Source organism: Gossypium hirsutum, chromosome A04 (genome assembly GCF_007990345.1).
Source record: "Gossypium hirsutum isolate 1008001.06 chromosome A04, Gossypium_hirsutum_v2.1, whole genome shotgun sequence".
Taxonomy (NCBI): Eukaryota; Viridiplantae; Streptophyta; class Magnoliopsida; order Malvales; family Malvaceae; genus Gossypium; species Gossypium hirsutum.
The window spans coordinates 83,793,369-83,865,207 of NC_053427.1; the positions used below are offsets into that span (position 1 = coordinate 83,793,369).

The following is a 71,839-nucleotide window of genomic DNA, read 5'->3' on the forward strand; positions in this document are numbered from 1 at the left end:
CTGAAGACTGCATTCAACATTGTCTGGTGTCGAAAGCACTAGTGGAGACTATCGAGGACACTCACCACACTAGCAACTCAACGTTCTGTACACTTGGATGTGCCGCCATCATGTGTTTAAGGCTAAGCAGCCAAGGGAAGCCTGATAGTTTTTCCTTTTTTTTTATATTAATATTTGATAGTTATGCATATAAACTCAACGATTTATGTTGTGTTTATTAGTTACAAGGGAAGTGACAGGTTATATCAATACTTGCATAAAGAGATGCGTGGTGATAATAAAAAAATTCATATAAAAAACTGTTCATTTTACTAATAATTATTCATTAATTTATTTTTAATATAAAATATTTACATTCACCTAAATTATAAAATCTAATTAATAATAAAAAATTTAAATTCAAATATTAAAAAAGGAAAAAGTATAAATAGCTCATCTGTTTTTTTGAACGAAACAAATTTCTCATCAGTTGTTTCCATTCCATCTTTAAAAGTCTGCATCTCAAAGTGGCTCACTGTCCCACACTGCCACTCGACGCTCTCTCAGCCTCTCAACACTTCCCCACCTTCCAATTGCCTACGTCGACGCTCTTTCTCCTCCAACTCCCCAATCTCTACCATTTATTTTATTTCTTACTTTATTATACTTGTCGATAAGAACCAAAAAGGAAACTAGAAAAAAGATTAAAAAAATTCCGTATCTATTTCAATATCCTTCAACGACTCAACATTCCCTAATTTTTTTTTTGTACTTGTTTGGGTTTTTTAATTTAGTTAAAGGTGATGTTCAAAACCAACAATGTCACTTCCCGAATTTTCGAGCGTCAAATTCGAACCCCTGCGCCTGGAACCAGTGTATGGTCATTTCCCCAACCTTTATTTCTATATTTTGATGTTTATATTTTTATTGCCCACCACCTGTTTGATGATTTGTCTCAATTGCAGGTTCACTCTGCTAGGAGATTTTACGAGAATTTAGTTCCTAGTTTTACGATATATGATGTGGAATGTCCGGACCATTCGTTTTTTAAATTCACGGATGATGGTCAGTACTTTGTGTGTTTCAGTAGGAACCGTCAGGATTTGATTGTGTATAGGCCGACATGGCTTTCGTTTTCGTGTAAAGGAGAAGATTGTGATAATAACCAGGAACTCCCTCCCCAAGTTAAGAGGTTTGAGAGTTTCTTCACACAGTTATATGTTAAACCACTTGCTTCCTGCAACGAGCTTATATGTAAAGACTTCTTTCTCTACATGGAGAGTAATCAATTCGGAATCTTCGCTACTTCGACCGCACAAATTCAAGATGCTCGTGGCACGGATGGTGCAATCCTTGGGGTCCCATCATTTGAAAAAATCACTATTCACCTCTTCAGGTTTGTACTCTGCACTGTTCTTTGCCAAATTCAAGATGAACATTGCATTTGTTATAGAATCCTTACTATAGATGGGTTGAGGGGATTTTGACCTGCATGGGAGAAGTCTGTAACGTGTCATCTGCATGAAACAAGAGCCATGCCAGGTTTATGGAGTGGGAGAACCTTTACCCACTAAGGAAACCTGAGCATTTGCGCTTACACCCAGGCCCAATACTGGAACTGTTGAGGGTATCCGGCACTTCGCAGACTTCTGCTCAAGTAGCCAAAATCCACTCAACAAGATGGTAATTTAAGCAGTACTGATGGGCTATTTGTTAGAATTTCCCCAAAAGGATTTTGAATTATTCTTTTAGGAAATTTACTAGTAGAAATAGTTTATTTGTTAATGCTATGGAGTTCTATTCTTGATTTTGAGTTTGTAATTCAATCAGGTTGGAAGATGGGTTTAAGCTAGATGAGAAGGTATTTCACAATGATTGTGTCAATCTTACCCATAATATGGGTGCCTTCTTGTATGATGATTTGCTGGCAGTTGTGTCGCTTCGTTATCAAACAATACACATTCTTCAAATCAGGGACTCCGGGAACCTTGTTGATGTGCGAGCTATCGGCGCATACTGTCGTGAAGATGACGAGCTTTTTATAAATTCCAGTTCTCAGGCAATAATTTTTTTTTCTTTTATGTTCTCTATCTGAGTTTTATTATGTTTGGCAAGTATTGCATAGGTTAGCTTAGGCATCATTGATTCCACTTCAACTGTTCTTACTTTCTTACTGGTAAATTGAAGTTATTGGGTTTTTTCACTCATTGGTTTCCTACTAGTCTGAAAACTTTTCAATTTAGGGATACTTTTGTGTATGTAAATGTTTTGGGCGCAAAAGGCTTTCTCCATACCATGTATCTCTGGACTCTGCCCATAGTGTTCATTGTTTTAGTTGCTAAACCTGAGAGGCTACATCAAGGTGGAGTTTCTGAGCTAACTATCTAACTATTGATGATAAAGTTTCTCAACTTCTAACAAAAGTTAACTGCATCAGTTGGCGGGTAATCGCGGAGATCTTGTAGATAATGGTACAAATCATGACCAGCCTAATTCAAACAATTCTTTTTTGAGTGGTATCAAACAACGCTTACTTTCATTCATCTTCCGAGAAATATGGAGTGAAGAAACAGATCAAACCCAGGTTACCTTTCTGCACTTGCAAAGTAACTTTTATTTTGTTTTGCTCATGTTTAATTATATTCTTTTGAAGTTACTTTTGTTTTCACATCACTTTATATTATCAGTATTCTAAGAATCTTTAGGAAGAGTTTCAGAAATAGTTTTATCTCTTGAATTTCAGAGATTTAATTGTAATGTTTTTTTTTTTTTTTTTTGCTATATCAGAGGGTCCAATGCTTAAAGAAGAAGTTTTATTTCCATTTCCAGGACTATGTTGATTTGGTGATCTTGAAGGTAGAATTTTAATTTATTTTATCTTCTACACACTTGTGCTGCTGTTTCCCACAAGTCAAAGGAAATTATTTGTCTATTCCGTTTTAAGTCCTTTGATATAGGATGATTAAAGTCTTATTTAGTTGACGGAAATGTAACAAATTTATGCACAACTCTTGGAAAGGTACAATTCTTGGACCGGCATCATCTGCTTATCAAGTTTGGTAGTGTTGATGTAGGGGTAAGATTTTGTTGCTTTTGCTTGTACATATGTTACTTGAATTTCGTTGTGAGTGTAGGAAACCGGTATGTGTTTGTAATGGGTCTGTCCAATTTTTTCCAGGACTTTCATGTATTTGGAGTCTTTGAAGCATCATATCCCTGTACCCATGTCTGGATATGTGTTTTGTCAAACACGAAAACTTCAAGAGAAATGAAGAGTCAGAGCAACATGTGCCTTAGACAATAGTAATAATAGGGCCTAAAATATTTAAGGAAATATATTGTAGTCTCTTGATGAAAGAATTTCAAAATTCATATTTCTTTATCATAAAGCCCTCAATAGCCCTTTATGGATTGTTATTCTGGCTGTGCTTTATATAGAAATATTTGATTGAAATACATTATGATTTGTTGACTTGAAAATTTCAGGCATCACGCAACACTGACCAACTTCCAGCTTTCTTTGCTGTATATAATATGGAGACAACTGAAATTGTTGCATTCTATCAGGTATTATTTCATTATTGTTTTGTTTGTTTTGTCTTCTTTGTTGAATTCTCGAACATTGACATTATATATTACTTCATTCAGAATGCAGCAGATGAACTTTACCTTCTCTTTGAGCGGTTCTGTGACCACTTCCACGCAACATCAATAAATTCAATGTATATGAATTTCATATCTTCTCACTCAAATAATATTCATGCTCTTGAACAACTAAAGAGCATGAAGAATAAAGCCACCAGTATCTCACAGGTGTTAATTTCTCTATCTGAATTTGTTACTAGTCTACCCTTTTACAGTTTTCTTGTATATTTTATGGAATTCCCTTTGGATATTTTTCCTTGTCAGGATTCTGCCAGGCATGATAATGCGTTGCTGGATACCATTTCCAGCATAGTATTTTAAGTCTTCATCTTCAATTTTGTATGCCTAATTGCCTGATGACTCTTCTGCAGTTTGTAAAGAAGATGCTGTCCTCGTTGCCTTTAAATTGTCAATCAATGAGTCCTTCTCCCTACTTTGATCAGTCTCTCTTCCGATTTGATGAAAAGGTTTGATTCATTGGCTGCTAGTATATTCCCATGCTTTCTACCTCGTTGTTTAAGTCCATAATTTCTTTATGTCATTGCGGGCATTTGAGGGGCCATAGTTTCTCTTTCTTCAATGTATGCCTTCCCTCTTCTTATTGTTTATCTGCCCCTTCAAACCTGGTTGATCAGCCCCTCACCATTTTCTGGCATGTTCTTGCAGCTAATCTCTGCAACTGACCGGCCCAGACAATCGACAGATCATCCCATCAGGTTCAATTCTAGGAGGCAAGGAGACATTCTCAAATTTAAGATCAAGACAGGTAATGCTTTTTCTTCGTGTTATCCCAATTACTTAAACTCGTGGTTTTTCCGCCCAACCTTTTTTTGTCATATATAGCTTAATCAAAATTTTCTTTCCATTTATATGTCCCGTAGTTGAATAGTATGAAAAAGTATTAATGGTCTAAACCTTTTCGGTTTAGGCCCTGAATTTGGCAGCGCGGATGGCCGGAGCAAAAAGTATTCGCATTTCCTCTTCCATCCTGTTTGGCCATTGGCTCTCTCCTTCATCCAGCCATCTTTGTTCTTGCCACCGTCAGCGGTGAATATTCACTTCCGGCGATAAGATTTTAGTAAGTATTTGCTTTGGTAGCCACTATCTTCTCCTCCCTTTTTGAAATGCCCTGAGCTAGTCTTGTAGTTTGATAAATATTATTTTGTATATTTGATACTTAGGTAGTTGATAGTTCATGACTTAATAATGGGTAAATTATAGATGATTGTAACCCTACCCAAACTGTAAAAATCTATGTTGCTTTTCTTCTTATAGTTGAACTTGACCTAGTAATTTTAGACTCAGAAAAAGTAATTAAAATATAACATAAACTACGATTCAAATGATATCACCAACGTGGTATAAGTAGTACATGCAACATGTCAAAATTTAGGCGAGTGTTGAATGTATGAATTCTTTTTGGTTCTATTATGCGCTGAATGATATTTTAGAGAAAACAAGAATTGGTTAGCACATTGGTTTAAAAAAGAGGTTGAATCGGTTGACTCGTAAATTAATACGAACAGTTGGATCAATATTTTTTATTTTTATAATTTTTTAATCAAATTAAATCTATCGATCAAATTAATTGGATTGAGACTTGGTGGTTTGATTAGTCCGATTACAAAGATTGACAAAAGGTTAAAATTGAAAATTTTTATTTATTATGTAAAAGTCATTTCACTTTTTGAAGTTTTTTTATAAAATAATATCCTAAGGAATATTTATTATTTTGTTAATTTTATTTGTAAAGGCTAAAATTTTGGTTATGTAAGGCACCACACATCCTTAAATTATGACTTTTATTCTAAATTTATCCTTCAAAATGTTCTAAATCCTAATTGCATCTTAAACTATTAATTAGGTTTTTTGTCAAATTTTATATAGTTAAATTTAAAATAAAAAAACTAAACAAATAGAATGTAGTTATATAACTTTCTTTAAAAAAAAATTATACAACTTCTATAAAAAATTCAAAAATCTCAAAATTAATATTTTTAAAACATCTATTTTTGTAATATTTATTTTAAATTTTATCACATCATTTAATAATTAAATTAATAATTTTATTAAAAAATTGATATAATGGATATAATTTCGATAATTTAAAGGATATAATTAAAACAGTTTGAACTTTATGGATTATCAATATATATTTAAAAACTTACGTGCTAAACATTATCTATTATTCTCCATAATTTTTAAAAAAAATTTACCTACGTATATATAAATTTTCAAAACAAAATGTATTTCGTGAATGTGTGGGACATTTAAACTTTTTTTAATAAATTTAATAAATAATAATTAAAATATATAATTATCTAAAAACAATTGCTTTTTTGATAGTTATTTTTCTATTATAGATAAATTTCTTTTTTGAAAATATTATAGATGGTATGTAATTTTTTTATTATATCAAAAAGAAAAAAAAGTCAGTAGCATTATCATTTTTTTTATCGAAAAGACTTATTATTTTGAGTAATAAATTAATAAATTAATAAATTTATTTTTATTTTACAATTGATATAAAAATATCAAAAAGAAAAAAAAAACGGTGATTGGATTGAAAAAAGGTTGCCTGAGAAGGAATCACCATAACCTTCGATCAACGATTCCGGTTATCTCAACGAACATTCCGGCAGCCGCCATAGTCGCCGGCTCCGTCCTTTGGTGAGTTTCATTTTCGCTAGAACACCGTTTTCCGTTTGTTTTAAACCTTTTCAAGTCTCCAAATTATTCACATTTCGATTAATGGCAATATTTGAAATCAATAAACAATTGAAATTCTGAAGCTGATCTACCAGATTAATCGTACGAGTCGAACTGTAGGGAGGCCTCTGATCGCAATTCGATCTCGGATTATCATAATCTCCGAGTTTTCTCCACAGCTGGTGTGAGATCTTAAATATATTAAGAATATAAGAAAAAGGAACGAGTTTTTTTTTTTTTGTATGTCGCCATCTATTTATTTCTCCGTGGTTGTGAATTTTGTTGGTGACAATTACGGAGCTAAAGCGCGTGAACGAACATGCCGAAAAGTGGGAGTCTATCGAGGAGTTGTAACAGTCCGTCAGTGAGAGTGTCTTCATCTCCGTCGCAGTCGCCGTCTCCGCTGTCCCAGCAGTCGCTGAGGCGGCTGAGCTTGTGCTCGCAGATAGCATCTCACTCTTCTCCAATTGTGTTCCCAGAGAAACGTACTAAGAAGCTGAAGGCTTCCTCCCGACGTGGTGAAGCTCCTGTCACGGATGATCAGCCAGATAAATCCAAGCGCGACGAGCACCGGATTGATATTGGAGAAGGAGATGAAAAATCTGATTTGCTTGGCTATGTGGTTTACTCAGGAAAGGTCATTTTGGACAAGAGAAAGAATGTCCCCACTACTGCTAATCCCGACGATGTAGAGCAGAATTCTGCCACCGATATTGCCAACCAAGACGCCGTTGTTGCTAAACTCACTAGCAAGGCCCTGGTCTGGGGTTCTCATGTCTTGCTTCTTGATGATGTGGTCTCGGTAATCATTTAACCGCTGAATAGACCATTTGCCGTAAATATTTATATTTGGATTTTGTGAGTTTGCTATCAGTCTATTTAGATTCTTTATCTTGACAGGTATCCTACAATGTTGGTGTTAGACATTTCATTGTGCATTCTTATCCTCTAAAAAAGGGTTCTTATGGCCTTTCTTGTTTTATTAAACCAAAGAGGAGTCGGAAGGATTTTTATTTCGAGGCTTCTAGTGTAGAAGAGGCAGTTCAATGGGTTGCTGGGTTTGCAGATCAGCAGTGTTCCATCAATTGTTTGCCTCAGCCTTTAGTTTCTTCAAGGAAGCAAGGTTCTTCTGAACTTTTTCCTATAGATACCCCGCCTGAACTCTTGTTCAGGTGCAAGAATCCACCTAAAATGCTTGTTATATTGAATCCAAGGTCAGGCCATGGTCGTTCTAGTAAAGTTTTCCATGGCATTGCAGAGCCAATATTGAAGGTATGTTGTGTATCTTTTATCTTAGCAGTTCATATGGATTTTACTTTAGTTCTGACAGTTCCACATTATTTATGGATTTAATACATCGGAATATGTTGTCAGTAATCACAATTTCTGTTCTTATTTTGGATTTCTCTTCCTTACCATATCAACCCCTCAAATGAATAAGTACGTACTACATTTTCACTTAGGTGAACCCACATTGATTGTTTCTCTGTATCTGATGGTTGTGTGTTTTTAGCTATTATTTCCTGCTTTCAGATCCAAAGCTGCCGGCCTGAACTTCCCTTTGTTTGCATCTAGATCATCTTGGCCTTGCTTCAATTCATCCTTTCAGAAATATTTGAGCTCTTCCTCATAATTGCTTCAAGCAATGAGCCTTCTCTGATTTGACTTTTTGTGCTTTACGTTTATGGGAAAAGTGTTGTCAGGGTAAAATGAATTTTCAGAAATGAAGAGGGGTTAGGATTCTTTGCAACAACTGTAGAAGCCTAGACCGTTGAACATTTTTGCTTAGATTGCCTTCAAAGTGAAACAAAAATGGTAAAGTTCATGGCAAAACTATTTATCAGTAAAAGAAGAGATCCTTATATTATCAAACCTTATATTATGTATTGTGGGGAGGGTTGCTTTTATTTCAGTGGGGTTTGGACCCTAATTACAGCATGTATCATTGATAGATTACAAAATTTTTAGGATTTCCAAGTTCGTAAGAGTGCTACATTGGATGTAAATAGGTCTGTGTAAAACATGAATAATAGGGTTCTTCTTTTGTTCCTTGCTGGATGTCTTGAATCCTATTGCATACTTAGCATTGCATGTGGCTGTAGTTGTAAACTCTTGTCTTCCTAAGGTGTCAGCTTATTCTAAGATGCATGTTCGACACTCAAAAATTCTGAGGATTTTCCTTATGAGGATAGATGTTATTGGAGTAAAATAGAGGAAGGGATTATGGGTCATGTTCTCAATAGTTTATAATCTACTGATTTGTTTACTATTAGATGATCAAACATTGATTATTTTTAGGATAATGATATTTTGTTTTGTTGTGCGCTTTATTTTTCTCATTTTCGTAACTTCTATCTTCTTTCCTTTATTATAAAGTCTCTGCTTTCTTTTCTTGTGTTATTCAAGTTATTGTCAAGGAGAGGCTAGTGTCGGGTTCGGCCTTGTTTTGAGTTTCAAATTTTATATGCAAATCGTGACAGCTTGCAGGGTTTGAGTTGGAGGTAGTCAAAACAACATCTGCTGGCCATGCTAAAAAGTTGGCATCTACTGTTGATATCAGCACATGCCCCGATGGTAGTACTACTTGAATACTTAGTTACTTATTCTAGCTTTTGACAATTTTTATCCTTGTCCATGAATATGAATCTAAATAATTCTCCTTTTCAGGAATTATATGCGTTGGTGGTGATGGTATTATCAATGAGGTTAGGGATTTCAAATTTAGTTAAGTTCTCATTTTTTGTATTTATTAGTTTTCTTGGGAATGTGTTTTAATTTTCTAGCCTTTCGGTACTGTCTGTATTGTTGAGCTACATTGACAAGTAAAATTATGCAGAAACTTTTTTAAGGCAACTGGTATTCTGTTGTTTCATTGTGTAATTCCTCCTGGAGACCTCTAATAACATTGCTTCAATAATAAGATTGGGATACAATTTTAGAGAAGGAATAGTAACTATTTTTTTAAAAATACATTGGATTTCTATTTACTCATTATGCAAGTGTATTCTTCCAGCTTACTTTTTAATGGTATTAAAGATATTGGGGTGCAAAATCAACTTTGAACTTTATCCAACTTAATCTTGTAAAAGAAGGATACTACAGTACATGCTATGCATCTCTCGGAATGGTTATTTATTTCAACATAAATCATCTTTGGTTTACAAATTATATTCTTAATCAGAAGGTCTTGGCTGATATAAACACTTGTCCTCTGAATGTAGAGAGGACTGATTTGCAAGTGAGGCTGTATCTGTATCAAATGCAGTTTTGCCTGATCCCGAACATGGTACATAGCTTCCTATTTTGAGCTTTCATCAGCCAAAAATTGGAAATCATTTTTCTCTTAAAAGGATACAACTTTTGAAGTTGTTAGATAGAAATCCTGACCCTGGAAATAGATAATAGCTGTATAGGATTCTTTTATGGTGGTTAGGATTAGGCAAAGTTGAATTATGTGTTACATTATCCTCGGCCATTTTATTGCTGTGGCCCATGCCATTTTTCACGATCCCCTTGTTTTTCCCCCTTTTTCTTGCACGCCTTAAAAATAGTAAATCTTCTATAACGCAAGTCTACTAAATTTTAATTCATCCTATGAAGTTTAATTTTTAGCTTGATCAGTGCTTTATGATAATGCTCTTGCTAGCCCCTTATATATCATTGAATAAGAAATATTTCCCTTGCTCATGTTCTTCATCTGTAATTGCAAGAAATCACCTAGAAACCTTGTTCCAAATTATATCACATGCTTGGTAGTTCTTTTTCTGCCCTTCGCTGAAGTTTTGTTTGTACAGAATATCTGATTTTAAGTTTCTTTGTTATAATGCAATTGCTTAAACCATCAGATTTTTCGATCTTCAGTGTTTGGGACTTCTCTGTAGTTTGTTTGAGGATTTTATGGTGTAGGTATTTTATGATACTGAACAGGGGCTAGATTGCTTTGTTGGAAGCACTGTAATATGATATAAAGATTCCTTGTCCTTTGGATTTGAATGCCTGTTATTTCTGTTTTTACTGTTAAGTATTTACTTCATCTTGGTAAATTTGTTAGGTTCTAAATGGTCTGCTTAGTAGAGAAAACCAAAAGGAAGGAATTTCTATACCCATTGGAATTATACCAGCAGGTTCTGACAATTCACTGGTTTGGACTGTTCTTGGAGTTAGAGATCCAGTCTCTGCTGCAATTTCTATTGTGAAGGTAATGCTAAAAAAACATGAAATATTCCTTGCTTCTGGTTATTCTGTTACCTCTTTATGGATTGATGCCTATCTTCTTGTTGAAACCTTTTTGATTCATGGGTCAGAAATTGGTTAACAATTCTTTGCTAATCCTAATTATGTTGCTTTGAAGATCATTGGAATCTATATTTCTGATTATATAATAAAGCTAACTAAAATAACTAAAAATTATATGATAGTAGAAAATGCATTTTTAGCGCTGAAGTGTGGTAGGAACACTGTCCTTATAACCAATTCTGCCCTCTCCAGTGATATCCGGTCTTAATTATAGCTACAGTGGCATCTGTTTTCCTTGGATTCAACAGCCAGTAATCTTTGTAATTTTGCACCTGAACTACAGAGATCAAGCAACCTGTCTTTGATTCCGCCAGCTTGTTATTTAAGTTACTAATTTATTTTATGTAGTATAAGACTAATTATTTAAAATGACCTGACACAAGAGGGAAAGCGTCAAACAATTAGAACTTGAAAAGTAGTAGGATTCTTGTATGTTTAGCCGAGTTACCAACCCTATTTATAGGTTTACAATATTTGATTTCTTGGCTTGTAAGGTTGTTTACAACGAACAACTTGTATGTTGGTTTACTAACAACCAACCTATTTCTTAGTTTACTAACACAAAGGCATACCTCAACCTAAGTAAATTTATATGTTGGTTTTTGTAATGGATACCATCTATTGATTAGTATTAGATTATGTGTCAATATACTTAATTTGAATTGTTTCTAACAATGGCTCACATAATTCAAATTAATTAGCTGGATGAACTGAAAGGTAAATGTACATAAGGACTGGATCAAATTACTCCTACTATTAAATGGATCAATTTAGTCCCTTTACTATTAAATTCAATGGAGTTAACATTTGCTGTTTGAAACATTTAATATTTTGTGAAAGCTTTTTATGGTTGTGTAAATGAAATCTTTTGTTTGGAGTTTAAATGCAAATGAGAAAAATAATTTCCATGTTATTTTTTAAACAGTTAAGGTTAACTCTATTACAGGTTGGTCCTTTTTGGTTCTTTTTAATAATACAGGGATTAGATTGATCCATTTAGTAGTAGAGAGACTAATTTGATCCGGTCTCTATAATAGAGGGCCTTGGCGGGTACTTTCACCTGAATTGAAATGGTATACATAGTTGTCTGTATCTTTTGGATTTGAGCTGCCATACAGGACAATATTTACAGCAGCCTGGTGAAATAAATTTTTTGAATCATTCTCCTTATAAGTGTAAATAAGCTAACCTTGCATGCATATATCATTCTCCTCTTAGTATAAATGTCTCCATGCTGTTGACTCTATTAGTGCAAACATGGTCTTTTTGTAGTAACCATCATAATAAGAAGAATGTTGGTAATACCATATTTTTCCTGTTATAGATGCATTAACTTTAAACTGGGCATTTTGGTGCCAATAATTGAGGTTCTTGTTGGTTTCAGGGAGGTCTTACTGCTACAGATGTTTTTGCTGTTGAGTGGGTTCAGACTGGTCTTATTCACTTTGGGATGACATGCACCTATTATGGTTTTGCCAGTGATGGTATGGATTTGCGAGAGGAATGATTAACCTGGTTAACACAATAGAAGTTGGTTGATTTTTATATTCAGTCATCTGTTCTCACAATTATCTTTGTTTTTCTGGTTTGTTTGAATATGGCCCGTCATATGCTTTAATGCTTCCAAACTAACATACCTTGCTAATTGCTAACATGCCTCAGTTCTGACTGGGAGTTGCACTTATGACATGATAGTCCTTTTTGAATGATTTGAGCATTCAGCCCAGTTCCTAACATATGTTGCGCATCATGTAATTGATCACCAATTTATGCTTTTAGAGATGACCGGTTTTCCTTGTCATTTTTTCCGCATTTCCCTGCATTAGAGAGAAGTTGTCTCCTGTTCCCATCTGTTTCTGTTGTCCCATCACAATAAGTTTGTTGCTATAGTTCAAATCATATGTCAGACTTGCTCTTTGACCATCTTTAACTGTCTGCAGCTGTTGTTTCAGTCTTTTAGTTTTAAATTGCCTATTTAAGCTTTATGCACCATGTAAACCTTTAATCTCTAGTCCTGAACTAACATGGTTTCATTCTTATGAACTTATGTCAGATATTTCGTATACTCTGAATTATCATCTGTTTGGCATTGATCTTCAGAATATAGTACAATTATAATCAGATGATGCATGCTTCTTACTGTAACTGACAATAGTTAAATACCAATTCAATGACTGAGTTCAAGGATGGTGAATTAGGGTCCCATTTGCCTGTTTTGCTTGCTAGTTTTGTGTCCTTTTCCATTTCTTTGTTTCGGTTAAATCAGGTTTAAAGAAGACAGATACATTAACATGAACAAATTCAACGCAAATTAGATTTAAAGAAAGCATTCATGGTTTTCTGTGTATAGAATGAGTGAACATAAAGCTTGTAAATAAAATTTTTTTCCAAATCTTTTATTGTCTTTATCATGGGAGTTATAATTGTGTTCTCTTTTTTTTTTTCATTTGTTGCAGTGTTGGAACTTTCTGAGAAATATCAGAAACGATTTGGCCCTCTACGGTACTTTGTTGCCGGTTTCCAAAAATTTCTGTGTTTGCCAAAGTACAACTACGAAGTTCAGTACCTTCCAGTAGCAAAAGAGAATCAAGGCGGTAAAAACTCTGCCAATCGGGAAGTAGTTGACATGTCAGACCTGTATACAGACATTATGAGGAGGTCAAACACAGATGGCATTCCCAGAGCCTCTAGTTTATCTAGTATTGATTCAATAATGACTCCTAGCCGAATGTCTGGAGGTGAGATGGACACATTTGGTACCACCCACGCCAGCACCGAACCATCTGAATATGTCCGAGGCCTTGATCCCAAGACTAAACGACAATCATCTGGGAGAAGCAATTTGACAGCTGAGCCAGAAGTTATTCATCCCCAATTACCACACTCGACTCTAAACTGGCCAAGGACCAGAACAAAATCAAGGATAGATAAAGGATGGAGTGGATTGACGGCAGCACATGATCCTTCCCGATGTTCTTGGGGTAATGCAGCAATAAATGACAGAGAGGATATATCTTCAACATTGTCCGATCCAGGTCCAATTTGGGATGCTGAGCCAAAATGGGACACTGAGGCTAATTGGGATGTCGAAAATCCAATAGAGTTACCTGGGCCATCAGATGATGTTGAATCCGGAATAAATAAGGAAGTTGTCCCTAGATTCAAAGATAAATGGATTGTAACTAAGGGGCCATTTCTCGGCATCCTTGTGTGCAACCATGCATGCAGAACTGTGCAGAGTTCCCAGGTAGTGGCTCCAAGAGCTGAACACGATGACAACACCATGGATATGCTCTTAGTTCATGGGAGTGGGCGACTGAGACTGATGAGATTTTTCTTGCTGCTACAGATAGGCAAGCACCTTTCACTGCCATATGTTGAGTATGTTAAGGTATACACATTAATTTTCCTGCAGTCCATAAACAATCCCGAATTTCAAATATAGCATATTAGTTGTTGCCGGTTTGAGCATGTGTTTTGCAGTTAGAGCTATGTTTCCTTATTATCTTCATTTTATTTCCGGAAACATAATGAATGTTTTCTGTCGGAACATCATTAAATACCGGGTCCTATACTATGCATAAATGTTATCTAACTGTAACTTCTATCGAGATGTAGGTGAAATCGGTTAAGATCAAGGCCAGAAAACACACACATAACGGTTGTGGCATCGATGGCGAGCTTTTTCCCCTCAAGGGACAAGTAGTTTCGTCTTTGCTTCCAGAACAGTGCAGACTAATTGGTCGCTTCCCAGGCCATCACATATGACAGCCAAAAGAGGGTTTTTGTTTTTTTTTCGATATTCTTTTGGTCTATCATATCTCGGATGCAAATGCTCTCTTCCAAAACAACTATATCTTTTGATATATATTATTTTTCATGTTAACCCCCCTTCATTTGTGTCATTACAAACAATGAGGGTAGCTGTAAATTCTTTTTGATAAGAATACATACTCTATGTATTGCTTTTTTGTCCCCTCGTACTCTTTTTTTCTTTTGTTTGTTTCTCTGTATTCTACCTGTAAATGAACAGAAATTTCGATGGATAGTTTGATTTTATTTATTTATATTGAACACGAACAAAATATGTCCAATTCATTTATGTTAAGTTCATTTATGAATCATTTTAAAATTCCTTTATTTTATTATTCAAGTTCATAATATGCTATCATTGTTTGCGTTTACGTTCATTAGAAGTTCATTTACATAAACAAAATGTAAATTAAGTGAACTGAGATTTTTACCCAATTTTAAAATTTTAATAAATATGATTCAATAAACTGAATACGAGCATAAATTTGTTGTAGTCCCTTTGAATGAAAAATAAAAATAGGCTTAGCAATCTACGTATTGAATCATGTTGGTCCATTTATTGTCATAATTGTAATTAAAGTTTATATTATATTTTAATTATTTCATCCTTAAGAAAATATTGAAAACTTAGTCTTTTGACTTTAATTTACTATAATTTGATCATTGCATATTAGGAAGGTAATCTAATTGGGTAATAATACTAAATCTTATCATTAAATCAATTTAGAAATCATTAATTCAATAATTTATATATAAAAAAAAAACAAAAATCAACTATTCAAATTCATATATTTTACCAACGAATAAACTAAGTGTTTACTTCTCAATATTGGTAAATTACAATAATATAAAATTAAAATTTTTAAAAAAAATCTTTTTAAATTTTAATAAAGTATAGAGAAATTCAGATTTGAGTCCTATCTGTAGAACCAAAACAGTCCAAAAAAAATATTAAATGAGTGATAAATGCATGGAAACTCGAATGAATTAATGAAAAATAAAAAAGAAATTGGTAGAACTATAAAATGCAAAAAAAAAACGAGATACTGAAATCAATGTTGATTTGTTGGCATTTGCCAAATGTGGCCAAAACAATATTATTACTTCACAAACCCCAATTAAACTTTCATTCAATTTCAAACCCCCTTTTTTTATTTTCAACTTATTTACTTCAAAAAAGTATAAAAAAAAGTCGATGGCACTGTTCTTCAACTTGTTCATCACTAACATTGAATTTTGATTTTTTTTTCCTTTAAAATCAAGTCAAATTTTCTCAGTATAATTATTTTCTTACTTAAATTTGAGACAAAAAAAATTTGATTTTTATTAAAGTGGGAACAGTGGTGGGGTTAGTGTCATCTGAAAATGTCATCTCCATGGGATTTCACAGTGCCTAATGTTCCAACCCATTCCAATCTTCAATGCTTTCTTCAATGCATCACACCCATTGTTAAGGTAGAATCTTTCTTCTTCTTCTTCTTTTTTTAATTTAATTTTTATATTAAAGTTTAGCCATTCTTGATTTTCCTTTCCCCTTTTTTTTTCATCCAATTTAATGTTTTATAGTTTAGATAATTTATTTGTGTGTTGTATGTCATGTTCTTTTTTCTTCTAATTGTTTATATATAAATATAACCCAATAAATCTTTTAAAAAAGATAATCTGCGTGTTATACGTGTCGTGTTAAATCGTTCTATGTATGTCGTGTTATATTTATTATTTTATTTTATCTAAAATTATTGGATCTAGTTTTGCAGGCCAATCAATTAGATTTTAATTTTCATGATTCTTTCTGGGTCGATCGATTAGATATTATTTTTCTTTACTTTTTATGTTAATTTTTTATAAAATTTTTGGTTTAGTTCCAATATATTAAATTATTTTATTTTTGAGAAATTCTTTTTATCGAACAAATGAAAATTTGGACTTACATAAACCCCTTTTCTTTGAAGTGAGAAGTTGATTTTGAGCTTATTTGGGTATAAAAATTGAAATATTTATTTAAATAAAAATAGTAAAATTAAGGATTTTTCTGTAATTCGTAAATATATTTTAGTAGGAAAAGTCAAGAAATTCACCATTTAAATTATTATTTTTTATTAAAATATGCTTTAAAACTTTGTATTTTTAGAATTTTTTTAAAGGAATTTAATGTTTTTACTATTTCGAATTTTAAAATACAAATCTAATTGATGACATTGTTAAAACTCTTCTATTAAATTTAGGTTTATTACAACGTCGTTGTTTGTTGTATAACTATTAAATAAGTGAGTCTTTTTTCGAAATTTCAAAACGTCACACCAACTTCAGTACTTTTAGAGAAAAATTTCTAACAAAATAATAGTTTAAGTACCAAAATAGACAAAATAAAATGTTGAAGTTCCAAAGTAAAAAAAGAAAAAGAAAGAAGAAGTGTAATTCAAGTGCTAAATTGTGAATTAATCCATTTAATTGTATTTTCTTTACTTAATTTACAGAAATGTAATAAAAGTAGCAAAGAGGAAGCTGAGAAGGAAGGGTTCAAATTGAGTGAGGTTTGGGAGTCATATAGTGAGTGGAGTGCGTACGGCGTTGCTGTTCCCATCCTGCTCAACAATGGTGATCGTGTCGTTCAATACTATTCGCCGACCTTATCTGCTTTGCAGCTATACACCTCCACCCTAATCGACGATAAATTGTGGTAGTCGCTCTTCTCCTTTTTCAATTTGGGTATTTTGTTTCAGGGAGTAAAGATAGAATTATAAAATTTTGGAAGGGCTAAGGTTAAAAGACTTAAATTGAACTATTTTACTTTGTTGGAGGGGTTAAAAGGAAATTTTCCCATTAGAGTTTTGAAAAATGATATCTTAATAAACAAGCTTTATTCACAATTTTACTCTTCAACTAGACTTTGGTATCTAATTTTTTTAGTTTTACTTTTATATTTAAATTGTTAATTTTATCCCATTTTATCTCTAAAAAGTATTATTGATAAAAAAAATTTAGATACTAAAATAAAAATATATATAATTCTCGGACTAAATCATAAATTAAACTAAACATGAGCTTTGGTTTGGTATGATTATACATATGAAACTTTAATTTTAATTTAATCATATACATTTAAAGAAATAAATACATCAATTTATTTTTTATATGGATTAATATAATCATACGTGTATGCAATATATATACACAAAATGATGTTAATAATTGTGTTAATAATTTATGAGAATTGGATCAAATCAAAATTTCATATACAAAATTGCACATTAGACTAAAGTTTATGTATAATTTTGTTATTTATCGTATTTTAATCTAGATAAAATAGAAAATTTTAGGGTTTTTTAAAAAAAAAATTAGCCAATATATTTATATAATATTTTAAATTATTTTAATAGTCAAAACTATTTATTTTTTTATTAATCAATTTATCTATTGATTTACTCGATTTTTTTTAAAATTTTAAAACAAACTAATCAAATGCTTATTATTACTAATAACTTTTGAGATCAAAATGTAAAATTTGCTCGTTTTATAATGTCATAAGGGGAAAAGACAAGAATGACAAGACATCAAGCAATGACAATAGGTCATGTTTGGGTTCCAATGTGGCTAAGAATGATGATAATTCATGTAATATTCAAACAACAGCAGATCGATGTGGCTATTTGTACTGTCAATATGACGAGACTACAACCCCTTATGATCGAGTTCCATTCACGGAAAAGGTATCAGAGCTGTAATTTTTTTTCTTGTTTTTAGGACATTAAAAAAAGTCATCAATTGAACTATTGGTGGAGCAGTAAATGACTTGATATTAACTCTTAAATTGAGATTAATATTGAATTCAGTCACTTCAATGATGTTTAAAGAATCAAGTCTAATATATGTGAGTTTATGTTTTAACAGATCAAGGAGCTAGGCAAACATTATCCAGGCTTAATCAATCTCCACTGCATGAATCTTTCACTGTATAGTTGGATAGCAGTAGCTTGGTACCATCTTTTTTTATTGTATCTTGATTGAGATTAAATTTGTTCATATGTTGGATCAGGACAAATCACAACTCGATTTTGAAAATTCCAAGCTTGAGGATGAATTTAACTTAAAAGCTTACTTCACAATTCATATCTTAGTAGAGTATTAAAAGTACATCTTTTTAATAATTAATATAATTAAATTTAAATTAAATATATATTTTTATTATTTAAATCAAAATTCTCTAAATTAATGGAGAAGCTTATGGTTAGGGGTTTCATTTACCAGTGGTAAAATGGTAATTGTTTGTTAATATTTGATTATTTATAGGTATCCAGTATATCAAATTCCAACAGCAATAAATGTGAAAGAACTGTGAGCTTGTTTCGTTACATACCATCCTTTATTTTCTTTGCCTCAAGGTATTTTCTCCTTTACTACTTGTATATAATATTGTTATTTGATTATTTTTTATTGAGATTTTAAAATATATATATTTTTTGAGATCTAAATTTAATGTTGGTAAAATAACTCGAACTCATTGTGTATATAATATTGGATGTCTTGGCTATTTTAGGTAAAAGTATTATGGGGACTCTTGTATTAAGAGCCATATTACATTTTGATCACTCTACTAAAAAAATAACAAATTAGTCCATATCCATTAAGTCAAATAGCAAATTAGTCATTTTTGTTAAAGTTTCCATCCATTTGTATTGTTAAAAATTGGCATGGTTGATGGAATAACTACACAGTGTCACGTAGCATGAAAGGGCCAATATTTAACAGTAAAAATGGATGGAAATTTTAACATAAGGACAAGTTTGCTCTTTGATCTAACGTAAGGCTAATTTATTCATTTTTTTAGTAGAATGGGTAAAATATAATTTGACTCCTAGTATAGGAGCATCAATGGTACTTTTACTCACTCTATTAGTAAGGCTGGGTCCTAGGTCATTAAGTATCTAGATTTTGAGTCTCATTATATGTGAATTTTTCCTCATATTTATTATGCTTTGTGTTAGTTTCATTCTAATTATAATTACTCAAACATACATTATTTAAATTTGAAATACTCCGTTTTGGTTTAGTATGAGAAAAATTAGGAAATGAAAGTGATATATTTTAAAAAAAAATGTGAAATAATTTATCTTACTAATATTTTACAGTTTAATTCAACAAAGGTTGTGAAAATTCATTTACTTTTATTTCCTTTATTTATTTTTCTTTATAATTATTTATCTAAATATAATGCTAATTAATAGAATTTTAAAAATTGGAATTTAAGTTTTGAGGCAATGCAATTAGAGAATGGAGATTTCTTTTATCTTAGGATTAGATTAGACATACCCACAAATTGAGTGATTATTTACTTCAATAGACTTAATTCGAGCTTGATTAAAGGTTTTTTACTTGGAATAATTCGATTTGAATCGAATAATAATTTTATAATTTAAATTTAATTATAAAAAATATAAATTTTAATATATTTTAAACATTTTATTTATAAGCCAACGTCAAAATTAACCTATTTGTTAGGTCGGGTCAATTTTAAAACCGAATTTAAATTTCTTTTGAAATCAGATAATGACTTGACTGATGAACAAATATAACTCAAGGTTTTTAGTTTAAATTCAAGCTTGAATTCGATTCTGTCTATCTAACAGTATAACAAAATCTTTATCATTGGTGTATGAGAAATTTGAGTGTGGTGTTTGGCTGGCAGCTTCAGAAAATATGAAGTTAGAGGTGGAGAAAGTTGAAGGCAAAAAATCTAAGGAAGAAGAAATGTGTCTCCCTCCCTTTGCAATGGTTTCTTACAAGATGTTCGGAACACTGTGGACAAACCGATTCCGACATCGCTCTCCGCCATCGAACTGCCGCATGTTGCTGGTTGAAACAACTTAACTTCCACCACCATGACTTCAACTTCTTCATGTCTCGTCAGTACCAAAACTAATAGTTTTTTCTTCTTCTTTTTTAAAGTAGATATATATAGGAATATGAGTATTAAGCATAATTCTCCTAAGAAAAAACTTAATTCTATGTTAGAAAATATGGTTTTGAGGATTTGAATTTAGATTTTATTTATTATGTAAAAATGAAATGCTTATGTTATAGATAAATTAGTTGAAGTTCAATATAATATATATTAGAAAAATATAAAAATATGAATTTATTAAATTTAAAAAATATTTTAAGAAATCAAATTCATTAGTAAATAGTTTATTACTTAATTTATAATATTTTTGAAATTCAAATTCTAAAATCTCAATTCTCAATCGCTAACTAAAAGAATTAAACATACTCATATTATTGTCAAATCTGAGTAATGTGCAATTGAATACATAAATTTGTGAGTAATTTTTGTGTACTCAATCAAGTGAACCCTGTTGATAACATAGATAGCTGTATGGACTGCTTCAGCCTATGAGCAATTCCCTTTTAGTTCAATATTTACCCGAGTCATCTCCTGAATGGTTCTGTTTCTCCATTCTACCATTCTACCACTCCATTCTGCTGGGGAGTCTTGGCAGCTGAGAATTTATGAGCAATGTCTTCCTCATCACAAAACTCTGTAAACTTTTGATGTTCAAACTCACTCCTAATCCTAACAATAGCTCCAATGGTTTTCCCTTTCCCAATCATAAAGCCTTTTGCAGAGTTTCTTAAATTCATTAAAGGTGTCTAATTTCTCTTTCAAAAATCTTACCCAGATGTAGCGGGAGAAGTCATCAACACATACCAACATGTACCTATTACCTCCAATGCTCGCAGTTTGCAGTAGTCCAAAGAGGTTTATGCAAAGAAGCTGAAGTGGAGCTGTGGTTTGAATCTGTGCCAACAGTTTATGGGACTCTCTATGCTACTTCCCTTTAAGGCAATCTCCACATACTTTAGATATTGTTCCAAATAGCTTTGCCAGGCCTCGAACTGCACCAAAGTGTACCAACCTTTGCAGTCCTTAATAGTGAATGTTGCCCAACTTCTCAAGCCACAATTCTAGTTCAGACAATTTTGCTTTGTTGCACCTGGATTGTAGTAGGACTTTATAGAAGTTGTTAAATATCTTGACACCTTCAGTTTATTGTCAATACAAAAGGGAGTTTATACAAAAAAAAAATGATAAAATTAAATGTTCCAATTTATTATCAAAACAAGTTCTTCGGCAGGTCAAGGGATAAGGCGAGGAGCTTCATCCCATGCAAATTCTTTTGACTCTCCTAACTCTTTAAAATATTTAGGAATCAAATTGAGTTTTGACAGCAAGTTCAAAATTCATTTTACATAATTCGGCTCTCACCAAGCTTATACTATAACCATATTATCTTAAAAGTACCAAATTTGAGTTTCCAAACAGATTCTACAGAAAAAAAGCATAAATGAAAATAATGCTACAATGCCATTTAAAAACAGCAGGTAATATGATGCTGTATTATTCAATATCAACCATTACATTACTTCCTACAAGCCAAAAGTGCCTTCATGTAGAACTTCAACAACAGTTTATAGTAACAAAGAGCAACGACACTTATATATTTTGCCAGATAAAAACTAGGGTAACCCTCAAAAAAGGTAAATAAGATAAATATAACTGTATGAAAAAGACCGGCTAATATTTTTCAACAGAAATAGAACAATACAAGGGAAAAAAAAAAGGTGAGCATTGATCCGATGTGCCTAAACTATTAGGAGCTTACAAACTAGAGAGACATTTACGAGAACCGAGTGCTCCTCCTATAACGCCCCTACAAATCAAGAGTAAACAAATTAATACCACTGTGCGGTATGGAAATTGCCAATGACATACAGAAGCATATGGAAACTGTTTCTTTACCTTTTTTTAATAAATTCAAAGATCTGAAGAAGAAAAGATCAGATTCTTCTAAGTTATTTTAGATGAAGTAACAATTTTAAAGAAAGCAAACAGCCAGGCATCCATAGCAACAGGTGACAAGTGGAATAATATAAGTTGGAAATTTGAGCATTTTGCATTTTCTGTTCCTTATCTTCACTTTATATACCTTTGCATGCAAAATAATTTACTAAAGACAGGGTCTAGTAGCCAGAATATAAACCTACACTATTGAAATTTTATAGTAACATTTTCTTACTGTATAATCTTTTTAATTATCAGATATTATCCAGTGCAATAAAAACTACTTGCTTGAGATAAATATAAGACTCGGGTTAAATCAAATGACAAAGCATTAGAAGCAGAAACTTCAAGCATCATGCTTCTCAAAAGTATGTTTAATAGAGCACAATTTAGTCATCAACATGAAAATAGAATATATAAGCTTTTCATTTCTAGGAAAGGGTAAAAATAAAAACAAAAGCCTCATCCAATGACATAACTGAGAGTCCAAGACATGAACAATCAAGTTATATAGCTTGTTCCTGTCTTTTGCATTCACATCATCCAATACCCCAACGAACAAAATGGCACATACAAGAAATCAAAGATGTACCTGTATTTTACTTTGACTGAGATGGAATCATCCCTGTTTTCCTTGCATATGCAAAGATCCCTCCAGCCTCAATGACTGGCCCAGCATCTCCAATGGGCTTTAGTTTATACTCTTTTCCGGTGGTATGATTGATCAAACGGCTCTCACCCAACTCAATTGTCACCACATCCCCAGTCCTACACTCCTCACATATTCTCACTTCTGATTCTAGTGGATAAACTTCCCCAGTTGCTACAGAATTCCTGAAAAATATTCTTGCATACGATTCAGCCACAACTGCCTTTGCCCCTGCAGCTCCAAGTGCAACAGGTGCATGCTCACGCGAGGACCCACAGCCAAAGTTAGCACCACCTATCACGATGGAGTATTTGGTCTTAGTCTCATTTGGTTCAATAAAACGTGTAGCATATGATGAAGGGAGGCCAATAAGAGCATATGAGCCCAATTTCTCATACTCATCTGGGTTTGAAGGAACCAACGTAAGGTATTCAGCAGGAATTATTTGGTCTGTGTCAATATTATCACCAACAACGTAACAAAGGCCATGAAAGGTTGTAGTTGAGGTGTCAGAAGGAATGGAAGAGGGGGTGGAGGTGGCCTGTGGCGCAATGGTGATCGCACGTGCGCCATGTGGGGTGAAGCTAGAATTTAGGGGTTTGACAGTCAAAGACGAGAAGGTGGGAACTTTGATGGAATGAGGGGAGAGAGAAGGTCCGGAGACTCTGGTTTTTGATGCTGAAGAGGTGAAGGTGGATGAGTATGAAACATGAGACAAAGAGACAGCCATTATTAGATTAATACGTCTAATACAAAGGCAGCAATATGTTGGAATTTTGGCCTAGTGTTATGCTTGATGCCAACTTCAACTTTCACCAGGTAACGGAAAGCAATATTCTGTGAAGTAGAGCTTTCTATTAGGCAAGGATTTTATGAAAGAAACTATTAGTATAATTAGACAGTAAATTCAAAAATAAATTCCATATACCATTGTATACATAATAATACATGCATAGAAATTTATAAACACTCATTAAAATTTAAATGACAGCCGATATATACAGATATATTAAAAACAAATGCTTTCCACATGTGAAACAATAAACAAACAGAATACTCTATTGAGATTATAAAACACAATTGATTAGTATTTCTTTTCTTTTCCCGCAAAAAGTAAACCTAGAGCGTCATTCACATAAAGCACCTTATCTGACAATAAATCAGTTTGGTTTTTTTCCAATCCCTTCTCCCTGCCGAGAAGATAGGAAAGAAATTTCAACCCCATACTTCAGTTGAATAGTTCAGTGTCAAATTCATATTTGTAACGTTGGTTCAGTTCGATGATATCAAGAAATTGATCTAATTTAACCCCCCTCTCCCCCCCCCCAACACACAAAAGTTCATGGAGCTTTAAACATATTTTGAAAAATTCACTTACCATGTAATTCTCAATATCATTATTTTATTCTATACCCTATACCCTATCAAGATCCAAGTCAAGAAATGATTCAATTAGAGGCACGAAATTTGATTCAATCCCATCAAAAAATTGTAACCCAGTCAAAGTTCATCAGTATCAAAAGGTAAAGAAAAGGGCAAGGGAAAAAAGGAAAAAAAAAGAGGTAACAGCAAAACAGGAAATGGGGGGAAATGTTAAATTGGGAATTAGGAAAATTGTCTATAAAACCCAGATTCAATAAATTCTATACTGTTCGAAAACCCTAAGTCCATGTTATATCCGGCCAATTCCAATGTAAAGCTACCACAATTTTAAAGATAAAAACGTAGTAATAAGCGAGATTTCAACGAGATTATACCACCATAAAGAAGCATGTGAAAGAAATAGAGAAAAGAGAGGGAGGAAGAAGAGTAAAGGAAAGGAAATATACCTCTGATAGGGGGGAAATGTGAGCAGCAGTGAGGTCAGTCAATGGCGGCTCTAAAATGCTTCCAAGTGCATTGCTGAAAATGTAAGGATACATGTGTTTATAAATGAATTTTAAAAAGTTTCCTTTGAGTTTGCTTCGTCTCTTAACGTAAATGACTGGCTCTCTGATAGTGGGACCGGTTATTCGGGCACAAATATAATTAAAAAAAGAGTAAATTACACCCAAGGTTACCGACTATTAGTAAGTTTACGTTTTAATCTCTCAACTATAAAATGTTACAAAATGGTTACGTAATCATTCAAAAGTTTTCATTCAAGTCATTGAGCCATTAAAAAAAAAGGGTAAAGTATCATTCAAAAGTTTTCATTTAAGTCATTAGGCCATCAAAAAAAGGGTAAAGTTTTTATGGGTAAAGTACAAAAATAGTAACTAAACTATTGCCCGCGTTCTATTTTGGTCACTGAACTTTTAATTTTTTCTATTTAGTTACTAAACTATTCAAAATCAAATTTTTTAGTCACTGAACGTTAAGAGTCGTTTAAAATTTGATGGAAGTACTGACATGGGTTTTTTATTGGCTTAATAATAAATTTAACCCTCTAATAATTACAAATTCTATCAATTTGATCCTAAATATAAAAAAATCAATAAATTTAACCCTTAATGTTTATAAAATTTGTCATTTTATCCTCTAAAATGATTTATTCCCCTTATTGTCCAATCAGATCAAGCCACAACAATCAATCAAATGTTCAGTCAGCCACGGTAGCATCCAACTCAATTTGAGGCATCGCAGCTCATATGACCTCCATTAATGATCTCACCTCCAATTTCTCCACTTATTTTCATCTCATCAAAATAAAAGACAACACCTTCCTCTTTAGTATAATTTAATTTGAATTTTTAATCAAATTTGTAGTTATTTTAAGATTTCCTTCATTGATCAACCCTACCAAATTTACTATTTTAAGAAAATGTGAATTTAATTAAAATTTAAAAGAAATTAATATAATTTGCTCATTTTTATCAAAAACATCAATTTAATTTTTGATAATTGCATCATACTTTATAAGGAAGAAATAAAGTAAATTAATGTCGGTAGTTAGGTATTGATGTGTGCGCATATATATTTATATAATATTGTGGGTTTGTTTAAGGGTAAATTACAGCAACAGTCACTCAACTTTGGGGTAGCTGACAAAATAGTCACTTAAGTTTCATTTCAGTCACTCAACTTTAAAAAAATAACAAAACAGTCCTTTTAACCATTTTTCGTTATAGATGTAACGGAAAAATGACATGGAATTTAACGGTGGTAAGCTGTAATTTTAACAGTCCTTTTTAACCCTAAACAGCCCTGGGCAGTAGAAGAAAAAGAGAAAAAGAAGAATAGGAGAAGAAACAGAGAAGAAAAAGAAGAGGAGGAGAAGAAGAATTAAGAGAAAATGGAAGGAGATGAGACTAGTGCTCAATTTAGTTTTTACTGGAGCCATCCTGCATGTATCATGCATGATTATTCCTAATAAATAATAACTGCTAGTTACTAATGTTTTCTGTCTTCACAAGGTGCAACGTTACTCAATCTTTGATTCATGTTTGTTCTGAAAGAGTGAAGGAAAGGAATATGAGAAAAAAAATGAAGGGATACATAAAAATGGAATTAATTTTCTTTACTAGATTTGATAATTTTTATTAGTTTCTTATCAACTTTACATAGGCATTCAAACAAGAAATGAAATATTATCCTGTTTATTTTTCATTTTTCTCCACTTCTCCATTTTCCTTCCTACTTCTTTTTCTTCACATTTCCTAATATCTAATCTGTAGAAAATATTGTAAAGATCTTTGGCGCTCTTCTTGCATTAATTTCTCCTTTTTCAATGATTGATTTACATATAATAATAATTAGCTGATACAAATTCTACCATTGTAGGTTCCTCAAAGGCTCAAGGACAGGGTGAACTAGATGCTACACCTAGTGAAGTCTTGGCTATGTCTACTACACAAACAAAATCAAAGGTACAAATGAGGCAAACAACAAGTGTGTCATCAGGAGAAGATTTAGATGATGATGAACATAGAGATACTAAAACTACTGACAACATTGATCCGGCTGATGCAAAACGTGCAATGAGGTAATCATGTTTTCTATTTTTTACTTATATTATTGATTGATTTGAGGAGTTTGAAATGCTTTCTGTTATTTATTCTCTTTCACCTAACATGTTTGATTTCCTTTTCTCTTCTTTTTATCCTAATTAAAAAGACTAGCATCTCTTTTAAGTAATAGCTATAAGAACTAATTTCTTATCTTCAAAAAGATCAAATATTTATTTTGCAAATAGAGCTTGAACTTACAATTCTATACCTCTTAATCGAACATAGTTCTGTTTTCTTTTTCAAGAATTAACCTCAGCTCTTGGCTCAGGGATTTTTCTTTTTGTGTTTTCTTAAGTCTTCTTCTTTGTCACATTTTCCTTCTTCATTTGTAGCTCCTTCTTCTACTGCTTCATCTTCTTCTTCTTCTTCCTCTGCTTCTTTTCCACTGGTTCATAGTAATCCCATGGTCTTTCAGGGATGCGGATGGCTTCTTTTCCACTGGTTCATAGTAATCCCATCGTCTTTCAGGGATGCGGATGGCTTGGGGTTGTTCAACAACTGTTGTTGTGGCTCTGATTTGTAGCCATTATTTTGTTGTGGGAGAAAGAAGATGAAGAGAAATGATAGAAGAGCAAGAAAAAATAAAAGCAGCATAAAGAGAAAGAGGTTAAGGGAGAAGAAGATGAAAAGAAAGATGAGAAGAAAAAGAAGAAAAATCATTCTGACCAATCATCTTTTCTTTTTTGTTTGACCCTTTGACTATTTGTCCTACGTGGCAAGTTAACTGGCCATATGAGCTAGTTAACTTGCCATGTCAGCGCTCCCGTTAACCTCCTAACAGAAACTGTTAATCAGTGACTATTTTTTCACTTTTTCATAACGTTAGTGATTGTTTTGTAACTTTTCGAAAGTTGAGTGACTGAAATGAAACCTAGGTGACTGTTTTGTCAGCTATCCCAAAGTTGCGTGACTGTTGGTGTAATTTACCCTTTGTTTAATTTGAAGGAAGTAGTTTCAACTAGGGCAAAAATATTTGTTCCCTCAAAAGTTTCTCAAGTTTGCAAACAGTCTTTTGATTATGGAACTGATGGCGACCAAATAAGAAATTATTTTTGGTTCGAAATTAAATTGTATATTTTTATGATTGTAAAAATATAATTTCACTATTTTAATAGTTTATATATTTATAATCTTTAAAAGTTTAAATCAATTTTTTTATCATTTTTAAGGATAAAATATATTTTTACCATTACTAATTTAAAATTTTATCATAGCCGCTGAGATGGACCACTTTCATTCCTCTTATTTTCCCTTGGTTTGTTTCCCTGTACATACCACATTTTCTTTTCTTCCTTTGTTTAGCTTATGCTACTTGGACTTGAGGTGAGGGTTGGATACGGGAATATGATTGACATAATTTTACTCATTTTTTGAAAAAAAATATATATTAGAAGGATAAAATGATAAATTTTGTAAACATTGAGAGCTAAGTTTGTTGAATTTCTTATATTTAAGATCAAATTGATAGAATGTGTTATTAGAGGGCTATTAATGTTTACAAAAAGAAAAAAAAGAAAAAAAAAGCTCATGTTAGCACTTCCGTTAAATTTCAAACGACAATTAATGTTCGATGAACAAAAAAAATGATTTCAAATATTTTAGTGACTAAATCAGAAAAATTAAAAGTTCAGTGACCAAAATAGAACATAGGTAATTGTTTAGTGACCATTTCTATACTTTACCGTTAAAAAACTAAACTATACCCAATGTCACTAAACTATTAAGTTTATGTTTTGGTCACTTAATTTCAAAAAGTTACAAAATGGTCAATTAATTATTCAAAAATTTTCATTTAAGTCACCAAACTATTTGAAAGTTTTTATTTAAATCACTAGACTATTTTTTTTTAAATCCAACTAGTGAACTCCAAGCAACAATTCGACAATTGGTACGGTGAATTAGTACTCATCGATGAGTAGAAGAACATACCTTAGATCCAAGTCGATTTGACAATTAGTGTTGGAGACCAAATAATACAGCTATTTGGATTTTGGTTTGCAAATTCGTGACTTCAATGCTATTTCATGAAAAAAAAAACTAAACAGTAAAAGAGAAGGGGAATGAGAGAGCCCTTGATTGATGCATGCAGTGCGAACAAAGAAGGCCATACAACAATGATTTTAATAGCTTAGTGACTTAAATTAAAACTTTCAAATAGTTCAGTGAGCATTTTGTAATTTTTTGAAGTTAAATGGCTAAAACGTAAATTTACTAATAGTTTAGTGACTTTGGATATGGTTTACCCTTAAAAAATTAAATTATGGTATAATTACGATGTAAGTGAACATATATATACCTAAAAAAGGTTAATGTAAAAAAAAAAAAACAAAGGAGTGTTCAGCTAAAATGATAAACTTGATACGCTAAAAATCTTGCTAATTTAGGTTTAAATCCCATAATGTGTGTTTTTCTAAAGTTTATATATAAATTTAAAAAATAATATACACCCTAATAGTAATTTTCTTTACTTTCTAAAAGGAAATAGAATTTGGTAATTTTACAACTGAGTTAAGACTCTATTAATGTGTAACATCAATTCAATCAAACACTTAAATTGTAAAATTTACATGAACAATACCTTGAATAGTCATTTCCTATATTAGTTGATTAATGTTTGTTTACTTATATCTATTAACTTTTCAACAAAACTCTTCATTAATCGGTCTAAATCTGTAATACCCTGAAAATTTTTACAGTAAGATATTATCCTTGATATAGTAAAATAAGGAAATAAAGTGACAAAAAGGGAAATTTTGAGTTATGTCAATATTGAGAAGTATATTATGATATATTAATTCAAGAAAGGACTAAATTGTAAAAGTGAGAAAAGTTTTGTTGCACAAGAGTAAATATTCATAATTTGAGGGGTTAAAGTGTAAATATGAAAAAGTTAAAGGACCAATAATGTAAATAATTTAAGAGTGGAATGATCTAGAAACTAAGGAAAATGGATGAATTAGGACCAAATTGAATAGATGAAGAACTATGAGGGACTAAATTGCTATTTTACCAAATTAAATGATGACTCAAGGATGGAATTTTAAAAGATAATGAAGGGAAAAATGTTCAATTGGAAGAGAGAGAAATCTAGAAAGTAGTAATGATGCTAGAGATATTTTGATATTTTATAATTATTTAATTAGATAAATATTATTTTATTAATACTTTAATAAGATATTTTATTATTATTTTATTAGTATATAAAGAAAGAAAGATGAGAAATTCTCATCCATATTTTCCCATGCACTAATGTGAGAGAAAGAGAGGAAGAAAGAAAGTTTTGCTTTCTTTACAATTTGGTCCTTTTACCAAAAAATTCACCATTTTCACCCAAAAATCAAATGAATTTCCATAGCTACCAAGAGACAAAAATGTTAAGGAGAGCATGGGGAGTTAGAATATCAAGTTGGATTCAAGAAATAGAAGCTGGAGGAGAGAGAAAATCAAGTTAAAGATTAGTATCAATAGAACAAGGTAAGTATATCAAGATTTCAATATGTTTTTAAGTTTGTTATTATTGACAAAGCATGGAAATAATGTTATAGTAGAGTTTTCTTACATAAGGTCCTATGTTTTTGATATGTTAGTGAAGAGAAAATAAGAGAAAGTGATGAGAAATGGTGTAGAAAAAGAAAATAAGGGTGTTATAACATGGTAATTAATAGCTTGCACAAAAACAGTTTGGACAGCAGCAGTAGACTAACTTTAAAAAATCACCATAAATTTTATAAATCGAATTAGAAGATGAAAAAATATGGAATTAAATATTATTGAGTATAGTTTCTCATAGAAGAAATAGTGTAAGCAATGGAGTTGTAAATTTTGAGATATAATGAATTTTGTGAGACAAGGTCAGAATGAATTCGGGTTCCCCTGTTCTGACTTTGAAAAATCATAAAAAATTGAATAAAAATAATTATGGGCTTAAATTTATATTTCTAAAATCCTAAATGAGTCTATTTTTAATATAAATAAACAATAACATCATTTTAATCCTGTATGAGGAGATAATTATTTTTTGGTGAAGAGGGGTCAGAACTGTCAGACAGTAGAACAGGGGTAACTTTAAAGAATAAACATACTTATTGGCTAAACCAAAAATTCTGAAATTTTTATGGTAAGAATATATATGAGTCTAGATTCAGGAAAAATTATCGTATATTAATTTGGAGTTCTATAGATCCAGATATAAATAATTTAGTGACTATGATGCAGATAGACAACTTGAATATTCATAAAAGTAAATAATAAAAATTATGGATAATGTTACTTACAAGTGTGTTATCTACATTAAGAATGTGGAATGGAGAGGAGGAGGAGGAAAAATATGTATGAATATTCATCTGGCATGGCTAATTTGCATATTTTAGGCTCAGGGACTAAATTGAATAAAAGTAAAACTTTATGGGCACTTTTGTAAACATGTCAGAAATAACAAAATTGCATGAAATGGATTATTTTATTATTTAAATTACAAAATTGAATGAAATTATTAATTTAGTTCAAGATCGGGGGAAAACTTGTTTTAGGGATTAAATTGAAAAGTGTTGAAATTATGAAAAAAAATCTGATATTTTATAGAATTCATGGATTGTTATCAATATATATGAGAAAAATAGCTGGAAATAAGGATTAAATTGCAAGAATTTTATTTTCCTGACCCTAAGGACGAAATCGTCATTAATTAAAAGTTTAGGGGCAAAATGATAATTTTGCCTAGAGCATTAATGAAATGCATTAGAATATGAAATGAATGAAAATGATGATCAAATTTATTTATAAAGATCCGGACGACTCAAATATGAGACTTGATCGTGGAAAAGAAAAGATATCAGATTAATGAAATTATAAACACAAACAAGCAATGAGGTAAGTTCGTGTAACTTGAATTATATTCTTAAATGCTTGAGATTGTATGTTATTTATGTGAATATGATTTGAATGTTCATTGTATGAAAATTTATGAAACATTGATAAATTTGATAAAAGGAGAAGAAATCTCAGTTGAATGAAAGGAAAATTCGATGGATCTCTGAAAAAAAATTGACGGTAAAAAGGATCTAGCCCGGATGGGTGATCCTATCCTGATATAGCCCTCCCGAAGAATATGTGTAAAAAGGATCTAGCCCGGACGGGTGATCCTATTCTAATATAGCCCTCCCGAAGAATACGTGTAAAATGGATTTAGCCCAGACGAGTAATCCGAATTAGGGTCTGAATTTAGCCTGGACTGGTAATTCAGATCCAAGCTCATTAGAGTAATTGTCGTTGCAGGGGATTTAGCCTAGACTGGTAATCCCACTGTAAGGATGAGGTTCGCGGGAGTGTGTTCTCTAATATGAAATGTGTAAGACCATGGTTGAAAGATACCATGGCAACCTGTGTGTAAGACCATGGTTGAAAGATACCATGGCAACCTGATATGAAATGTGTAAGACCATGGTTGAAAGATACCATGGCAACCTGATATGAGATGTGTAAGACCATGGTTGAAAGATACCATGGCAACGTGACAGGAAAATAATAAGACCATGGTTGAAAGATACCATGGCAACATGACAGAAAATGAGTAAGACCATAGTTGAAAGACACTATGGCATCACGTCAAAGATAAATAAGACCGTGGATGGGAGACGTTATAACATCTGTTGAACAATTGATATTCAGGTAAAATGTATCAAATGACGAATGGTTATATGAAATGGTTGTGTGAAATGTTTACAAGAACTGGTCATATAGAAATATATGTACAAAAGCGTTGTATGAAATAATTATGAAAATGGATAAACGAAATAAGTATAAGTACATGGAATATAATTTATGTTAAGTTTGATATAAGCTATTACCAGAATAAATATACATAAAATATATGGAAATGATGAAGCATAAAATATTGATATAATGAAATGAATGATATATGCTTGTGAAGAAACAGTAAGAGCATGATATGTTTCATGACATGTACATATATGATTATCTTTGATATGTTGATACAAGGAAATTATGTAATTGAGACTATTATTAAACTCAAGTGCGACATGTCGAGAAAATAGATATATCAATTGTAGCACCCCAAACCCGGCCCAGAAGTTATGGCCAGATCCGGCATGCCATATCAAAAACGTAAAAAAAAAATTCCATTCTAAGTCCAGAAAATCGTACTTGATGTTCAAAAGATTAATTCATTAAAGGTTAAAGTGAATGGAAGTTGTGCACCAGGTAGGAAACCGGAAAAGAGGTGGTGAGTCTATCGGACTGCTTAAGTACCAAGCTCCCTTCGGATCCAATCCTAGACATGCATACCGCCATTGCCACACCTTAACGTCATGGATATTTCTAGGAAACGGATTTGATTAAGTCATTTTTAGGAAAAGTGATTAATTTTGGAAAATACTTTCATTGCGGAAGCTTTGCTTGCTGTCGTGTTATTTTGAAATCAATTGTTGTTTTTGAAAGCGCGCCCTAAAGCTATCCAATTTCAACAGTTAAAATAAGTATTACCTATCTTAGTAATACATATTAAAACCATAAAAAATAATTAAGCGGCCTTATTACATTTAAAAGCCCCAAAACTTCAAACGTAAATAAAAGGATGTCCAGTTCACCAGAAGAAAATCAAACTTTCAGAACGGGTGGCCACTCCGAATTCCCTCACAGCTCCAAGCCCACTATGGTTGGGGATTTCCTGCGTGGATGAAAATAAAAGGGGTGAGTTTGGGGAAACTCAGTGTGTAAGAAAAACCCATTCAAAGCCCAAGTCAGCTCAAGCCTATTGAGCCTAAGCCCATTCAGGTAACAGTGGTACTGGGCCAGAGCCCTTTTCAGATTACAATAAACTGGGCCTTAGCCCCTTATTCAGACAATAGTATGGCCCATAGGCCCATTTCAAAATACATGCAACATCAATAACATATGCAAGCCCATTTGGGGAGACTACTCAACTCACCAACCACTACACTCCACCCATACCAGCCATACACTCCATGTGGGGAATAGCTCAACCCACCCAGCCCAACACTCCACAGTTGCAGCCTTGCTGCTCAGTTAACAGTAAATTGAGGCAAAGCCTCCAGTACGTGGACAAGCCACTTTCAGTACTTCCTCCGTCAATATCCCAGTCCCATGCATCAGATAATAACAACATGGCATGCAGTAAATAACAACAGTCAAACATGCATTTAGGTCAATTTAACCCTAGGGGTATTTCGATAATTTATCTCTTAGGTGTAAAACTATAAATTTTCCACTTTTAAAGGTATTTCAGTAATTTATCTATTTTAGGGTTTTTCAGGCATATTCCTACTTTTCACGTACTAACAGAATCACGTATCGAGGGTTCTTACCGAATTGGGCCCGTTGGCCCATCATTCCAATTTTGGCCCACTAAGCCCAAAAATATCGAGGGCTCAGAAATCATGCACTTTGCAGTCCAAACATTGCAGCTTACCAAAAACATTAATCGATTTACCTCACGAGCATTCGCACACTCGCAAATCTACAAAATACCAGTTTTTGGCATTTCGGCTTTTCGGCTTTTGCCGATCTAGACTAAGAAAGAGGGTGTTAGTTACACACCTGTTTGCGACGATATGCTGACGAGATCCACACACACGAACTGCCTACAATTGGATTACTAACACGTTAATCTAACTATTCAAACACGAACTACATATTAACCCCTTACAATATTCGGCCAACCACACCTACAGATCATAGTAAGCTTATAAGAAATCAATAAGCAACTCATTAACAAATTTTTGTCAATGTTTACCACATAATCATAATTTCACTGCAAGCTGTCTTCCTGAGCAACAGTCACTAAATTATTTATAACTGGAGCTACAAAACTCCAAATCAAGTTCCGTTAATTTTCCCTGAAAATAGACTCATATATATTCTATCCATAAAATTTTCAGAATTTTTGATTTAGCCAATCAATACCAGATTTTTCTAAAAGTTTCCCATGTTTTTCTGTTTGACTAATCTGACCACTCTTCATTACGAATCAAATTTCTCATTGTACAGAATTCAAAATATGTTCTTGTTTATTTCATTAGAAACTAGACTCAATAAGCTTTAATTACATAATTTATTCAGCTTCTAATTCATCTCCCACAATTTATGGTGATTTTCCAAAGTCACGTTACTGCTGCTGTCCCAAGCAGATTTATTACCAAATCACTCTTTCACACATACCTTGCATGCATGTTATTTAAACATGTATATCACCAATCAATCATCACATATCTATGATTTTACTTAAGTATAATCTCCATTTCATCATTTTAAAGCACAACATGTTAGCTGATTTTTCCCTTTAACATCTAAGGCACATGCATGCTCATTTGTTTGGCTCAACTTCACCTATCTTCCATTTTTCATCAAAAGAACATGAAACAACAACCATTTCCTTCATTTTAATTCATGACTAAATGCTTACAACACAACTAAAAATCAAAATATACTTCAAGAGTTAAGGTAGAATCAAGAAGAACTCATGAACCTCAAAATAGAAGTAAGGTACCAAGAACTTACCTTCAATTTTCCTCCTCCTAATGACCGAATACTCAAGAGCTTTCTCCTCTCCTTTCTCTTCTCTAACTTTCAGCTATGATGAACAAAGATGGACAAAACTTTGTTCTTTTCACCCCTTTTTCTTTTAATAAAACTTCATATTTCATCCATTTAATTCTTTAATACAAAAGACATGAAATTCTTATCATGAAACATTTACCTAACCCATTATCATGGAACATTTACCTAACCTATTATCAATTTGTATCAATTTGTACCATAAATTATGGATATCAAATGCACATTTTGTCTACAACAACATGATGGCTGGCCACTTCATGTAAAATGGGAGGTTTGTCATGCAAATCCTCCTATTTTGCACTCCTATTTATTTGGCCACTTCAATTTAGCCTATAGCATTTTCAAACATTTTCACATAGGTTCTATTTCATAATTTCACCCCCTTTTTGTTATGGAACAAAAATTAACTAAAATTGTCGGGTTTTATCTTAAGTTTGGGCTTTCTAGAGGCCCACTAACATAATTAAACCTATGCCAACACTCACAGGATTCCCGAAAATTGGGGCGTTACATCAATGTTGAATTTATATGAGATATGTGCAAGTATACTAACAATGTTGTTGTTTGATGCTTATACAAGTGCCAAACTGTTGATTGAATGGTAATATATTTATTTTATATGATGCATTGAATCGGTAAGTATTTTAATTTTTTTAAGTGATCTGCAAATGGTAGTAATGCTCCGAAACCCTGTTCTGTCAGCGAATACGGGTTAGGGGTGTTACAAAATCTCTTCATTCATTTCCTCTCCTCTATATAAAGCCAAGTTAAGAGACTTCCAAAACACATCATAAAAAAAACCATCAATATAAAAAATTCATTCTAAATTCATTCCTCTTAGTGATAGAGAAAGGTAAGATTGTGTTCGATTGATCACTTTGTTGTGCTACTACTGTGATCGTTTGTTGTTGTATCTTGGGAGACAGACATCCAACGTTACTCAAAACACCGAGGAGAGATTGAATCTATATTAAGGAAACTATTCATACAGGCCTCAACAAAATTCTTCTTCTAATTTTTAACTCTGTCTGATTATAGGTATTCTGTTGTGCTACTTCTATTGCATTGTATTGCATTATTATTGTTACTAACATATTAATACTACACACGATATTATATTTTCTTACAATCTTAAGACAAAAGATTTTTTGTAGTTTTAATCTAAGGCTATAGATTATCATCATAATTTATTTAGGTTGGTTTATACTTCTATTTAAAATTTTAATTTATTTATAGATTCTGGTCCTTCATTCTGAATACAGAAAAATGTCTCATACGTCAAATAACTCATCTAATTCAAAGGTTGAGGCTATTGTCACTACTTAGACTCAAGTTGTGAGCCAAATGTTACTTATGACTATGAGTCACAATAAAAAGCCTGCGAAATCCACTGGAGAGAATTTTAAAACATGGCAACAGAAAATGTTGTTCTATTTGACCATGTTGAATATGACAAAATTTTGAAAGATGATCCTCCTATTTTTAGAGAGAATGAAGAAGATGCTATTACCGTCTTCAACATTGCCGAAGCATGAAACAACTCTGATTTCCTATGCCGTAACTACATTTTGAACGGTTTATCTGATGAAATTTATGAAGTATACAGTATTAAGAAAACAAATAAGGAATTATGGGAATCAAAACTGAAGATGTTGGTGCCAATAAATGCTTAGTTACCGAGTTTTTAAACTTTATAATGGTTGATTCTAAAGCTGTTGTAAATCAAGTACAGGAATTCCAACTGACTATTCATGGCATTCTCATAGAAAGGATGGTTATAAGTGAATCATTTCAAGTGACAGCCGTTATTGAAAAACTTTCCCCTAATTGGAATGTCTTCAAGAACTATCTTAAGCATAAAAGAAATGTAATGACTGTGAAAGATCTGATTGTCAGACTTTAAATGGAAGAAGACAATCGAGGTGCGGCAAAAAGACTAAACAAAGCAATCCTAACTTTGCTAAGGCAAATGTAGTGGAAGTCAATAAGGGCTCTAAGAAAAGAAAACATTCTTAGACTGGTCTAAACTAGGACCAAAAGTCGGTGTCTTCAAGAAGCTAAAATTTCAAGGAAAATGTTTTAATTGCAAAAAGATGAGACACAAGTCATCTGATTGTAAGTTTCCAAAAAGAGTTAGAACAAACGAGGCCAACGCTGTGGAAAATATTACTAATGAAGTATTTGATCTTGACCTTTACGCTGTAATTTCTAAAGTCAACTTGGTTGATTCAAATCTAAGAGAATGATGGCTTGATACTAGTGTCACACATTATATTTGTTGTGACAAGGACACCTTTGATGAGTTGGTTCCTTGTGAGAAAGGGGAGAAGCTCTATACGGGTAACGCTGCAACTTCCAAGATTAAGGGGAAAAGCACTGTGATTTTAAAGCTGACTTCTGGCAAAAATTTGAAACTTCAAAATGTGTTGTATATGCCTAACATATGCAAGAACCTTATCTTTAGGACCCTCTTAAATATGCATGGCTTTAGGATGATATTTGAATCCTAAAAGTTAGTTTTGTCAAAAGGGGGAACGTTTGTGGGAAGGAAATATGTATTAAATTATATGTGGAAACTCAATACTATCTCTGTAAAAGCCAATACTATGAATAAGAATGATGCCAAGTTAGGAGACTTCCAAAACACATCATACAAAACCATCAATATAAAAAAATCATTCTAAATTCATTCTTCTTGGTGATAGAGGAAGGCAAGATTGTGTTCGATCGATCACTGTTGTTGTGCTCAAGATTGTGTTCGATTGATCACTGTTGTTATTGTAACAACCTAATTTTCAGTGGTGTCGGAACAGTGATTCGAGATCATTAAATCCGACAAATGAGTAGGAAATATTATTAATTTATTGAGTATGAGTTAAATGTGAAGTTAGGAAAAATTTTGAAATAGTGAATAGTGTACTAAAAATAAATATTAAAATAATTAGAATAGAAAACGAGGTATCGAGACCTCGAGAATTTTAAATCGAGCCATAAATATTTTTATAAATATTTATGGAGTGTTAATAAGTTAGTATTAAAATCTCGTCAAGAAATTTTAAAATTCTGATAGTTAATTGAATAAAAAAGACTAAATTGTATCAAATGCAAAATTGTGGGAAATGATTAAATAGCTTAAATGATAAAAGAAAGAGGGTTTAAAAGGAAAATAGACCCATGGTCTATTTGGGCTGGACGGCAAGGGCATGAAATCAGCAAGAAAATAAGGAGAATTAAGGGTAAAATTGGAAAATTACAAAATTTACCTAATAAAGCTAGGACTAAAGTGGAATTATCTAGATTTCTCTTTATTTTCTGCATTCTCATCAGCAAAAACGCCATGGAAGAGTTCCCTTAAGCTGGTTTTTCAAATTTTTACTTCAATTAAGTTTAATTCTTGATTATTTCTTGAAATTTTTGTGTTTTTGTGACTTTTACAACTAGGTAGCTCGGGTCGGGCATGCCCTTTCTTCTATTCTTTCTCGTCCACGAAGCCGGGGGTCCACTTGTTGAATTCATTGGTTTTTGATTCTGTGAAAGAAATTGAAAGTTGATATGAATATGTGCTAGAAGTATATGATGATTTGGCATGGAATTAGAGCTTTAAATTGTTTATTTGCTGATTTTATTGAAAGAATTGAATAGAAAGTGAATGTTTGGGACTTAATTGTAAAAGAGTTTGAAGTTAGAGTTTTATGTGAAAATTATGAATTTCAATAGTTATGAAATAACTTATAATGTCTAGGAAAAGTATTAATTGAGAAAATTATCTTAATTGAGGGTTTAATTGAGTAAGGACTGAATTGTATGAATTGTGAAATTTGGGGCAAAATGGAAATCAACATTTTGCACTAAAACTGTTTTGGACAGCAGCAGTAGTCTAACTTTGAAAAATCACAAAAAAATGTATAAATGGAATTATAGGATTAATAAAATATGAAATTAAAGCTTATTGAGTCTAGTTTCTTATAGAAGAAATGGTGTAAGCAATGGAATTGTAAATCATAAGATATGATAAATTTTGTAAGACAAGGTTAGAATGATTTCGGGTTCCCCTGTTCTGACTTTGTAAAATTATCAAAAATTGGATAAAAAAATTAGGGGCTTAAATTTATATGCTTAGAATTCTGAATGAGTCTATTTTCAAGAGAAACAAACAGGAACATCATTCGAATCCTGTACGAGGAGAAAATTAATTTTTAGTAAAGAAGGGTCAGAACTGTCAGACAGCAGAACAGGGGAGACTTCAATGAATAAACTGTATTAATTGCCCAACCAAAAATTATGAAATTTTTATGGCAAGAATACATATGAGTCTAGTTTTTGGGAAATTTTATGGAACTTAAGTTGGAGTTCTGTAGCTCAAGATAAAAATAATTTAGTGACTATGACACGGATGAATAGCTTGGATATTCACATAAGTAAATAGTGAAAATTATGGATAATGTTACTTACAAGTGTGTTATTTATACTAAGGATGTGGATGGAGAGGAGGAGGAAAAATATACATATATATATATATATATAAATGACTCGTGTATAAATTGATCACATGCCCGATTATAATTGATAAGTGTTGAATTAGAAATGATATAATGTTTTATTTGGAATATTTATTATGAAACTATGATTATCGTTATAATACAAAAATTGAACTTCTGAGTTTATATGGCTAAATTTTAATGATCATTTGTTAATTTTATGAATTTCATGATGTGTTATTTCATATGTATTGATGATAAAATCGTGAATAATTTAAAAGCATGAAAATTGAATAAATGATCAAATTGAGCACTTCAGTTCAATGACAAGATGAATTGACGGAAAAGACCGTGGTTGGTCCATGGCAAAGTGTGAAACGTAGGTATGGTATCATCCATACCGAGTTGTGAAACGTAGGTATGGTATTAACCATACCAAGTTGTGAAACGTAGGTATGGTATTAACCATACCGAGTTGTGAAACATTGGTATGGTATTAACCATACTGAGCTGTGAAACATAGGTATGGTATTTCCATACCGAGCTATGAAACGTAGGTATCGCGTCGTCCATACTGAGCTATGATACGTAGGTATGGCATCGTCCATACTGAGTTATGAAATATAGGTATGGTATTTTCCATACCGGGTATGAAAAGTAGGTATGGTGTTTTCCATACCGAGTTGTGAAACGTAGGTATGGTATTTCAATGAGGAAAACCATACTGAGTTGTGAATCGTGGCACTGAGAAACGACATACTCAATTTCGTAAGACGTTTCCTAATTTGATAATAAGTAATTTGATCAGTGAAAATGGTAGCTCCGGCTACCTGATCAGTCAATAGTGGTAGCTTCAGCTATACGTGACAAGTGATTTCTGTGTAAGACCATATCTAGGATATGGCATAGGTGTGATATATGTATAAGATATAAGACCATAGCTGAGCTACGGCATTCTAGTGAAAATACCATAGCTATGCTATGGCATCAGTGATTATTAGTGAAATTCAGTTGCATACCGGTACAGACCAAATCCGTAAGATGTTCACTAATTTGAAGAAGTTTGGTAAGTATTACATGGAATTATGTGACATAAGGAAATACGAGTTGATGAGACATGAGCATAAAACTTGGTTGATGAATGAGTTCATTTGTGATTATATAGTTTTACGCCTTGAGTGTATTATCCGTATGAATTGGTATTCCAAATGATTAATGAGAAAACTTCTAGTATGAAATAATCTAAGTTCGAAATGAAATATCATGAAAACGTACTTGAAATACATTGTTATGTCTTGTATATGCTATTTGAATTCATAAATGTGGAAAGTAAACGTATGTGGAAATATGAGATGATGATATCTGTACATGGAATTTATTGATGAATACGTACATCCAAATTTATATGATAGATTTTAGTGAACATTGAAATTGGGCTCAATAAGTGATTTGGTAATTTAAATCGTGATTGGCAGGAAGAGTTAGTAAATTACATATTTATGAATTGTTACACGTATTTGTCTGAAATACGAGGAAGTGATAGTAATTTATACATGGAAATATGAAACTATGATATATATAAAAACATGGAATATGTTTGATAAATGTGTTCATTCATAATTATGGAATTATGTACCTCATGTGTGCTATTTGCATAAAAATGATATTTCAAATACTTTGGTGAATAAAGCTTAAATATGAAATAGTATGAAATCGAGTCAAGTTGTTATGAAAATGTATTTAAATTATCTGTAAGTGTTTTGTGCTTCTCGATAATGCCTCGTACTCTATTCCGGCGACGGATACGGGTAGGGGATGTTACAGTTATGCTACTACTAATTGTTTATTGTTGTATCTTAGGAGACAGATGTCTAGCGTTACTCAAAACACTGAGGAGAGGTTGAATCTGTCTTAAGGAAACTATTTATACAGGCCTCAACAAAATTCTTCTTTTAATTTTCAACTTTGTTTGATTACAGGTATTGTGTTGTGTTACTGCTACTGCATTGTATTGCATTATTATTTTTAACATATTAATACTGCATATGATATTATATTTTCTTACAATACATCCCTAGAAAAATCAAAGTTAGACTGGGAAAAGATAACAATGTTTAATTAGAAGAAAAACCCGATTTAGTAGGGAACCCTTTGCCAAGTCGTGGCATGGCATATTACCTCGTTGGGACGTGGCGATGCTTCTTGTTGGGACATCGTTGTCGTGCCATCGTAACGTCTACTTTTCCTTGTCACGACATTGGCTCTATTTCATCCGAAATGCAAGGCACACTTCACAGCCACTGCTATCAAGTAGTAGTGCAACAACATCATACGTGCCATTGGGTCTATTTCTGTAACACCCTTATACCCGGTCCAATCGTACAGACCCCGTATAAAACTATTACATTTGGTGCCAAAACGGTTATGGCTAGATACTATTTAATTTAAAGATTTATACATAGTATTTTAACTAACCAACCATATTTGCAAACATACTTATAGTTTCTCTAATTCATTTCATATATACCAAGATAATTTAAGTAACCCAAAATAGATAGAATTTCAAGAGTTTACATTTTAGTCCCTAACACACAAAAACACATTTGATCTATCTATGTACATGCCATTTTAATTCAAAATATGGTACCTACTCTTGAAGCTCTTGAGGATGTGATAAGATCAGAGATCTCCTAGCCCGACTCTACCTCTTTGAGTCTAACTGTACCTACGCGTTAAAATAAACGCGTTAAGTCGGTGAAGGCTTAGTAAGCACAACATGTAACACCCCCAACCCTTATCCGTCCCCGGAACAGGATTACGGGGCATTATCAGTCAATACAGTTCAATTACGGACATTAATTAATATAATTGTTTACACTTATCCTAAATTTAATGTATCGTCCCTTTAATGGGCCCTCAAAGTCTATTATGAACAGTAAAATCAATTCGGGACTAATTTAAAATCACTACGAATTTTTTTCAAAATTTCAAAATTTTCCTACCCACAAGCCCGTGTGGTCTAGGGGACACGCCCACGTCCTTTACCTGTGTAACTTTCTGACTTATTACTTATGACCAAATTAGTTTTACATGGCCAAGACACACACCAGTGTGCCAGGCCGTGTGGACTCAAAATGAGTCTTACAATTCAAATTTACCCACCTTGCAAATCATAAACCACAAACATCATAATTTCTAATCTTTTAACTTACTCAAATTACGATCAAACACATCTAAAACATATTAAATCGACCATCTTAAGTGTCTAACCAATGTACCTTCATTGGTACCATAATTTTTATCAACAAAACCTAGCGATAATTTACTAATCAAACCTATTTATAATTATTCCCAAATTTGCATCTCTATACCAAACTTAATTAAGCTATGTGCTCAACCATTATCATTTATAACAACATTTATAGTAATTTTCCAAAATGACCACTTTAACATCCTAGATACATGCTATTACCAATAATTAACATAAATCTCCACTTACAGTTTGGGATCGACCTGGGATGCTGATTCAACGATTTGACTTTAACTTGTCTTGCACACGGAAACAAACCGTACGCTGAGTATGAACTCAGTGGTATTTCTATAATCTGAACACTTAATAACTTAACATACAGTTAAAATCATATATTGACCATAAAAATTCAATTATTCATTTCATGGATAAATTCTTTATAACTCATTCAATCTTTATCATCTATTATCCCGATTAGCTTTTCAAAATAAATTCACAAATCATTTAAAATAATAATATTTTCCATTCATATGCCATTCATATGTCCCACTTACACATCTATTCACTATTCAATTTCAGTAAATAATATTCAACTATTACATTTCATTCAGTAACCCGTATAATCCAAGCTAAATATCAGTCAATATTTTTCAGTGTCACTCAATTTATCAGTTTCATTTAGTAACATTCAATTATTCTACAGTAACAATCATTTGCTCAGTAGCAATCAGTTATTTAGTAACGATCAATTTTTCAGTAACAGTCAGTCATTCAGTACTTTTATTTACCCCTATTAACATGACTCGGACACTGACGGATACACAAATTCAACCATCACACCAGTACAGTACGGCACATAGTGCCTCATCGACCAAGCCAAAGTAAACAGTAATAGTAATAGTTCAATACAGAGTACCTCATCGGAATAATCTGAAGTAACAGTAACAGTACGACACACAAGGTGCCTTATTGACTTAAAGTCAAAGTAACAGTACGACACTTATAGTGCCTCATCGACTCAAGGTCGAAGTATCTCTGAACACTTCCAATCCTATGGCATATCAACTATATCCGACTTAGCCAGAATACTGTTAATAGGGTTTTCAATTTCACTTTCAATTTTTTTCAACCAATACACATTTCAATTAATCACATATATTCTCAAATCAATACAATTCACTTTACTTTTCAATAACAAATATTTAAATTTCACAATAATCACATATTCATAATTAATTTCCTCACATTCCCAATTAATATATTTTTCAAATATAACATACATCCAATATTTAATTTTCATATCAACAACATATTTCCATATAAATTCAATTCAATAACACTTACTAATACTTACCTTAATTTCTTACAATAACATATAAACCAGAATATAACAGTTAATAATTAAAATTCAGATTAATTACCATTTCAATTTAAATTCAATACCAATGCTCAAATATCATATAAATTATAATTTCACAAATACTCAATTCAATATCAAATATACTACAATTACCTTAATTTTCTTACCATAAACATTTAAATTAAAATATAACAATTAATAATTACATTCGGATTATAGAAATACAAACCATAATTTTCGAATTAACCCCCATCGACTTTGCCTTTTTCCTTGTTTAGCCGAGGTTTCCAACACAATGTTAGCTACGGAAATCAATTAAAAATTATCAATACACTACCATTTAATTTCACATTGAATATTTCAATTTTTATTCAACTTTTTTCTAAATTCTAATTTAGTCACTAAACCGAAACTAACTTTTATTCTTCACATTTAACTCAATACTTTCATTCAATTCCCACTTTAAACTAACTTCAACTCTCTAATTTCACCATAAAACCATAATTTTGAAATTTTTTCAATTCAGTCCCTATTATTCAAAACTTATAATTTTCTTTACAATTCAATCCTTACTTCACTTCTAACTTGAAATTCTATCAATTTAACCCTTAATTCATCATTTTATTCAACATAGACATATCTAGAAATTTAATAACTTTCAAAACTTCAACTTAATTTGAACAAAACTTTACTCTAAAGCTTTTAAAACATCAAAATTAAGTAAAAAGGGCTTGATTGACTTACCAATTAAATTTCCAAACCTTCAAACCTAAATTTTCCCTTTTGACTTACCAATCTCCTTTCTTTCTCCCCATTTCGTTCCAAATTCTGTTTCTTTCCATTCTTTTGTTTTTTCTTTCTTTTATTTATTTATTTATTTAATCAATATAAAATAATATCAATATAATAATATTTACTTAAATAATAAGTAACTACATACATGTATTACAAATGTATGTATAATATTTATTACACATGTATTTTATTTTTATCACACACTTGACATTCACTTTGGCTTATTTACTTATTTAGTCCCTTCAATTTTCTTTATTCTATAATTAAACTTTCACACTATATTCAATTTAATCATTTTATCCAATTATCCTTAATTTAAGCTAATTTACTTAATTAAACTCTAATTAACCACTCAATTAACTTCGTAAATATTTTTAATAAATATTTACGAACTCGTTTTTCAGAAACGGAGACCCGAAAATATACTTTTTCGATAACCGTAAAATTTGAGTCATTACACAACAATAATAAATAGGTAAATAAATCATAATTAAAATATTTTAAACTTATTCAATTAATACATATTTACACACATTTAAGCTTCTTTAACTATGCCTTATATTAATAAAATTTAACTTATCTTTTTTTTTTGTAAGTTATCAAACTTACCTTAACACATTAATAATTCACTTTTGTTCACAACTAATATTCTTAGCCCAAAGTAGACTTTATAGAACACACCGGATATACGGAACAAACACAGAGGTGCATTATTATGCATTAATGAACAGAGAGCACTAAAGTGCTATACAGAAAGCACGAATGTGCTAAATAGAGTGCACTAATATTCTAATAATCAGAGAGCATTAATGTGCTAATTATCAGAAAACGCGCTAAAATTCCTTAATGCATGCTACTAATATCCTAGTAGTTCTAAATTCTGTCTACTTTGGCATTAAAACTGAATTTCATACATTTAAATATTTTACATAAATATTTCGAAAAAGATTTCTCATTTTTCCATCATTACGATTTAGTCTCCATTTCACAATTCACAAATGTCTCACATTTTTCACATATATATTTTTATCACAACATTATTACTTAATGTTCAAACAATATACCATCTCATATTCTCCATCTATAATTTTCTTTACAAATTTCATAATTCCATAATCTAATTATTTTTTTATTTACAAATTTAAATATATATTTTCCATTTCTTTTCTAAGTAATTTGATACTACAATATAAGCATTTAAATAAAGATAATTTAAAAATCTAGTAGTACTTGCAACAAAAAAGTTGAGATGATGTCTTCCTTCACTCCTTAGCCTTCTCTTTTCCTTTTTCTTCAATTAGGTCCTCTCTTTTCTTTTCTTTCTCTTCAATTTCATATAAAACATATAACATTTGTATGTTAAAAAAAACAATCAAATAATTTTCCTATACTATTTAATTAAAATAAACATGTATGGTATGATAATTTCATCATTTTTTTTACCTTAGCTCACATTTCAATTTAATCCATTAATCAAAACTAACTTTATTTTATTTAAAACTAATTTCATATTTTCATTCAAATTCCACTTTAGACTAATTTTAACTTTCAAATTTCACCATAAACCCTAATTTCAAAATCCTCTCAATTCACTCTCTATTAATTAAAAACCTATAATTTATTTTACAATTCAATTCTTTTCTCAATTCTAACTTGAAATTCTATCAATTCAAGCTCTAATACTTCAATTTATTCTACATGAACAACATCTAAAAGTCCATTAACTTTCAAAATTTCAACATAAATCAGGTAATATTTTATTCTAGGATTCTAAAAACTCAAAAATTACAAGAAAAATGGCTAAATTGACTTACCAATTAAACTTCAAACCTTGAAACCTTAATTTTTCTTTCTTTTTCTTTCTCCCTTGTTCTTCTCTATTTAGTTTCAATATTCTCTCTTTTTCTATCTTTATTTCTTTCATATGCTTTTAATTATATAATATAATAATATATAATATAATTTAATAATATTTACTTATATTATAAGTAAATATATAATAATTACTAATATATATTTATTATTATTCCACGTCTATTTCACTATTATCACACACTTTGCACTTATGGTTTAATTGCTAATTTAGTCCCTTCATTTTTTTTCTCTATTCTATAATTCAACTTTTACCCTATATTCAATCTAGTCCTTATACCTAACTACTCTTAATTTAAACAAATTCACCTAACCAGAACCTAATTAACCACACAACTAATTTCGTAAATATTTTTAATAAATATTTACGATTCCGTTTTATGAAAACAGAGACTCGGAAATACACTTTCCAGTTACCCGACTATCGAGTCATTACAATTTCTAAACAAACCAATGGATATCTTCCAACCTTTATCTACATCCCATGATACTGTTGGATCATCATTGCGGAGTTTTGTATCATTATTAGAATTATATTGTTAATTCCCACTCTAACTGAATGCATCTAGAATTGTCATTAAAAATTGATTTATTCTGCAAATCATCCGAATAGGATCAAGGCCAGTATGATTGAATATCCTTTCATTTCTAACTTTCCAGATAGTCCATAAACCAACAAGAAGGTAAGTAAAGAACGCCTCACTCGTGCCACCTATCATCAATCATTGCAAACCAGAACTAGAGGCTTTAAAGTAAATCCATATGGTGGAAGTCATCCATATCGAGTGACAATTGACTTTTAAACCATACCGCCTTGACGAAATTACATTTCATTATGCTTCTAGCACATAAGGCATTCTAAATGTGTACTAATTATGCAAGACCTTTTATCTATCTCGACGTATAAAACGGATAAGAGATGTTAACAACGTAATTGCTCTAGGGTTGCAACTAACATTCATGTAAGGTATGGCTTGAAAACAATGATTAAATTCCATAAATTAAGAAAATCTTAAAACCTAATTCAAAATTAACTATCACTTTTCACATCTCATTCCAACATTTTTAGGTCTTAAATGTTATTTTAAACCCTCCCCAAAGTCTCATTATGAAATGAGAACATTAATTTGGGCATTATTCAAAATCATTTCGGAGCATAAAAGCTTAAACCTTGTGGTGCAGTACAACATGTCTCAAGACATGGGGTCAATGTCTTGAAATATGACCCTATGAACTGTAAATTTTAAACCTCAAGATCTCATCTATGTCATTAGACCGTTAGAGAAAAAATAAATATTGTAACTTCTTTATCTCAACACATATGTATTGTGTCTCGAGACCTAGAGGGAGAGTACCAAAATTTAAGCTTCAAACACTTAAAAATTATCTCAAAATTTCTAAAACATGCAATATCATGACTCAATCTGTAACAGCCTGATTTTCAATCGTATCGGGAATAGAGATTTGAGATCACTAAATCCGACGGGTGAGTTGAAAATTTAATAAATTAATACCTATGAGTCAAATGTGAATATAAAAGAATTTTTGAATTAGTGAATTTGGTGATTTAAAAGAATTAATTAGGTAAATTGGGTCGAGAATGAGGTATCGTGACCTCAACTTCATAAATCAAGCCATAAATATTTTTAGAAATATTTATGGAGTGTTGGTGAGGTAGTAATAAAATTTAGTCAGAAAATTTTAACGTTTGGGTGGTTAATTAAATAAAAAGGACTAAATTGAAAAGGGTGTAAAAGTTGCTAAAAGGATTAAATAGCTCAATTGTCAAATGAGGAAGGACCTAAAGTGAAAATAAGCCCAAAGGAGATATTTTGGGCGGCAATAACTGAGAAAAATCAGGAAATGGGTGAAATAAGGGCAAAATTGGAAAATTGACAAAATTGGCTAAATAAAAATGGGACTACATTGGAATATCTAGAATTCTCTCCATTTCTCTTCATATTCATCAGCTGAAAAACAGCCATGGAGGAGGGTTCAAGCTGGTTTTCATACTCTAGCTTCATGTAAGTTTAATTATTGCTTTCTCCTTGACATTTTTATATTTTTGGACTTTTACAATTGGGTCCAACTTACTATTTCATTAGTTTTTGATTCCATGTATAATTTTTGAAGTTGTTATGGATGAGTGCTGGAAGTATATGATGTTTTGGCATGGAATTAGAGCTTTAAATTGTTTATATTCTGATTTTATTGAAAGAATTGAATAGAAAGTGAATGTTTGGGACCTAATTGTAAAAGAGTTTGAAGTTAGAGTTTTATATGGAAATTCTGAATTTCAATAGTTATGAAATAACTTATAATGTCTATAAAAAGTATTAATTGAGAAAATTATCTTAATTGAGGGGTTAATTGAGCAAGGACTGAATTGTATGAATTGTGAAATTTGGGGTAAAATAGAAATCAACATTTTGCACTAAAACTGTTTTGGGCAGCAGCAGTAGTTTAACTTTGAAAAATCACCAAAAATTTTAAAAATCGAATTAGAGGATGAATAAAATATGAAATTAAAGCTTATTGAGTCTAGTTTCTTATAAAATAAATTATGTAAGTAATGGAATTGTAAATCATGAGATACAATAACTTTTGTGAGACAAGGTCAGAATGATTTCGGGTTCCCCTGTTCTGAATTTGGAAAATCATAAAAAATTGGATATAAATAATTAGAGGCTTAAATTTATATGTTTAGAATCCTTAATGAGTCTATTTTCAAGAGAAACATCATTCGAATCTTATACGAGAAGATAATTAATTTTTAGTGAAGAAGGGTCGAAATTGTCAGACAGCAAAACAGGGGAGACTTCAATGAATAAACTATATTAATTGGCCCAAGCAAAAATTATGAAATTTGTATGGTAAGAAGAAATATGAGTCTAGTTTCTGGGAAAATTTATGGATCTTAACTTGGAGTTCTGTAGCTCAAGATAAAAATAATTTAGTGACTATGGCACAGATGGACAGCTTGAATATTCACAGAAGTAAATAGTGAAAATTATGGATAATGTTACCTACAAGTGTGTTGTTTATACTAAGGATGTGGATGGAGAGGAGGAGGAGGAAAATATACAAAAATATATGAATGACTTGTGTATAAATTGATCACATGCCCGATTATAATCGATAAGTGTTGGATTAGAAATGATATAATATTTTATTTGGTATATTTATTATGAAATTATGATTATCGTTATAATACAAAAATTGAACTTGTGAGTTTATATGGCTAAATTTTAGTGATTATTTGTTAATTTTATGAATTTCATGATGTGTTATTTCATATGTATTGATGATAAAATCGTGAATAATGTAAAAGCATGAAAATTGAATAATGATCAAATTGAGCATTTCAGTTCAGTGACACGATGAATTGAAGGAAAAGATCATGGTTGGACCATGGCAACAATTGATAAGTGATAGCTTCGGCTACACTTATCTGATCAAGGAAAAGTGAAAGTGATAAGTGATAGCTTCGACTACACTTATCTGATCAATGACAAGTGAAAAGTGGTAGCTTCAACTACCTGATCAGTGAAAAGTGGTAGCTTCTGCTACCTGATCAGTGAAAAGTGGTAGTTTCGGCTACCTGATCAGTGAAAAATGGTAGCTCCGGCTACCTGATCAGTGAATAGTGGTAGCTTCGGCTACAAGTGACAAGTGACAAGTGATTTTCATATAAGACCATATCTGGGATATGGCATCAGTGTGATATATGCTACTGTATAAGACTATATCTGGGATATGGCATCAGTGAGATATGTGATTCGTGTAAGACCATAGCTGGGCTATGGCATCGATATATGAATATGTGTAAGACCATAGCTGGGCTATGGCATCATTATGTGAAGATGTGTAAGACCATAGTTGAACTATGGCATCGAGAAAACGAAGTACTCAATTTCGTAAGACGTTCACTAATTTGACAAAGTTTAGTAAGTGTTACATGAAATTATGTGATACAAGGAAGTACTAGTTGATAAGATACGAGTATAGGACTTGGTTGATAAATGAATTCATTTGTGATTATATAATTGTTCATCTTGAATGTACTGTCCATATGTATTGATAATTCAAATGTTTTAATGAATAAAATTCCGATATGGAATAAATTGAACACGAGACAAATAATTATGAAATTGAACTCGAAATTCATGAAAATGATGGTTATTGATATATGGAGACATGAGACATTGATATATGAATATGGAAAATGTTTGATAAATGTGTTTATTCATAATTATAGAATTATATACCTCATGTGTACTATTTGCATAAAAATGATATTTCAAATACTTTGGTTATTTAAGCTTAAATATGAAATAGTCTGAAATCAAGATAAGTTGTTATGAAAATATATTTAGATTACAAAGATATGGCTGATATATGTTGTATGATTACATAACGTGAAATTGTGTATATATATGAGAAATTGAATGAGAATTAAGCCCATACACGTTTCTTGTTATTTATATGAAGTGTACGACTGACAAGGGTGATGAAGTTATAAACAGAGAGTTACACGGGTTGAAAACACGAGCGTGTGACTCTCCAAAGTGTGAAAATTTTTTAAGTGTTGCAAAAGTTTCATATGTTTACGGTTTGGTCCCGAACCACCCTGAATGTATGTTTTGGGCCCCGTAGGCTCATATAAGGGACGTTAAACATATGTATGAAAGTTTTTAATTTAGAAAAAATTTTATGGCTGATTTTTTTACATGATTGATCATATTAAGTTTGGTAATGCCTCGTACCCTATTCTAGGCTCGGAATACGGGTAGGGGTGTTACACAATCAATAAAATGCATGGAAACTACCAAGCCTTAGATCATACTTTAGCATGAGAGCTGAACTAGAAATTCATAAGTTGTGTGACCATTCAATAAAAGCCTTCAATGCCAAACATAATAATGCTTCAAAACCTCATAATTTAGTAAGCACTTTAATGTTAAGACCAGTGGCGGAGTTAAGGAGGCTGGCAGAGGTTTTGGCCCCCTAAAATAGAAAATTTTTCATTTAGGCATTTTATAATTTATAAAATTTTAAATTGGTAATGTTAAAATTGTACTTTGACCATCCTAAAAATGATAAAAATTTGATTTAATCCTTTAAAAATTTCCGCTCCTCCCCCTTAAAATTTTTTTTCTAGCTCCGCCATTGGTTAAGAACTTCAAGTAGCTACGAAGCTAATATATATACCAAAAAATCATATATAAATTAATTTCATACTCTTCCAACTTTGTGATGGTTAAGTAATGGGGGAGTTGTCGATTAAGTTTTAGCTTGATTGGTATATGTATTGTTGCTAATGCAGTAGGACGTGGGCTCAAGTGCGTTGAAACACATTATCCTCCTATTTATGAGTTAGAGAGAGATTATGGGGAGAGCAACTATGATCAAAATATATAATAAGATGTAGAAATTATATATATAATATAATATAACTTTCACCTCCTCATTTAAAACAATGTTAAAAGAATCTTACAATCCTAAATTCAACATTTTTATTTACTTATTTGACCTTCACGTATATAATATAAGTTACATAATCAAATCTTTTATTTAAAAAATTCCACATAATTCAAATTAATGAAATTATCATTGGAAATCAATCGTTAAATAAGAAAAAGAAAAGCTAACGAGAAGTTAAATTCTTGAAATCAATCGTTAAATTTTAAATGCACAAATAATATGGGGATTAAAAGGGTAATAGGACGTTTTAGACCCCGCTATTGTCATTTAACTCCTAATTGTCAGAGACCAGAGTCTTAGCCCTTTCGTTCTCTTATTTTATTATCATTTCAATTTTTTTTTTAAATATTTCCTTCACTTTTACAAACTCCAAAACCTTAAAAATCAAGAGGTGTAGTTTCAATTTATTTTATGATCAAATTGCTAATTTTCTCTACTAAATTTATTTTAAATTCTAATCTCTAACACTTTCTTTTTGGTTTTTAAATTGTTGAATTCAGCTATTTGACCCGATATGTCTTCCAACTCGCAGAAGGAATCCACTGCTACTGGTCAGCTTAATCTCAGATTCTTTTTCTATGTTTTTTTTTTGCTGTTAAATTAGATTTTTGTATTTTATTCTGAGATCTGTTTGAGCTCCGTCTCATTGTTTCTTAATCGTCAGTTGACTTAATTTAGTGTTGTGGATTGTTCTAATCACTACTGTTTAGTACCATGTTTCGGTGATGAATTGATGTTGTTTTCGAATCCGAAGTAGAAAGGTAGCTTTCTTCGTTATTTTCAATGCTATATTGTAATTGTTTACTATATTTCCTTTAAGTAGTACTAAATTTAGTTCTTATACTTGTATTAGGGATTTTGTTGATTGGGACTGAGTAATATCGATTAATCCGATCTGTCTTGGTTGTGGAGTTCGTAAATTTATAAGTTCGGTTGGTTTTTTTATGCTTTTTTTTCTTGTCTTTTTAGGTGAGAAATCGAATTTGACAACGGAGGGCGAAAGCTCAAAACCTGAAACCTCCACGGGAGAGTCAAAACCAGTACAGGGTGGAGCTTCACCTGATACCATGCCTGGAATGGGGTTCACCCCACCTAATCCCTTCGATTTCTCAGCCATGAGTGGCCTTCTTAATGTAAGCTTCTCTTCTTTTATTTTAAATCTTGTTTTGGATTGTTATGAATTGTTTCTTTGAATGGGGAAAAAAATACAATCGTCTTTAAGTTATTCATTTGATCAACTTTTGATAATCATAGCTCATCACTTTGTTCCGTGTCTTTGCCGATGCTGCAGTAGTATGGCATCGTAAATTCTATGGTTAATCTCATTGATTCACTGTTTCAATTGAGTACTTATAATTTTATAGCACCTAGTATGACATCCTTGCTAATGGCTTGGGGCTGACAGAATAAAACAGTGTCCACTGATAATTTTAAGGCTTGGGTAAGGTTGTAAATTGGTCTGTAGTTGCACTTGGGGATATTAAATTTTGCGGGGTCTGTCTTTATGGGGCTCAAAGTTCAATCTGACATAGCTAGAATGGGGTGTCAAGTTGTGGTGGCAAATGGACAGGTTTGGTTGGGTCATATAGAGTTAAAGTCATTCTAGATTTTGGCTGTTATGTGTTTGAGTTATTTTCAGGTCGGGTTTCCCTTTAGTTCAGGTGAATGAAATTTGTATTTTTTTTAATGAAAAAGTTGTTATTAATTTTAGTGTCAAGTTCAATTTGTTAGGTGTTTGGGTCAGATCGTTCTTCAGTTTAAGGTACAGCTCATTTCGGATTTCGTTTAATTTGCATTCAGATCTTTGACTTTTTAGAATTTGTTATTCTAGTGACTGACTTCAGTCTGATGTTAATCTCATATTGCATTCCCTTCAGACTTGGTGGCTGTAACAACTTTGTCTTTAAATCTCAACAAATTTTAATTTTTGGCTTATGGATGTTAATAATTTCGGTTAGGATCCAAGCATCAAGGAACTAGCTGAGCAGATAGCAAAAGACCCTTCGTTTAACCAAATGGCTGAGCAGCTCAGTAAAACTTTTCAAGGGGCAGCAGTTGAAGAGAGTATTCCACAGTTTGATCCGCAGCAGTACCATTCAACTATGCAACAGGTTATGCAAAATCCCCAGTTTATGAGCATGGCTGAGCACCTTGGTAATGCATTAATGCAGGTATATGTGGGTTCTGCAAGTTTAAGCAGATTTATGATTTTTTTGTTTATCTTATGTATGGTAGATGAAGTTTTAGTGTCTTTCTTCAGGATCCAGCTATGTCTAGTATGCTTGACAGTTTGACTAATCCTCAACACAAAGATCAGATTGAGGAAAGGATGTCACGCATTAAAGAAGATCCATCATTGAAACATATCCTAGAAGAAATAGAGACCAGCGGTCCTGCAGCAATGATGAGGTGATTGATCAAAATACTAGGAGATTAAGAGCATCATCATATCATAAGCTTGTGTTGTGTACATTACTTTTCCTATAAGCTTGTGGGCATAACTTTTTCTCCTTTAGAATATCTACATTCAACAATTTCTTCGCTAAAATATTAATAAAGAAAAGGATTCTATTCTAGGTATTGGAATGATAAAGAAGTTCTGCAGAAGTTAGGTGAAGCAATGGGTGTGGCTGGTTCAGGAGATGCAGCCACCTCTGCTGGTAACTCTGCTGCAGATGAAGGCGATGTAGGAAATGAGGATGAGTCAGTTGTACACAATTGTGCTAGTGTTGGTGATGTTGAGGTATGGCTGAATGAACCCTTCGTACAGATGTTCTTCCCCTTTGACAGATAATCTAGAAACTCTTGACTGTATTCATTACTTAGGGTCTAAAAGCTGCGCTAGATTCTGGTGCTGACAAGGATGAAGAAGATTCAGAGGGAAGGACAGCATTGCATTTTGCCTGTGGATACGGTGAGGTAAAATAATATTCTAACTGAATCTCTCTCTCTCTCTCTCTCTGTGCTGTTGCATCACCTGAGAAATGAAGTGTTTTCATCTGGCTAGGACAAATTTGGTGTTGAAATAAGATAGTTTTAATCACTAAGGTAGCCTTGATCTTATCTATAACTTTTAGAAAAAGGTTAAAGAAAACACAGTTAACTTTGAATTTTAAAATGAATTTTATTTTGAAAAGGTAAAAACTTATAATATAAAATAATCACTATTTCGGAAGGAAGTTCTGAATTCACACATTAAAAGGGTAACTATTGACTCATTATTTTAGAAAACACTTCACCTTGATGAAAAGAAGTCTCTTTTGGATGAGAATCAGTTCATTACCCATCTTAGCGAGTTGATTACCTTTGGTGATTTAAGATCAGTGTCAAGTAGCACTGAGATCTCTAATAGCATCAATGCTGTAGAATTTGGATCCTTTTTGCTTGTAGCATCTCATCTTGGGATCTTTAAGGTGGGGAGAAATTTTATATCACTATTACATATCTAAACACAAATCAATAAGGCTCTGCTAATGATTATCAGATGTCATTGTTATCATGGAATCCGTCAGCTACTAAGCTATGCTTTAGTGGTATTTTATGCTTCTTGGTTTAGTGGTATTTTATATCCATTCCAGCTAATGCACATGTTATGTTTCTATAGCTTTGTAGATTTCCTTGCAAAGGAATGGGTGTAATTTCATGTTCATTTTATGGCTGGGTAAAGCTAATACAAATTTGATTTTATATTAAGGTGAAATGCGCTCAAATCCTTCTTGAAGCTGGAGCAGCAGTGGATGCTTTGGACAAGAACAAGAATACTGCACTTCATTATGCAGCTGGCTATGGACGGAAAGACTGCGTTGCCCTTCTACTGAAGAATGGCGCCGCTGTGTAAGTAAAACAAATTGTCAGTAAACCATTAATTTTGATCTCTCATGAGTATCGACCTTTTTTTTTCTTTCTCCTGTAACGTAACTTCTTACTGCAGAACTCTCCAAAACATGGACGGCAAGACTCCGATCGATGTTGCGAAGCTCAATGATCAGCACGAGGTAGTAAAGTTACTCGAGAAGGATGCCTTTCTGTGAGCTGGGAAGTGGCGCTGGTAAGTAAGGGGTATCGATCAAAGCTCGACCCATTTTATCTTTTTACAGATATGCTATTTATAGAATGGATTCTTCATGTGAAGAATGAGACAAGATATACGAATACTTATTTGAAAAACCTGGTGAAGTTAATGAAAATAGAAATATGTAATCACAAACAGGGATTTAAATTGCGGTCGCGGTCGCGTTTTCGGTCGCGTCGCGTTTGTCGCGGTCGCGGACATAACGGACGCTATTGCGGTCACTGCGGGTATCGCGATCGTGATTTTTTTTCAAATTCGCACAACTCATTGTAAAACATAGTAATTATAATTATAATTATAAAAATTCACTTTTAATGATTTTAGAATGTTTTCTAGCACTTATAAATCTTTATTAATATGATATGAGAACACAACTTTATATATGAAGTCCATGTCATATTAAAAATTGTGTCCAGAAATTTATATATATATATTTAAATTTAATAAAGAAATTTTTAAATAATTATTTTAAGACAAATTTTAACAATGGATAGGTGGATAAAAGCACAATTTACATGCCTATTTTCTAGTGTTTAAAATGGACGGTGGCTGTCCCTAATTAATGAGTAAAACAAGAGTCAAAGAAGAAACAAAACAGAGCAGCATGCCAATTGCCAATAAAGCCACAAACAAAAACAAAAACAGAAAAATTAAAAGAAAATGAAACGATTCTTTCTATTCCCTAACCCTAACCAGTAGCCTCCAAGGCTCCAAGCCTCCAACTCATCAGACTATCAACAAAAATGGCCGAATCTCTACTGCTGTTGAAACTTTAAAGTGTGAAAAACCAGGTAAAGGAATACTGGCTTAGAACTTAGAAGGGCTGAGAAAGAACTGGAAGAAACCTAGAAGTATTTCGAAGAGGAAATAGATGGGTTTGCTTTTCAGATTCAAGTCCTCGGTAGTTGGCTCGGCTCCTTGCTTTCATCTGCTGCTTGTTGTTTGCCCATATATAAGAAACAAAATTTCATATTTCTTTTTCTATTGGTTTTGAGTTTTGATTACTTTTTTTGTTTCTTTGACTTCTTTTTACTTTTTTTTTATTGAAAGCTCTCTGATTTTGCACTTTGCAGGTAGGGGAATATATTCCCTTTTGTTTTTCACTGTTTTTGTCGATTTTTGTTTGAGGGGATGACTTTTTTTTTAAAATTTACTGTAACGGAAAATAACGGGAATAGCGGCCCGTTATTGCCGCAATTGGCCGTTACCCGTTAAGTTGCGGCCGCGACCCACTGCTATTGGCGTGACTCCGCTTCACACCGCTATTTTCAGCAAAAGCGGTTTCGGACGGTGCCACTACCGCTATATAACGGCCGCTATTCTGATATCGGCCCGCTATTTGAATCCCTGATCACAAATTTATTTAAAGGGGACGACATTGTTGGACGTGATGGAACCTGTTGCCAAAGTGGTCATCTTATCTGCAACTCTAAGTCCGTGACACTAGGCTATAAATATGAGAGAAAGAGACCTTCCAATTTCGTCCGTTGATCCATTCAATAGCCTCATAGCTGTCGCTTTCCTCCTCGATAAAATGATAGCCAACATTTCAGGCCCAGCGAAGACCCTGTACCCACAACTCTGTTTGAACAATAGAGCAGCTTTCAATTCGGCTTGAAAAACCCTGCAACCAGTTCCCATTATGATCACGTTGCCTTCATTGTTCATAACCCATCAGAGTTTAGCTTTATCCAGTCGGTAGGTGGCGTAAACCATTTTCATAAAGATCTGTTGCTACGCTTCTGCGCTATACCATTCCCCATCGAAAGTGTAATGTCCTCAGCCCAATGGAAAGCTTTAATAATTATCTCTTCAGAAGAGGAGAAATTTTCATGGAGAAACCATGATGTGACCGCAAATTGAGTGCCCCGGTTAGACCTTCCAAAAAAAAAACACACTTTCAACTATTAATATAGTTCCATGTGTTACAAATGTTCCACGGCGGATTTAAACTATTGTGTTACTATTTAAGGTTTAAATTGACAATTTAATTAATGAAATAACTCGATTGATATCAGATCTATTCATGGGTTGGTGCGGTTTTAAAGGTCCACTTCAAATTAGGGAGAATTTGGGTAAAAATATTAGACTTTAAAAATAAACTTTGACAAAAAAATTAGACTCGTTTAAAATATGGGTTAGGCTCAGTTTGAATATTTAAGGCCTAAATTTTGCCCAATTCATTTTAAGTTTATAATACTTCATATTATGATATTTTTATATAATATGTAATTTAAGACACATTAAAAAAATAAATCTATGCTAAATATATAATACTACTATAATGTATATATTAAAAAAATGTCGACTATATAAAAATTTTTAATAAATAAAAAATTACAAAATTATTAAATATTAAAATAAAACAATAAAAATATTCTTTTTAAAAATAATATGGGTGAGTCTAAAATGAGTTTGAGTTAGTCTTTTGTAAATAATGACAAATTTGAGTAAAATTTTAGGTCTAGATTTCAGGCGGAGTCAAATTTAAATAAACATAAAGTATGTTAATATCATATTTAAGTCTGACATGAATTCGGCCCGGCCCATTAACACCTCTAATTGTTATAATCTTATAATTTTGATATTTAGAAAATATAACTAGAGCCATTGAAATTAACCTTTTCCTCTTATAAAAACACATCAAGCCGGCAAGGTGTCATGAATTTGTACGGTGTAAGATCAAAGTTAAATATTGATGCCAAGAAAATGTATGGATTTTTCTTCAGATTTATTCGAAACGGTAACAACTTTGAGCGTTTTCATTATTGCAACTATGAGCGTTTAAGATTCATCATTGCGAAATGAGGTAAGGATTCGGGATTTACGAGTATGAAATTGCTGATTGGTAGAAAAGAAAAGAAAAGAAAAGAAAAGCTTAAGAAAAAGAAAAGTCAACCAACGGAATGGTATTTTTACTTTTTTTATTTTTCTTTATTCACATCAAACAGTATCTGAACAAGTCGTTGGCTGCCTATGATCTATAATAGCCAATGGACTTTGAACTTGGACTTTGCTGCCGTTCCTTTCCATTTGTTTCCAACTTTGTTTCCATGAAATTCAACAATTGTATAATTTAGGTATCAAAGCAGTTTATATTAAGTCCTCTTACGCGTTTTACTGCCACACATTCTTCTTAGAGTTCCAAAATTTTGGTTATATATCTGCTGATTTACGTTTCAGATCTGTATTGGAAAATTTGGTACTGAGACATGGAGAGAGAGAAGAAACAGTCATCTGCCGTATCGGATATCGGAGCTTGGGCTTTGAACGTCGTCAGCTCCGTTGGCCTTATTATGGCTAACAAACAGCTCATGTCCCCCGCCGGTTATGCCTTCGTTTTCGGTCAGTTGCTCTTTCGTTTCTTTCTCCATTTCCGATCTGTAGACTTATTACTTGCTATTCATAGTACGATTCTAGCAAAAAAAGAAAAAGAAAAATCGGGAACCAATTTCAACCATTGTTGGATACGATTTTGGTTTTAGTTTTATTTAATTTTGTTCAATTTTAGCTCAATTATTGCTTAAATTTGAAGTCGAATTAGTTCGAATCTATAGAAGACAAAGTTCATCTTGTACTATTTTCTCCATTTATAGTACACAAATCCGAGATGTTATTTAAAAGTCATCAACCTCGTTAGTATTCTTAGCATTTTGATGATTATTAAAAAATACAGGGGCATAGTGGTAGGCAGGTGGCTAGATGAGAGAATTGCCTCTTAAATCCTCCATAAATTAAAACATTAAATTTGAGTCCTTTTAGCCTTTCATTAAAAGGAGTAATTTCAATTTTGGACCTTATAGAAAGTTAATAATTCAATCTAAGCTTTTCCAACACAAAATCTTTTAGCATTGACCCCTCCAAAATTTTAAAATTTTATTTTGGCCCCCAAACAAAATTTATGGCTTCGCTCTTGACGAAATATATTCACTATCCGAAAATTTAAAAGAAAAATCAAAACCAGACCATAAATATCATTAATTCTCACCTTCAGAAAACATTTTAAAGAAAAAAAAATGAACATTGTGTTTGATGAAATATACCAAATTTATTTGTTGATTTAATTTTGTTAGCACCTGCTGGAAATCTAACAAGCTGATTGGTGCTTTTTACAGCGACAACGTTAATTGGGTTCCACTTTTGTATGACTGGCATAATCGGATTAGTGTCAAAGGCCAGTGGTTACACCACCCAAAAAAAGGTTCCATTATGGGAACTTCTCTGGTTCTCCATTGTCGCCAATACTTCAATTACTGGGATGAACTTGAGCCTTATGCTGAATTCAGTTGGATTTTATCAAGTAATTAAGATTCCTTGTACCTATGTTACTCGGATTCGAATATTAGTGTCAGGATGAAAAAACAATAGAAACCAGTGAATGGTTTGAGATTATGATTTAGATATTGAAGATAAAAATGGTGATGGGTTTTTAATGATACAGATTTCAAAGCTAAGTATGATACCGGTCGTTTGTGTGATGGAATGGATCCTCCATGGGAAACAATATTCGAGCAAAGTGAAGGTGGCAGTGATGGTGGTGGTGGTTGGTGTGGGTGTTTGTACTGTTACCGATGTCAAAGTTAATGCCCAGGGCTTCCTTTGTGCTTTTGTTGCTGTCCTTTCTACCTCCTTGCAACAAATTGTAAGCATCTCTTCCTACTACATATTATCCTTTCTTCTTTACTCCATGTGGATTCGAACTTGAAAATTAAGTCAGATTCAATTAGATTTGATCTAAAATTAAAGTTGAACTCATTCTAAATTTGAAACATTTCAAGTTCAAAATGATCTAATAAGTGATTTGTAATTAAAACGATGAGAGGATGAAATGACAAGAGAAAACAATATCATTTTCCTTATTTGGAATAATCTCATTATAAGTTCTGATTATATCTGTTATTTTTTAAGATAATGTTTAAAACTACCGATAATCCCTTCCTAGCCCATAAATAAGAGGATAATGTGTTTCAGCGCACTTGAATCCATGTCCTTCTGCATTAACAAAAATGTCTATGTCAATCGAGTTAAGACTCAACCAGCTTAAGTTACTTAATTTTTAATTACCTTGATTTCGAGAAAAAATTAAGGAAAAGAAAGTGATATTTTTGTTTTAACAATCTCATCATAAGTTCTAATCATATTTATTATTTTTGACATAATGCTTAGAACTACTCATGGCCCTTTATCAACCCATAAATAAGAGGATAATACGTTTCAACATACTCAAACTCATATCCTCCAACATTGGCTGCTATTTTTCTCTTCTGAACTTTCCACATATTAATTGAACAAAGATATCTTTCACTTTATTTTTTTTTCTTTTATAATTATTCACCTCAACATAGTCATACGTGTGCATATGTTTACTAAAAAAACTTAAATGCATGACATGAACATTGGTGAGTCATTCTTTGTTACCACATTTTGATAATTTAATTAAAAATCTCTGGATTTTAAGTTTAACCATATGTTTTTTCTTTGTGGCAACAGTCAATCGGGTCCTTACAGAAGAATATGCAATAGGGTCCTTTGAATTGCTGAGCCAAACAGCTCCGATCCAAGCCGTATCTCTTTTATTGCTGGGTCCATTCGTTGATTACTTCCTCACCGGCAATTTACTCCCAACTTATCACTTATCCTCCGCCGCATTTGTAAGTCCTTCTCGTCTCTTCGTAACTAAATTGATTTTCGATTAATCATTATATTACAAAATAATAATAATAATAATAACTTAATCATGAAATGGTTGATTGGGTGTGCAGTTCTTCATACTGGTATCATGCTCCTTAGCCGTATTCTGCAATATAAGCCAATATCTCTGCATCGGACGGTTCTCCGCGGTCTCGTTCCAGGTTTTAGGCCACATGAAAACGGTTTCTTGATATTGGGATGGCTACTCTTTGATTCAGAGCTAACATTTAAAAACATACTTGGGATGGCCATTGCTGTGCTTGGCATGCTCCTATATAGTTGGGCTATTGAAGCAGACAAGGCTACATCGTTGCCTAAACATGGTTCGGACCATGTTAAACTGTTGTTGAAAGAGCACGAAGTGGACGGTTCGTCTCCGGTTAAAGACGTTGAGCTCGGAGTTGGAGGGTTATCTGGTGGTTAGATGATTTTTTGATACGGGTATACGTTAAATTCTTTTGTTTTTTAGATTTTTTTTTTATATATTTGGAGGATTATATCTTAGTATCGATTTATACCTATGTCGAGTATAGAATGATTGGTTACTAGATAGAGTGTATAAAATGTTCGATTTAATTTATTAATTTTGTTAATATGTGATATTTCATTGTAATACGTTGTATTCATTTGTGATACAATATTTTTTGATGAAAAATAATTGGTCCCTAATACATTTTTTTATCGTATTAATGTGATTCTAAGAATTTATTAATGTTAGTAAATTTAAATTTTTTTCTATTATTTAGGAAAATATTTATTTTACTTTTTTTATTAAATTAAAATAATTTTACTTGTTATTAACAAAATAAACCAGGCATGTAATATACATTCCCCACATAAATTCATTTAAAAATAATTTATCACATTCATAGACTAAAATCAACCAAAAATAATCTATTTTATTTAAATGTAATTGTATATACTTAATTTTTTTTCCATATTATTAAAATATCATAATACCATACTCATATCCAAATATTTATTTAATACGAATATTAAATAATAAAATTACTTTAAAATATGAAAAATAATCGACCCTCCTAACCTACTTTGCGGCATGTGCGATTATATTGCTAATGGTACTACCGGTTTGCTCTTTTGCGGCCTCCACCAGTGAATCCTACAACTCAGACAAATAAATAAAAAAGGAAAAAACATTAATTCACTCCAAAATTTTGAAAGTAAAGGTATTTTATTAATTAGTCGAACCAAGCCGATATCCAATTTTTAGAAGGATTTCTGGTTCAAATTTGTAATCACTTAAGTTGAAACTAGGTCTATTCATGAATCAGATTATCCGTTCAGATTAAAAGGTTCGTCCGAAATTTAAAAAAGTTTAGCTAAAAATATTAGGCTCAAAAAATAAGCTTGAACAAAAAAATTAAACCCATCTAAAATAAGTTGTGTTTAAACTTAAACATTCAAAGCCCGAGTCAACCCGACCTATCCTGTTTTAAGTTTATAATATGTTATATTATGAATATTATGTAATTTAAAATATATTAAAAAAATAAACTTATACTAAATATAAAATATTATTTTAATGTAAACATTAAAATAATATTAAAATGACAATATAAATATTTTCAGTAAATAAAAATATATATAATTATTAAATATTAAAAATAATATAATATAAATATTTTTAAAAAAAAATTAAAAATAATATGAGCGGGCTTAAAATAGGTTTGAATTAATTTTTTTGAAAATATAGACGAGTTTGAGCAAAATTTTAGGTCCAAATTTTAGGCCAAGCTAAGCTTGAGCAAAGCATAAAATATGCTATTCTCATGTTTAGACACTCTAGTTGAATCTCGATTTTCTTTTAAAAAAAATAAAATTACTAGGCATGAATTTTTTTGTAATTAATTAAGTTGATGTACCTGTGCAGCTACTGAACGTACAACAGTTCTTTTGCTTGACTCTTGAAGTTCACCGGATATCAAGATTTCATCCAATATATAGTACGCCTTCAATTTCAAACATCATATTCGGGTTTGAGTGTCAGTTAGAGATATGTGTTTACTGCGAGTAGGTTGAACTTTTTAAAATGGTTCTATATATATAATTGTAAATTGTTGTAAAATGATTTTTTTTTACTGGGGTGATAATGATTCGGTCTAAATCGATTTTGTAAAAAAATTACAATTTACTGTGCAATATTTTGATTTTCAAAAACTAAATCAAAATTGAATTGAATATCAAAAGTAACTAAACCAAATTTAATTGGTTCGTATCTGTTTGATTTATCAATTTTTAAGTTTATGAATAATGAATCAAACAGAATATTTTTAAATAATAATTGAATCGAAATCGAATAAATCAAACTGAACATTACAGTTCGAACCGATTCTCGATATTTCGCTCAGCCCTATTAGAGGGAAAGGATAATAAACATACCTTATGAAAGTTGTAGATCAAGTCCAATTCACAAACCTGTCTAAATAATTCCACAATTAGAGATGGAAAACAGTGTATTTATGGTAAAAAGTACTATAAAAATCCTTATATTAGGAGTCGACTTGCATTTTATTATCTCTATTAAAAAATAATCTCTAAATATTACATCAAATAATAAACTTATCCTTTTATTAAAATTTTTTATTTATTTATACTTTTAAAACTTTATCACTATATGCCAGAATAAGATATATGCACATATAATTGTCTGATTATTTTATCAGTCACATCAATTTTTAACAATAAAAATGAATAAAACTTTTAACAAAAAAAACAGTTTACTCTTTTATCTAATGTACAAACTTTTATGCATGTATGTGTATGTGTGGCATTCAATAATACACCTAACAAAGGTGAAAAGTTTAGTTAAGGTAAACTCACACTGCCAAAGTATCTGTCAAGAACCTCAACATAGTGATGAATAATTTCCAGGATCTCTAATTCATTGCCATCAGGATCTATGCACATGCAGAAATAAAGGCTAGCATATCTGCATTAATTTAATATTATATAAAAATCCCAGAAACCAGATTCATAGTTTTTGGATATATATATATATATATATATGTGTTTTTGTTTTAATTACCTTTTATAAACGACTTTAAGTCCTCTCCATTCCACAAAATTGCAGAGTCTGGGGCCTCTTGTGAGAGTCACCCCACTCAGCTCTCGGAGTACCTATGCCATTTGTCACAATTAGATATGTTCATGGATTGGTTATTCATTTAAATTCGAAGGTTCATTTGAAATTAATGAAGATTTAAATAAAAATAATAGGCTCAAAAAATTAAGCCCGTTTAAAATATGAATCGAGTTCAAGTTTGAACATTTAAGGCCCAAACCTGGCCTAGCTCGACGTGACCCATTTTAAAAGTTTATAATACTTTATATTGTGTTATTTTTATATATAATGTAATTTAGAACATATTAAAAAACTAAACCTATATTAAATATATAATACTACTCTAATGTAAGCATTAAAATAATGTTAAAATGACTGTATAATATATTTCAATAAATAAAAAATAAAAAATATTATTAAATATTAAAATAATATAATATAAATATTTTAAAAAATAATATGAATGGGTTTCGATAAAATTTTAAGCCCATATTTAGAGCTAAGACAAATTTAAATAAGTATAAAATATGTAAACACCTCGGATCACAATCTCTAAACCAAAAGCAAAGTACCAAATACAAAGGACAATTGCTGCACATTCTTATGATTCTGATGGGTATGGATATGTTATGTTACATTGATTTTTTATTTTTTATTTTAATATTTTTGTTTAACATGTATTCCAATATGGATATAGTGATTTGACATTTTTATTACATGAAAAATTATGATAATTAGATTAAAATTTGAAATTTAGTTCTTATACTTTTATTTTCAAGAATTTAATCACTCTACTTTTCAGATTTAGGTTCAAGTGTCAACACAATTAACTTTTTTTTGGTTAAACTTGTTGGTGTGCGATTTTTTAAATAAAAAAAATACTCGCTCGGTAGTAATGTAATTGAAAAAAGATGTTGTAATGAACTTGAATTTAACAAAATATTTTAATAATGTTAACATTGGACCTGAATTGTGAAATCTGAAAAGTAGAGAAATTAAATTCCTAAAAATAAAAGAACATACACTAAATTCTAAATTTACAAAGAATACAAGAATTTATACATATTTTAACCTGAAATTGGACACACATGTACCTAATACAGGGGTAGAGCCAAAATTTTTAATAAAAACAATAAAAAAAATTAAGGGTGAAAGCTAAAACCTTTTTGTTAAAAAGGGTTTAAATTTGAAATATTAAAAAAAAAACTAAAAATACAATTATTCATTAGTTCAAAGGATAAAAAGGCATAGTAAGTTATTAGACAGGTCTTTTTTTGCCCGTGACATAGAAAGTATGTGACAAAAAAAAAGAAACTTATTCGTAGAGTTCTTAGAGAATCATTTCAATATATATAAACTTGTCAATTACGGATATTCAAACACAAATATTTCAAAAAAACACGAAAATTGAATCGAGAAATCTTACATAAATAATAAATAAAGAAGTAAATAAAAAATGGTAGTCATATATACCTTAGATCTTTCCTTCTTAGAATAAGTAGAATACCATTTTGTCAACCTAACTTTCCCTTGTCTACTGATTAGAAGTAGAAAGTGAATCTGAAACAATTTCATACCACATATTAATACTATGACAAATATGGATATATAATTTATCTTAATCAAATATACTTATATTCAACACTTGATCTAACATATATTTAAATATAAATATAGATTGAAGGTCTATATACGCGATATCCCTAGATTTCAGAATACAATTGTTGATCATATGACTAAATTTACGATTACAAATTTTATAGGGATTCAATGGTTCTTACTTAGTACCAGATTTAACTCAGATGGATTATTTCAATTCTATGAGGAACTAATGTAATTTTATAGTGTTTTCGTGTTTTATCTAAAAATATATATAAACATAGGTTACGAAGATAAAATCTTTTAAATATATATTGAATACATATTTATATATAACACTCGCATTCAAATTCAAGTGTTACTAAAGATTTGTTAAAAAAAAAAGTGTAGATAATATATTCTCACTTTGAAATGTCCAAAATAACCATTAAATTGAAATGTTTTAAGTATGATCCGATGTGATTAGTAAAGGGAGTAAAATTTTTAGAATGTTGATTGGAAAACATATAGTTGATGAGAATGTGCAAGGCTTAGATTCAATCAAATTAGGAAAGCAAAATTAAAAAAAAATCATAAAATTCATGTTTAGATGAAGAATCGAACCATCGCAACCTTACTTTTTACCTTGTGGCATGCATTTATTATGTTTGGAATCGCAATAAATGCAACATTTTAAATCATATATGAAAGTGATGAGTTAATTACCATCGTTGACGTTGGCCGGGATGGGAACTCAAAATGAAAATCAGGGCTGATCTCAAGGCTGAGAAAGCAAGCGGTATCTCCAATTCTCGGATTTGTGCTGCTAAGATTTTTGCAGTTATCTGAATTATTTTAATCTAATGGTTCAAGCAAATGGCTTAAAATTTTCATATTGGAGAGAGATTGGAGAAAAGGATAAATTTTTTTCGAAATACTCGGATCGCATGCCATCCGCATTTGCCCTTCAAAAATATCCTAAAAAAGACAATTTGTTATTTTTGCCTCACATGCCAATGCCATATTTTCTTCAAACATTTACTTGATGAATGATTTGCACAAATCAAAATCATATCCCTTTGCAATACATGTAGCTGAATTGTTAGGGTTCGATGAAGCTTGTACCAGTGGTGAATCTCAGCCAGCTCCCTAAAATGAATTTTTCTTTCTTTAAATCTCTTTATAATTTATAAAATTTAAAATTAGTAATAATAAAATTACACTTTGGCCACCCAAATGATAACATTTTGATTTAATCCTTTAAGAATTATAAAGATATAGGCTATTAAAATGGTAAAATTAATTTTTTTACTATCATAAAAATATACAATTTAATTCCACCATTCTAAAACAATTTTCTGACTTCACCCCTGGTTTGTATAGAAAAGTTTGGCTTCCAATTTTCCATAAACAACCATGTTATTGAATATGAGAAGGTTGTATTCTATCGATCTATAATGACATTTGAAAGCAAACCACATTGCTATACCAAAATGGCATTTTTAAAAAGGTGGTTGTTGATGTAATTTTGTTGGCCTTGGTTAAGCTATGTGGTAAAGGTGCAAAACAACAGTGAGCTAAGACATATCGAAGTTTATGCTTTGAACTACTTTTCGATGTTTAAGTCAATATTTTGGTAGAGACGAAGGAATATAGAAAGATGAAGATAGAATAAGATCATATGTGGGAGATATAAATATAAGATGTTAATGTTTAGCATTTATATAAGATTCAGAAATTACAAAAATGCTATTCAAATCTAAATATGATTCAATGATTGGTTAACATAATTTTTTTTTGTAGAAAATAACAATATAAAGTGAGACATCAACTAGTTACATTTTAACTCGATATTGATCGAGTTAAATTGGTTAATAGCAAACTTTTCACTGAATCTGGGGGATTGTCGTATAGTTGCAAACTTGAAACTCCAAGAATATAACATTTAACTATATGATCAATCACTTCATTATGAATTTTTAGAATATGATGGATTCTTACTCTCCATCTCCTTCTCAGGACTTGATGCAACAAATGTAACTCAACCAAACAGCTATTTTCTCCTTCACCAGTAGTGCATTATTAGTGCATTATTACACTCAACCTCTATTTATTTAAACCCCTTCTCCCAAGCCATGATTAGAACTTCCAATATAATTCTTCTTATTTCTTAAGGATGTTAGCAACATATTTCTCTGCCTAGAATCTTTTATTTGTTGAAGGAAGATGAATTCATATTAATCTTTAGGCCTTACATGGATTTAGGTAGAACTTATTTGAGTATTACCGGTGATGAATCATTAGCATTGTTGACACCATTTTTGATGAAAAACGGGTCGACTTGGGTTTTGGAAAATGAAAACAAAAATGGGAGTCGCCACCAATCCTTTTTTTTATGAGGTGTGATTGGATTACCTCGAAAAATGGTTGTTTTTAATAAACGGTTTGATTTTATTAAAACAACGGTTTTGGTCCACGAAATTTAGAAAACGGGTTCGGGAGTCGGTTACGCACGAGGAAGGATTAGCACCCTCGATACGCCCAAAATTGGTACCTAGTTGATTACTTAATGTCTTAATGTCGAAAATTGAGAATTTAAAAGAATTTTAAAAATATGATCCTTGTGTTAAAAAGTTGAAAATCTTGGAAAAAGTGGCATATTTCACGTTAATCGAGAAAAGACATCATATCCAGTAAGTTAGGATACAACGTCTCGAATTCTCGATACGCGAATAAAAATGCTTATTTAAAAGATAGGTTTAGCCATCTCGGATTTGAAAATGAGATCACGATCAGTAAGTTAGGACGCGATTTTTTAATCCCGAGATCATTTAAAATTTGAGTTTAAAAAGATTCGTGTCTTTAGATTTATTGTGAAAGTCGAAACCCAGTAAGTTAGGGTACGACTTTCTCAAATCTAAACACGAAATTTTGTTTACTCAAAAAGTTATAATTCATACATTGAATGAAATATTTTATTCACGAAATAGTAAAAATAAGATACGATGTTAATATGCGTAACTAAATAAATATGAATACGATGATGTAAAAACAATGCAAGTAATAGCAACGAAAATAAGATAAATAAAAGGTACAGACCAATAACATACGAAATAGCAATGTATACAAGCAAATAAAATTAAAGCATTCGTTCAAAATAATAATGAAAATGTAAATAAATAAATGAATAAAATTATAAAAATGTAAAGATATATATGTAAGTATACATCAAAATTTGAAAATAATAATAAAAAATAAAAATAAAAAAAGTAAATAGTGATATTTATATATATGTTTAAAATATATTAAAAATACAGATGTAAATAGGTATATACGAATTAGAAAGTATATAAAAAATATAAGTATGTACATATAAATATATTTATAAAAATTAGAAAATATAGATATAAGTATATGTATATACAAATTATAAAATATACGAAAATATGATTTTGTATGTATATATTAAATAAGTTAAAAGAATACATATACATGTACGTATATACGCAATTTTATAATAATATAATATATCACCTATTATCTAAGATTTATATAAGTAAATATAGGTATAAATATAATGATAGTAATAATAATAGTAGTAATAATACTAACAATAATAGTAAAGATAATAATAGTAAATAATAATAATAATAAAATAAACAAAATAATAAAGCGACTAAAAAAGGGCTAAATCGAAATAAAATAAAAAAAGAAAATACTGGGCGAATTTGGAATAAAAAGGACGAAAAGGACCAAAATGTGACTCGCGCGAAAGGACGGAGGGCCAAAACGGAAAATATCCCAATTATTAGGACACGTGTCCATTCTATGAGTGCAAGACTAAATCAAAAACGCTAAAAATAATTTGGGCGAAAATTATAAAATCTAAAAATGTAAATAGGACTAGATTGAAACACCCCAAAAGGGCGGAAGGGCCAAATGGGTAAATAACCCAATCATCAAAACACGCGGATCCTGAGACGCGGGTCGGGTCGCGCGCGCGGGTTTTCCCACCAAAACGGCGCCGTTTTGTGTTTACTATAAATATTAAAAAAACCCCAAAAACAAATCAGTTTCAGCATTTTTTAAAAAAACAGAGAGAGAGCTCTCTCCCCTCTCTCTCAGGCCCCAAGTCAGGCCAAGGGTTCCGGCGATCCTCCGCCATTGACGGCGTCGCGCCGGCCACTGTACACGGTGGTCGGAAAATTCAAAAGGTATTTTTTTATTTTTATTTTTGCAAATACTGCTTTTTAATATATATGTATGTATGTGTGAAAGATTAAAAATAAATAAATATAGAGAATAAAAGATGCAAAAAAAATCACCTTTTCGATTTTTTGTTTATATTTCCGGGTAGATATTACAAAATAGATGAAAAGAAAAAAAAAGCCCCCGATTTTGATGTTCGAATGGCTTTATATAGAGCCATTTTACAAAAATTTTTTATTGTTTGTTGCTGCTTGCGTGTGTTCTTCATTTTGCAGGGCTGATGGAGGACGATGGGACGTGCGCGGCGCAAGTGGCAGAGCAGTTGGTGGCTACGGCGATGGGGTGGTTGAGAAGGCCCTAGGTGCGGCGCACCTAGGGTTGCTGCTGCTTTTTTCTTTTTCTTTTCTGAACATGGGTTAGGGTAGTTGGGTGTATTGGGTTTGGGCTTTTAGA

The 71,839-nt window shown here is 31.6% G+C and overlaps 5 protein-coding genes and 1 pseudogene across 11 annotated transcripts; 4 read left to right on the plus strand and 2 right to left on the minus strand.

Annotated features, from left to right (window-relative positions):
- The first annotated feature begins 460 nt into the window (after nt 1–460).
- LOC107949219 (light-mediated development protein DET1) lies at nt 461–4,917 on the plus strand. Of its 3 annotated transcripts, XM_016883955.2 has the most exons (11): nt 461–854; nt 945–1,375; nt 1,810–2,038; nt 2,417–2,563; nt 2,767–2,835; nt 2,999–3,055; nt 3,466–3,546; nt 3,628–3,792; nt 3,996–4,091; nt 4,291–4,390; nt 4,553–4,917. In XM_016883955.2, the coding sequence occupies exons 1-11, from the start codon at nt 783–785 to the stop codon at nt 4,693–4,695; spliced, it is 1,590 nt and encodes a 529-aa protein (XP_016739444.1). In that variant the 5' UTR covers nt 461–782; the 3' UTR covers nt 4,696–4,917. The 3 variants fall into 3 exon arrangements, with proteins under 3 accessions (XP_016739444.1, XP_040967512.1, XP_040967513.1); XM_041111578.1 differs by lacking the exon at nt 2,999–3,055; XM_041111579.1 differs by lacking the exons at nt 4,291–4,390; nt 4,553–4,917 and having other exon boundaries at nt 3,889–4,023.
- A 1,216-nt stretch (nt 4,918–6,133) lies between these two features.
- LOC107949220 (sphingoid long-chain bases kinase 1) lies at nt 6,134–14,705 on the plus strand. Of its 3 annotated transcripts, XM_016883959.2 has the most exons (10): nt 6,134–6,294; nt 6,429–7,135; nt 7,234–7,456; nt 7,553–7,605; nt 8,814–8,907; nt 9,001–9,038; nt 10,385–10,531; nt 12,014–12,113; nt 13,086–14,020; nt 14,248–14,705. In XM_016883959.2, the coding sequence occupies exons 2-10, from the start codon at nt 6,653–6,655 to the stop codon at nt 14,395–14,397; spliced, it is 2,223 nt and encodes a 740-aa protein (XP_016739448.2). In that variant the 5' UTR covers nt 6,134–6,294; nt 6,429–6,652; the 3' UTR covers nt 14,398–14,705. The 3 variants fall into 3 exon arrangements, with proteins under 3 accessions (XP_016739448.2, XP_016739445.2, XP_016739446.2); XM_016883956.2 differs by having other exon boundaries at nt 7,234–7,605; XM_016883957.2 differs by having other exon boundaries at nt 6,157–6,294; nt 6,417–7,135; nt 7,234–7,605.
- A 7,103-nt stretch (nt 14,706–21,808) lies between these two features.
- LOC107949221 (3-isopropylmalate dehydratase small subunit 1) lies at nt 21,809–24,901 on the minus strand. Of its 2 annotated transcripts, none has more exons than XM_016883960.2 (3): nt 24,761–24,901; nt 22,875–23,768; nt 21,809–22,151 (listed from the first exon to the last, which is right to left on the minus strand). In XM_016883960.2, exon 2 carries the CDS (start codon nt 23,659–23,661, stop codon nt 22,882–22,884), a length of 780 nt encoding a protein of 259 aa, XP_016739449.2. In that variant the 5' UTR covers nt 23,662–23,768; nt 24,761–24,901; the 3' UTR covers nt 21,809–22,151; nt 22,875–22,881. The 2 variants fall into 2 exon arrangements, with proteins under 2 accessions (XP_016739449.2, XP_016739450.2); XM_016883961.2 differs by having other exon boundaries at nt 22,875–23,785; nt 24,761–24,884.
- A 28,108-nt stretch (nt 24,902–53,009) lies between these two features.
- LOC107949222 (ankyrin repeat domain-containing protein 2A) lies at nt 53,010–57,144 on the plus strand. 2 transcript variants are annotated; one of them, XR_005925780.1, is made up of 10 exons: nt 53,010–53,145; nt 53,255–53,305; nt 53,724–53,887; nt 54,713–54,925; nt 55,015–55,163; nt 55,332–55,497; nt 55,581–55,673; nt 56,449–56,588; nt 56,686–56,975; nt 57,014–57,144. XR_005925780.1 is itself a non-coding variant. In XM_016883962.2 (9 exons), exons 2-9 carry the CDS (start codon nt 53,269–53,271, stop codon nt 56,783–56,785), a joined length of 1,062 nt encoding a protein of 353 aa, XP_016739451.1. In that variant the 5' UTR covers nt 53,010–53,145; nt 53,255–53,268; the 3' UTR covers nt 56,786–57,144. The 2 variants fall into 2 exon arrangements, 1 of the variants encoding a protein (XP_016739451.1); XM_016883962.2 differs by having other exon boundaries at nt 56,686–57,144.
- A 2,357-nt stretch (nt 57,145–59,501) lies between these two features.
- Nucleotides 59,502–63,239, plus strand: LOC107949223 (UDP-rhamnose/UDP-galactose transporter 3-like; annotated as a pseudogene).
- A 185-nt stretch (nt 63,240–63,424) lies between these two features.
- LOC107948108 (AP-1 complex subunit sigma-1) lies at nt 63,425–68,114 on the minus strand. The gene is made up of 7 exons (XM_016882577.2): nt 67,904–68,114; nt 67,073–67,159; nt 65,564–65,655; nt 65,359–65,467; nt 64,918–64,953; nt 64,401–64,487; nt 63,425–63,637 (listed from the first exon to the last, which is right to left on the minus strand). Exons 1-7 carry the CDS (start codon nt 67,904–67,906, stop codon nt 63,563–63,565), a joined length of 489 nt encoding a protein of 162 aa, XP_016738066.2. The 5' UTR covers nt 67,907–68,114; the 3' UTR covers nt 63,425–63,562.
- Between the last annotated feature and the right edge of the window lie 3,725 nt (nt 68,115–71,839).

What these genes read in the sequence shown, in the direction of transcription:
- LOC107949219 (XM_016883955.2), top strand. Translation starts at nt 783, where the DNA reads ATGTTCAAAACCAACAATGTCACTTCCCGAATTTTCGAGCGTCAAATT. An exon ending in ATCACTATTCACCTCTTCAG is followed by an intron (nt 1,376 to 1,809) that starts GTTTGTACTCTG and finishes TAATTCAATCAG; the next exon opens with GTTGGAAGATGGGTTTAAGC. An exon ending in CAAATTTAAGATCAAGACAG is followed by an intron (nt 4,391 to 4,552) that starts GTAATGCTTTTT and finishes TTTTCGGTTTAG; the next exon opens with GCCCTGAATTTGGCAGCGCG.
- LOC107949220 (XM_016883956.2), top strand. Translation starts at nt 6,653, where the DNA reads ATGCCGAAAAGTGGGAGTCTATCGAGGAGTTGTAACAGTCCGTCAGTG. An exon ending in TTCTTGATGATGTGGTCTCG is followed by an intron (nt 7,136 to 7,233) that starts GTAATCATTTAA and finishes TTATCTTGACAG; the next exon opens with GTATCCTACAATGTTGGTGT. An exon ending in CTGCAATTTCTATTGTGAAG is followed by an intron (nt 10,532 to 12,013) that starts GTAATGCTAAAA and finishes TGTTGGTTTCAG; the next exon opens with GGAGGTCTTACTGCTACAGA.
- LOC107949221 (XM_016883960.2), bottom strand. Translation starts at nt 23,661, where the DNA reads ATGGCTGTCTCTTTGTCTCATGTTTCATACTCATCCACCTTCACCTCT.
- LOC107949222 (XM_016883962.2), top strand. Translation starts at nt 53,269, where the DNA reads ATGTCTTCCAACTCGCAGAAGGAATCCACTGCTACTG. An exon ending in GGTCCTGCAGCAATGATGAG is followed by an intron (nt 55,164 to 55,331) that starts GTGATTGATCAA and finishes ATTCTATTCTAG; the next exon opens with GTATTGGAATGATAAAGAAG. An exon ending in CTGAAGAATGGCGCCGCTGT is followed by an intron (nt 56,589 to 56,685) that starts GTAAGTAAAACA and finishes TTCTTACTGCAG; the next exon opens with AACTCTCCAAAACATGGACG.
- LOC107948108 (XM_016882577.2), bottom strand. An exon ending in CTAAGAAGGAAAGATCTAAG is followed by an intron (nt 65,656 to 67,072) that starts GTATATATGACT and finishes CAAATGGCATAG; the next exon opens with GTACTCCGAGAGCTGAGTGG. An exon ending in TGATCTACAACTTTCATAAG is followed by an intron (nt 64,488 to 64,917) that starts GTATGTTTATTA and finishes TTGAAATTGAAG; the next exon opens with GCGTACTATATATTGGATGA.